Genomic DNA, 72,089 nt, shown 5'->3' on the forward strand with positions numbered 1-72,089 from the left:
GGTTACTTTTATTCAAACTTGTATTCAAATTCCCTAATCTAGGTTGGTACACAGAGGACCTCTTAAGTACTTGATGGACTAAATTGAGAGAGTACGTCTCCACTTGGGCTTCCCAGGTGGCCCAGTAGTAAAGAATCCACCTGCCAAGTAAGGAGATTCAGGAGACATGGGTTTGATCCCTGGGTCAGGAATATCTCCTGGAGAAGGAAATGGCAACCCACTTCAGTGTTCTTGGCTGGAAAATCCCACGGACAGAGGAGTCTGGTGGGCTACAGTCCATGGGGTCAAACAGAGTTGGACATGACTGAGCACGGACACACCTCCCCACTTACCTTATATATTCTCACTAATGAAAGACAGTAGCTGTCTCTGAAAGCTTAACATGACAAAACTGAGAACTTCACCTGTCTTCTCCTCAGCCCTAGCAGTCCAATTTTACCCCACAGGTCTATTATGTAACATAGTATATATATATATATATATATATATATATTTCCTGAGAGGATTTCCCAAAGTATCAAATTATCTCTCATTTTTACTAGTCTTCATAAGCTTTAAAGGACACAGCAAATCTTGACATGGGTCAAAGTCAACAGATGTGTTTACCTTCTTGTGCATTTATCTCTGATGGATGCTTTTCAACTTTGACTTCCTTCAATATTCAAACATTCCTAAATTTGAATCAAAACTTTCCATACAATTGCACACTTCAGACATCTGCATTTTCTATAGAACTAGTTTTTCCCACAAAATCTTCCTTTTTTTGCTTCAAATATTTATTTATTATAACTACATTCAGAATTCCCATGTATTCTGGATGAGTGCTGTGAAACAAAATCACTTGATAATTCTTTTCAATGTCACTATAAGGAAGGTATCCATAAAGACATGACCACCAGGATAGAAAGAATCTTATTAGGAAGTAAGATTTAGGGTATCTAAAATGCTCTGCCCTCTCCCCATGGTTACAAGGTAGAAATATATTTGAAAGTTGCCTAGTCCAGAATATTTAATCTCTGCTCCCTCAGCTGGGCTGTATGTGGACAATGTCTTTACTGAATATGTTGAGTTATGAACTCTGTAAATGATAGGCTTATTTAGATTAGAATGATCTCTCAATTCATGTTTCATCATAACTAAAAAAATACTCTGTCAAGTATTTCCCTCTCTTTGATCCATTTTCAAATTTGATGGGTACTTTAAAAAAAATTATGAGAACTGAGTTGTTTATTTTCTAAAATAGGACATAGAAATTTCTTGTCCTGTTTCTTCTTCAGCAATTCATCTATTTGTGAAGTTTTAAAATTAATTTTTATGTGGTAGAATTTTTCATTCATATATGTAAATAAAAATAAATTGTTTCTTCTGCCCTAAAAAACCAGACCATCTATTATTCACAAACACCACAAAAATGCATAAACATACATACAAGATTATGCACATTATATTTTGAGGGGTTTTTAGATTCCCTAATAGGGTAATAGTTGAGATTACAAATACCAAAGAAATCACCATACACCCTAAGCAAAAAATATATGGAATGCTATCACATACATAGACTCTGGAATTTTATTCTTTCCACTTATTTCTGGCTATACTCCAGATTTTTAATTTTCACTGTGCAGAGGATATTATTCTGCCCTCTCTTGTTTATATCAGTTTTTTTATTAGGGAAAGCGGCAATAAAGTAAGGTAATTTCTATTCCTGGTGCCATACGATGCTCAGGAGAGGCTAGCAAAAAATAAGGAATGGGAGTGTACTTAACCTTGTTTCTTTTTTCAAAAATTTGATATATTTGATACATAGCATTGTGTTATGTTCAAGGTATACAGTGTTGATTTGATACATTTGTATATCACAATATGACTACTGCCATAGCTTTAGCTATCACTCCCCTGTCATCACATAGACTTTTTTTTTGTGATGAGAACATTCAGTCTGTTAGCAATTTTGAAGTATGTAATCAGTATTGCTGACAAAAATTATTTATCTTATTTTTTTAAATAGAAACAAAGGATGATTAAAATGTTCTTTTGCATCTTAACAGGAGTCTGAAAAAATGGAGACATGGAGGAGGGATCACCGACTGGAAGCCAACAATTGTTTCTGATATGGACAACAGACAAATTGTGGCAGGAATGATGGGGCAGAATAATTGTGGCAGAAAAAATGTCTATGCCTAATGACACCCAGTTCCATCCTTCTTCATTCCTTTTGTTGGGCATCCCCGGGCTAGAAGACGTGCACATCTGGATTGGATTTCCCTTTTTCTTTGTGTATCTTGTTGCACTCCTGGGGAACGCTGCTGTCCTATTTGTGATCTGGACCGAGCATAGTCTCCACCAGCCCATGTACTACTTCCTGGCCATATTGGACTCCGTTGACCTGGGTTTGTCCACGGCCACCATTCCCAAAATGCTGGGCATCTTCTGGTTCAGCCTCAAAGATATATCCTTTGGAAGCTGCCTTTCCCAGATGTTCTTTATCCACTTTTTCACTGCCATGGAGAGCGTTGTGTTGGTGGCTATGGCCTTTGACCGGTACATCGCCATTTGTAAACCCCTTCAGTACACCATGATTCTCACCAGGAAAATCATTGGCGTTATTGCAGGCATTGCTATCCTGCGGAGCCTGAACATGGTGGCTCCACTGGTATTTCTCCTCCTGAGACTACCCTTCTGTGGGCACCATATCATCCCTCATACCTACTGTGAGCACATGGGCATTGCCCGTCTGGCCTGTGCTAGCATCAAAGTCAACATATTATTTGGTCTTGGGGATATGGCTATCTTATTATTGGATGTACTTCTTATCATTCTTTCCTATATCAGGATCCTCTATACTGTCTTCCACCTGCCTGCCTGGGAAGCCCGGTTCAAAGCTCTCAATACCTGTGGCTCCCACATTGGTGTTATCTTAACCTTTTTCACACCAGCATTTTTCTCTTTCTTAACACACCGTTTCGGCCACAACATTCCTCAATTTATCCATATCCTCTTAGCCAATCTATATGTGACTGTTCCACCAGCCCTCAATCCTGTAATCTATGGAATCAGGACTAAGCAAATTAGGGAACAAGTTTTGAAGAACTTTTTTTTGGGGAAAAAAAAAAAAAGGTTAACCATCAGTAGCCTTAGAATGTTTAACAGTTCATATTTTATCCATATGCTTATTAGAAGGGGGTTATTGTCTAAAAAGATAGAGGGCAGGGAGCCTTAACAGTGATTATTAACAGTAATGACATTCCTTTGTCCATAATTCTTTTAGTTTAAGAATAATAGTGAGTTTATTGATGATAATATAATCATCTGTAAGGATTATATCTTTTTTTTTTTTTTTTTTTTTTTTTTTTTAATTTTATTTTATTTTTAAACTTTACATAACTGTATTAGATTTGCCAAATATCAAAATGAATCCGCCACAGGTATACATGTGTTCCCCATCCTGAACCCTCCTCCCTCCTCCCTCCCCATTCCATCCCTCTGGGTCGTCCCAGTGCACCAGCCCCAAGCATCCAGTATCGTGCATCGAACCTGGACTGGCATCTCATTTCATACATGATATTTACATGTTTCAATGCCATTCTCCCAAATCTTCCCACCCTCTCCCTCTCCCACAGAGTCCATAAGACTGTTCTATACATCAGTGTCTCTTTTGCTGTCTCGTACACAGGGTTACTGTTACCATCTTTCTAAATTCCATATATATGCGTTAGTATACTGTATTGGTGTTTTTCTTTCTGGCTTACTTCACTCTGTATAATAGGCTCCAGTTTCATCCACCTCATTAGAACTGATTCAAATGTATTCTTTTTAATGGCTGAATAATACTCCATTGTGTATATGTACCACAGCTTTCTTATCCATTCATCTGCTGATGGACATCTAGGTTGCTTCCATGTCCTGGCTATTATAAACAGTGCTGCGATGAACATTGGGGTACTCGTGTCTCTTTCCCTTCTGGTTTTCTCAGTGTGTATGCCCAGCAGTGGGATTGCAAACCCACAGCAAACATTATCCTCAATGGTGAAAAATTGAAAGCATTTCCTCTAAAGTCAGGAACAAGACAAGGGTGCCCACTTTCACCATTACTATTCAACATAGTTTTGGAAGTTTTGGCCACAGCAATCAGAGCAGAAAAAGAAATAAAAGGAATCCAAATTGGAAAAGAAGAAGTAAAGCTCTCACTGTTTGCAGATGACATGATCCTCTACATAGAAAACCCTAAAGACTCCACCAGAAAATTACTAGAACTAATCAATGACTATAGTAAAGTTGCAGGATATAAAATCAACACACAGAAATCCCTTGCATTCCTATACACTAATAATGAGAAAACAGAAAGAGAAATTAAGGAAACAATTCCATTCACCATTGCAACGGAAAGAATAAAATACTTAGGAATATATCTACCTAAAGAATCTAAAGACCTATATATAGAAAACTATAAAACACTGGTGAAAGAAATCAAAGAGGACACTAACAGATGGAGAAATATACCATGTTCATGGATTGGAAGAATCAATGTAGTGAAAATGAGTATACTACCCAAAGCAATCTATAGATTCAATGCAATACCTATCAAGCTACCAACAGCATTCTTCACAGAGCTAGAACAAATAATTTCACAATTTGTATGGATTATATCTTTTGAAACCTGTTTATAGTTAGATTGATCAAGATAGCCCTGTGAAATAGTTACTCTATTTGAACGTTTTCAAATGAATAGTTGAAGATTTATCTGGAAATTCAGTTGTTAGTGGAATGTAGATTGCTAGGGCAGGTAGCTTTAAAATTATAGTAGTTTCTGGATCACCAGACGAAATGTGAAAGCAATAGAATAAAATCAGTAGCAGGATTTTAGAAATAATAACAATGATATTATTTAGAATCATTAGTATTTATTGTTCTAGAAAATTTACTTGTATTAACACACATGTTTCCTATGTGAGTTCTATGATGTGGTTACTTTTAAAATTTGCATTTTTTATGAGTAAATGATGGGTCATAAAATTCTCCATAACAAATTATGATCATGATTTTCACCCTAGGGAAACATGAGAAACCATGCATTAGAAATGAAATAGGAAATTCCATGGTGGTCCGTCTAGTCAAGGCTATGTTTTCCTGTGGTCATGTATGGATGTGAGAGTTGGACTGTGAAGAAAGCTGAGCGCCGAAGAATTGATGCTTTTGAATTGTGGTGTTGGAGAAGACTCTTGAGAGTCCCATGGACTGCAAGGTGATCCAACCAGTCCATTCTAAAGGAGGTCAGTCCTGGATGTTCTTTGGAAGGAATGATGCTAAAGCTGAAACTCCAATATTTTGGCCATCTGATGCGAAGAGCTGACTCATTGGAAAAGACCCTAATGTTGGGAAAGATTGAAGGCAGGAGGTGAAGTCGATGACAGAGAATGAGATTGTTGGATGGCATCACCAACTCAATGGACATGAGTTTGGGTAAACTCCGGGAGTTGGTGATGGACAGGGAGGCCTGGCATGCTGTGGTTCATGGGGTTGCAAAGAATTGGACACGACTGAGTGACTGAACTGAACTAAAATAAATATTTATGAACTTCAACACATGGTAAGTTGTATATGGCTATTTGGTGATACACAGATGGAAAGGAGAGTCTTACATCCTGAGAATCCCATGGTAGGAAAGTTACGCTATTAAGGCTAAGAACATTCTGTTATAGGATTGTATATTACTTTATTTTGGGAGGAGCCTTTTAGAAAATTTGCAATAATATCCAATAAATATTACAAATATTGCACCAATATATTGAAGAATACCAAGCAAAGATAGAAATATATTTGGCTTTTTTCACTTTCTAGAATAATCATACAAAAAATTATTGACTTAGTCCATAAAGGAGGTGTCATTTGAAATTGCATTCAAGAGGGTCTTCCACAGTTATCTCTTTTACTTCAGTTACTTCAGAAATTTTTACTTCTGATTCTTCATCAGCTTATAAGCATGGACATTTTACTGCATGACCAGAAACCGTCATAGATAAATTTAAAAAATAGATATTGTCTTCTAAATCTTAAAGCTAATTTTAGCAAAAATGTTGTAAAAGGACAACATCATACTTGCTAAAAAAAAACTCCATAGCAACTGCTAAATCTTTTGTATTTAGAAAATTTAACAAACCAAAAGAACATACTCAGGCAAATTAATAAACAGATATCAGATAAATTGAGTCAAGCTAGCCTATATATTCAGAACCTTCTGACTCTAGACAGGCAAGAAAGTTTTAGTCATCCAAATAGACATCAGAGGAGCTCACATTAACAAGCAAAAATAATATTATCATATTAGATATAAGTAAGTATAAAAATTTTAGAACATTATCTATAGCAAATTGGGCCTTTGGATAAAATCATCACAGTAAGAAAAACCTCTCGAAGACTTTTGAGGAAGAACAAATAGCTAGCCAATTTGTTTTTCAGTAGTCAAAGGATGAAAATTAAAAATGTTTTTTGACACATTTAAGTTAGGCATTCCTGGTGCTTACTGACATTTCCAAGTTTTCTTTTTCTTCCAGGAACATGGGGGGTTTATGTGTGTAAAACTTCTTGCAGTTAGACTTGGCCATGGGACTTGCTATGGCAAAATATTTGTAGAACTGACCTTTGTCAATTCTTAGTGAAATATTTAAGACTAATTATGTACTTTTTCATTCTCTCTCTCCCACCTCTTGTTTTCACTGAAGGCTTTTGTTCAGATGTCATGTCATAAAATTCTGACCTTTGTCAGAATAACTCCCTGAGTGACTACAATAGAGCCCCTCCCCACTCCCAAAGCTTGTATTAGTCATGTAGTAGGAATAAGACTTAAACCTTTTATTTCTTAATACACTGACATTTGGGAGGGAGTGGGTATTATCTTAGCATTATCTATACTATCTTGAATAGGGTCACATTCATGAAAAGTGTCCAAGAATAGCCAATTTTCTGTCTGAAGAGCTATATTGGAAGACATACAGACAAACAACAAGACCTGTTCTAAAGCTATAGTAGTGAAGACCTATAATAAAGCATAGTAATTTGGAGAGTATTGTTTTGGTACAAGTATAGAAACCCATATATGATATTATACGTATTTCAATGCCTTTCTCCCAAATCATCCCACCCTCTTCCTCTCCCACAGAGTCCAAAAGACTGTTCTATACATCAGTGTCTCTTTTGCTGTCTCGTATACAGGGTTATTGTTACCATCTTTTGTTGGGGGCCAGAGTGAGGCACTCCGCCCATGGCAAAGGTCATGAGGAAGGAGGCTCGACATACGCAAAGGCGGGATCGAGCCTCAGGAGTCCCCCTGGAAATCCTCGAGCGTCTACCCCCATAACCAGAGCCTGCCTACCTTACTACTTTGTGCTCTCACCTACACCTCTGACTTTACGGGGGGCTGTCCCCCACCACCTCTTTCGGAGAAGGAGTTAACCTAGAGCTCCAGTTGATAAAAACCCCTGGGCGTGACAAGAGTGTTTTAACCTACAAACTCCTCTGAAGGTTCTCTAGCCTGCCTGACAGGCTTGTCCGGCCACATGTGATTGCTCACAGCCTCCCAACCATGAGAGGCACAAGATGCTTTAAACCTTCTAAAAACAGGTTCCTTAGAAAAGTTAGAAAATTATTAGTATAAGTATAATGGGCTGATTAGAAATCATATTGGTGAAGGGTTTTTCATTTGTTGAGCTGATGTTTACTGCTAAGTCTCCACATCCCCTGCCCTTATATACATTAATGAATATATAGAAGAAATAAGTATTAACCTTTGATATAAATCACGTTAGACCTTAGGCTAAGTAAATTCTTTCCTTAACTATACCCTCACCCTATAGGAATGTAACTTTATTTGGGTGGCGTCTGTTTTAAGAATAATCACCCCTGGAGAAATAAGTGTCCTGGTTGACTGACCGCTGTCACAAGGAGAGGGTCGTAAATTGTCAGCAGGCCCCCCGGCCAGAAGATGATGTAACACCCCTAAGACCTCTGTATACATTTGTATGAAGCACCTGACTTTGATAAAAGTCAGGACTGCTGACCCCGCGTGACTTTTGCATAACACCTCAGTGTATAAAAGTAGACCATGGAAAATAAAGAATTGGGATCAGTTTCTCGAAATACTGGTCTCCCCATGTCTCTCTCTCTCTCTCACTCTGGTTGAGTCTCCATCTGGAGCGCGGAACCCACCAAGCTTACTAATTTTGCCTGGGCTTCTAAGATCCGACCGGGGAGGCCTCAGTGTCTCCTCTCCTCCGGGAGAACGGAAGGACGCCTGCGGCCTACGTAAGTGGTGCAAGCTTCTTGTCTTGAAGTTTTATTGGTCCCCCGCGTAAACCAAGCTACTCAGCCTCTTTTCTCCACTGAATTTTCCTACTGAGCTATCCTCATCTTATTATTCTTTATATCCTTAATTAACGTTTAATTAAGCAGTTGTTCCCCGACCCTCGCCTAGCCGTCTCTCCTTCGAATACCCTGGATCAGCCGGGGCTGGGATGGTATGGGGAGGGAGGAGGGAGGAGGGAGGAGGGAGGAGGGTTCAGGATGGGGAACACATGTATACCTGTGGCGGATTTATTTCGATATTTGGCAAAACCAATACAATATTGTAAAGTTTAAAAAAAAAATAAAGTATAGAAACCCAGTCCAATGAAACTGAATAGAGAGTTCAGAAACAGACCCACAGATACATGTTTGCACAAATTATAGGAGAGATAACATTGTAGTACAGTAACAAAAGATGATATTTTTAATAAAAGATATTGGATAAATTGGAGAGTCACAGAAAGGAACAGTGAATTTTGATGTTTATCTCACATTACACAAAAAAATCCTTCCCAAATGAATTGTATATGTAAATTTGAAAGGGAAAACCATACAACTTCTGGACAAATAACTTTCCAATAAGAACGGATTATAAAGACACAATACATACACATATATGTGCTAACAATATGAGAAATATATTCTTAAAGTTAAGAACGTCTTTTATAAAATAAAGCATAACAAATATATATATTTTATCAAATAAATAATGGGGAGAATAGACAAAATGCCTCAAATTAAAGAATATATACATGATGCTTATGAATTGATAAGAAAATGGAACACTACCACCTAGAAAACTTAGCAAAGGGTTTGTATGGGGCTTTTGCAAAGGAAGCCGTCCAAATTTCTAGTGAGCATGAAAAGATGCACTGTTTTCTTAGTCACAAAGGAAATACATATGAAATCATTAAGCAATTCTACTATATACTGACCGTAATGGATAAAGTGAAAGGATCGCAAGAGTCAGACATGGCTTAGCAACTAAACCACCAAAGTACCAAATATGTGCACCTAGAATCCTCAAACATTGCTGGTGAGATGGTAAATTGGTAAAATCATTTTAGAAAACTATTTGGCAGTATCTCAGGAAGCTGTCCTTTGCACCCCAGTTCACTCCATCATCACAAACATAGAGTGATTTTGTCTGATGTTCATATCTTGAAAAGTTGTTTATGTTAAGTGGGTATTGTCACAGTCAAGATATTGGTGCCAGTCCAGTGAGCCAATGACAACTGTTAGAACTGCTTTTTTCTGTCTCTGAAGAGAGTCAGCTTCATAATTCTATACTTATCCAGGCTAGACACAGTGCATAATCCTTCTGTGATGTCCACAAGTAATGTAAGTTTATGTTTTCCTTTGTAGTTTTTATTGTGCCACCTTCTAAGCCCTTTCTAAAGGAAATTAGGTTAGAAAGCATAGAAAACATACAAGTTCTCTGAGTTTCTGTAGCTCTAAAGTTAACACTGTACAACTTAAACTTAATTATTTGCACATTTATAAGTTGTTAATGGGGCTTCCCTGGTAGTTCAGGGAGAAAGAATCTGCCTGCACAACAGGAGACAAAGGATTCAATCCCTGGGTAGGGAAGATCCCCTGGAGAAGGAAATAGCAACACACTCCAGTATTTTTGCCTGGAAAATCTCATGGACAGAGAAGCCAGACAGGTTACAATCTACGGGGTTGCAAAAGAGTCAGACACAATTTAGCAACTAAACAACATCTCGTGGTTAGTATTGTCTATGCAACCAGAATATAGGCCTCATGGGGAAAAGATTTACAGATTAAAACATATCTGGCCACATATTTAATCTTTTTTTGGCCATGTGGCATGAGGGATCTTAGTTCCCTAACCAGTCATGGAACCCATACCCCTTACAGTGGAAGCATGGAGTCAACCACTGGACCACAGAGAAGTCTACACATTCTTAATTTTAAATAAGTGTTCAATGGCTACTTGACTTCTAGATCAAGGCAAAGATATTTGCTGGAAAAAAAGTGGTACAATAATTAGAGAATACAACAGCCTTGGGGGGCCAGATAGAAAAATCATAGGTTGCTTCAGGTATTATTCTTATAGGACTGATGGCAAGGGAATAATTAGAACTGTTGGGTTCTTAGAGAATTAGAAATACTTGGAAATTGGGAATCTACAGGGAGAAACTTGAAAGTCCCAAAGGTTTCCTTTGCCCATGTCCTTTTTTATGCCTTCAAACCTGTGGTAAGAACTTGTGAATTCATTTTCTTTGATGCTTTCATACTGTGGAGCCTCAGAAGAGTAGCTACTCTCAGTCTGGGAGAAAATTTTCCATCCCAGTAAGCTTTTCTCTTTGGACCACAGTTACAGTGCTGAGACATACTTAGCACATTTATTAGTCTGGATTGTACATTTTTTTTTAATGTTGGCTATTCCTGAAGCTGGTAAGTTGGTGCAGGCTTAGCTATGGCTATATGCATTTGAACATATAGATTAGGAAAGTTTGGACTTGAATCTATTGATTTAACCCCCTCACTAACTTTACGTATGAAATTAATTTGGAGGAGATAAACCAAAACATTTTACATTCTTATTTCTAATTGATAGAATTGTAGGTAATTCTGTGTATTTTAGTGTTTTATTACTTTTTTGTACAAGTATCTCTAATTTTCATGAAAAGAGGAATAAAAAGAAAAAGCTAAACAGTCAACTAAGCAACTTGTTATGATATTGCTAAATTCTCTCTCCTCCTCTTCGATCTTTTCTGTCCCTTTCCTTTACATATTCTGACTTCTTTGTTTCTTTCTGTATCTCTTTCTCCCTCCCTCCCATTTCTAATTTTCTCTTTTAGTTTAATTCTACTGAACTTTGTCATGCTACAGGTTATTTTGGAATATTATTTTGTATTTAATATACAAAAATAGACATTCTAAATTTTTTTTCAAATCAAACCAACACATGATAAAGAGCCTCAATATGTTTAATTACTTTCAGATTCCAAATAGTTTGTAGTTTCTTAAAAGCATATAATGAAACTTCCATGCTTATTTATACATATAAGACTCCTTGTTTACAAATATATTCATTCTTGATTTAGTCTTCCATATTATCAAGCAAGTTTAGTGTTAAATGGACTTACCTGGTGACTCAGCTGGTAAAGAATCCACCTGCAATGCTGGAGACATGAGTTCAATCCCTGGGTTGGGAAGATCCCCAGGAGAAGGGAATGACTACCCACTCCATTATTCTGGCCTGGAGAATTCCACGGAGTATATAGTCCATGGGGTTGCAAAGAGTCAGACATGACTGAACCACTTTCACTTTTTACTTTAGCATTAAATACATAAGCTGTACACAAAACACACAACACTAGCAGGTGGTGCTAGTGGTAAAGAATCTGCTTGCCAATGCAGTAGATGCAAGAGACATGGGTTCAATCTCTGGGCTGGGAAGATCCCCTAGAGAAGGAAATGACAAACCACGCCAGTATTCTTGCCTGGAAAATCCCATGAGCCTGGTGGGCTACAGTCCATTGGATCACAAAGAATTGGACACGACTGAGCAACCGAGCACACAAAAACACATAACAGTTGAAAAATAATCGGTTTTTAAAATCACATCTCTTTTTTCCTGTAAAAGTAGCTATTTGTAGAACTCAATCATTACCTGCTCTTCCAGTTTATTTATTATTTAAAAAAATATTAGAGTCTCCTTTGATGCTCTGTACATACACACAGACATAAAGAACACACTTTTGAATTTAGTGGGAGGAAAGGCTGGGATGATTTGAGAGAATAACATTGAAACATATACATTATCTTATTTAAAATAGATAGCTGGTGGGAGTTCAACCTATCACGCAGGGCACCCAAAGCTGGTGTTCCATGACAACCTGGAGGGATGGAGTGGGGAGAGACTTGGGAGGGGTCTTCAGGAGGAAGGGGACACATGTGTGCCTATGGCCAATTCATGTTGATGTATGCAAAACCATCACAATATTGTAAAGTAATTATCCTCCAATTAAAATTAAAAAACGTATTAGAGTCAAATTTAGAAAAAGTAAGATGATAGTCTTTCTCCCAAATTATGAACATGTATTTATTTATTTATTTAGCTATCCACCTGTTCTATTTGGTATAGAATGGAAAGGCGAATCTCATTTGAGTTGAAATATATCTGATATATAACAGTTGCTTCTGAACTAGGCTGGCTCAGTGTTGTGCAAAAGAACAATTTTGATCTTACAGACAGGTACTCCTTTATCCAGGACTGCAGAATACCTAATTGAACATCTTTCTGGTTTTAGCACTGTTATTGAGCTTTTTTTGTTCATCGTATATAGGAATAAAGATCTTTTAGAATGAATAAGAATCTATTAGATAGGTGACATGCAGGATGAAGCTGTTTTGCAGCAATTTCCCCCCTATTTTTACTTTTAATTTATTTCTGTCCTACATAGGGGCCTCCTGAATTGCCTTATTCAGGAAGTTTTGATTTAAGATCTCACAAGTCTTTGGAATCACCTTTTGCCCCTTGTACAATTCTGTTTAGGCACTCTAATATAGAATAAATAATGACTTTATGATGAAAACAAGTTGACATTGCAAAAGACTGATTAACTCTGATTTTTGAAAATGTACCACTATGAAACTATATTATTGATGTTTTACTGATGTATTTGAGTAGCCAAATAGTCAGGAGGTCCCATGAGAGAACAAGTTATGCATGAACAAATCACCCAGTTACATTTTACTTCCTATTTTTGATTGTCATGATCACCTGCTTTAATAAAATTCTCTCTAGAATGTCCTCTTTGTATTTTCTTTTTATTGCATCACAGGCCCATTGATAGCTTCCTTGTCAGGAAAGCCTCTGATCAGAGTTTTCTTCCTTATGTACTCAGAGTATGCTTTTTTGAGGATTATGGTTTTCTTTTTCATTTCTCCATTCTTAACTGCCAGATATACTGTGTGATATCTGTTACCATTCTTCTAACACGAGGACTTTTGACCAGGAGTCAAAATTAATAATTACCTACTCATTCAGTCTTTTTGTAAAAGAAATGTTTTGAGACACAGCTATCCACCAAATCCTGTGCTAGAGAAATAATGACGAACAAAACCACTTCTTGGCCCTTGATGCAACTCTGCCTGAAGCTTACAATTACATGGGAACTCAGACATTGAATAAATAGCCATACAGAGAGCTATATACAGGGTCTTGGGAGAGAAATATAACAAGTCAACACTAAGTTCCATGAAGCCTTTCTGAGCATGAGTAACTAAAAGACCTGGGAGATTAATGGGAGGATGATGCTGGTTCTTCTTTCTCTTCCTCATATCAGCCTTGATGTATATACCTTACAACAGATATATTTAGATATTTAGAGACTTTAGCTTCCTATCTTTTCTCCTGAAGGATCATGCTTCTTTTATTCTTAGAATCTTCTACATAGATTTCCTAAAACCTTAAGGGGACGGTGTACTGTGATGTCCCCTAACTTCCTTAGCTTCAAAGAAAAGATCAAGTCTCTTATTATTAATACTATTTCATTCTCTTCAAAGAGAGACGAGAATCTGTCCTTCACGGATTATAATTAAGAACACACTTATATTTGGTTCCCTCTTCTTTAGAAATGTGTATTTAGACCAATTACATTAAAATTTGCAAGAGGTAGTATAGAACAAGGAAGAGTAATTGGAAGAAACTGGAGATTGCTAGCCACAAAGTTAATGTAGCACAAGAAAAAGAATGAAGAACTGACTACTTAGTTCTAAAATAAGCACATTTGGGCAGAACACTGGGAATACCAGAAGGTCAGAGAGCTGGGTGACTGGAACAAAGCAGTTTTGTTTTGCACCTGCGATTCAGACCTAAAGAAATCACAATGAGCTGTCATCTCACACCAATCAGAATGGTTGCTATCAAAAAGTCTACAAACAATAAATGCTGGAGAGGGTTCAGAGAAAAGGGAACCTTCTTACACTGTTGGTGGGAATGCAAACTCAAGTTTGCATTTGAGTACAGCTACTACGAACAGTGTGGAGATTCCTTAAAAAACTGGAAATAGAACTGCCGTATGACCCAGGAATTCCAAGGAAACCAGAATTGAAAGAGACACTTGTACCCCAATGTTCATCGCAGCACTGTTTACAATAGTTAGGACATGGAAGCAATGTGGATGACCATTGGCAGATGAATGAATAAGAAAGTTGTGGTACATACACACAATGGAATATTACTCAGCGATTAAAAAGAATGCATTTGAATCAGTTCTAATAAAGTGGATGAAACTGGAGCCTATTATACAGATTGAAGTAAGTCAGAAAGAAAAACACCAATACAGTATATTAATGGATATATATGGAATTTAGAAAGACGGTAACGATGACCCAATATGCGAGACAGCAAAAGAGACACAGTAAAGAACAGACTTTTGGACTCTGTGGGAGAAGGCAAGGGTGGGATGATTTGAGAGAATAGCATTGAAACATGTATATTACCATACGTGAAACAAATCGCCAGTCCAGGTTTGATGCATGAGACAGGGTGCTCAAGACTGGTGCAATGGGATGACCCTGAGGGATGGGATGGGGAGGGGGGTGAGATGGGGGTTCAGGATGTGGAACACATGTACATCCATGGCTGAATCATGTCAATGTATGGCAAAAACCACTACAATATTTTAAAGTAATTAGCCTCCAGTTAAAAAAAAAAAAGAATCCACTTACTCAGGAACCAGAATCAGTCTTGTTTCCCCATGTCTGAATACCAAGTAATATAATTTATTTGAAATTTCCCTGTGAGATTGAGATAAATAATTTTAAATACTTGTATGATGTTATTATTTTAGAATTATTCTCTTCCTTCTTATAACAATGACAATATAATAATGATATAGGTGTTTTAGAAATGAAGTAAGCCCAGGTTGTTGGTGCAAGAAAACAGGGAAAAATGGGGAGCTTGAAGCGTTGTCAGAGCTTTAAACCTGAGTCAACCTTGCTAAAAGAGAGATGGTTTATATCTAAAATTAATTTTGTAGCATTGAATTTTGTGAAGTCAGTGACCTTATAAGGTAAGGTTCTATTTCAAAGAATAAAGCACATGTCTTCATACATTGATGACAAAAGTAAGAAATAACACAAATTTAGAAGCAAAAAATATATATGATTAGATTTTTTGTAATAACTTTTAAATTGCAATATAATTGATTTACAACGTTATGTTAGTTTCTGCTGTTGATTTACAATGTTATGTTAGTTTCTGCTGTATAACATGAATCAACAATATGTATACATATATCCCCTCCCTTTTGAGCCTCTCCATCTCACTCCTCTAGGTCATCACAGTGGATGAAGCTGAGCTCCCTGTGCTATACAGCAGCTTCCCACCAGCTATCTATTTTACACCTGGTAGTGTACCTATGTCAATGTTACTTTCATAGCATGTTGAGAAAGAAATATATGTCATATTAAGTACTGGGGGGAAAAGCTCATTGATTTCAACTGGAAACACCCAAGGGCATATGTTAGAGTAATATTTCTAGTTAAGCAAATGGTTTTAAAGGCTGCTTCTGAAATCTATAATAATGCCAATGCTCACAAATTGTAATCATTTATCAGTGGGATATATGTATCTTCTTAGAATGTGTGTATCTTCTCTCAATTTATAATTAACATTTCAAAAAGTTAGAGCCTAGTATAGAATCTTATATTAACTGACTTGGTCTAATTTCTCACTAAAACTAATTTAGATTATCTTGTCTAATGTCTCAATATCCATTCATTTCTTAAGGAATATTCTCCTTCACGTGCCATACATAACAAGGAAAGTAAATGAGAGGAAGAGAAGTCTGTGGAATAATGTGCTCTTTCTTCTATATTTCTAGAGAAAGTGTACATACTTATATCTTATCGTTCTTCTGCAGTATTAGCAATATTGAGGCATTGGGAAGCCTGATGTAGAACAAAATATTCCTTCAAATGAGTGGAGCGTGATCGTCAAAAGCCTTTGCCAATATGTCTCCAGTCAATAACTCATGGATTCACCCCTCATCTTTCCTGTTGTTGGGAATTCCAGGACTGGAAAATATGCAAGTCTGGCTTGGCTTTCCGTTTGGTATAGTGTATCTGATTGCCCTCCTTGGAAATGTTACCATCCTCTTTGTCATCCAGACTGAACACAGTCTTCACCAGCCCATGTTCTATTTTTTGGCCATCTTGGCTCTCACAGACCTGGGCCTGTCCACAGCCACTATTCCCAAAATGCTAGGCATCTTCTGGTTTAACCTCGGTGTGATTTCCTTTGGGGGATGCTTAACTCAAATGTTCTTCATACATCTGTTTACAGGCTTTGAAACATTCATGCTTGTAGCCATGGCTTTTGATCGCTATGTTGCCATTTGCCACCCTCTTCGATATAGCACAATTCTCACCAACAGAAATACCTGTATTATGGTGGAAATAGGAATGTTAAAAAATTTGGTTTTTGTTTTTCCACTTATATCCCTCCTTCTAAGGCTTTCATTCTGTGGACATAATACTATACCCCACACCTACTGTGAGCACATGGGCATTGCCCGTTTGGCCTGTGTCAGCATTAAGGTCAATATATTGTTTGGATTAATACTTATTTCTATGATACTTTTGGATGTTATTTTGATTGCTATATCCTATGTGAAGATTCTACATGCTGTCTTCAGACTCCCATCCCAGGAGGCCAGACTCAAAGCTCTCAATACCTGTGGTTCCCACGTGTGTGTCATTTTAGCTTTCTTCACTCCAGCCTTTTTCTCCTTTATGACTCATCGATTTGGACACAATATTCCCCGTTATATCCACATCCTCCTGGCTAATTTATATGTGATCATCCCCCCTGCTCTTAACCCCATTATTTATGGGGTGAGAACCAAGCAGATCCGAAATCAGGTGGTGACAGTATTTCATTTTAAAAAAGCTTGACTCTGAACATTTTATTTCAAAAGAGCCTTAAAATAATTTCCCCCCATCCTTTAAAATTAACGTGTCCTTAAGATTTTATGGAGAATATACTTTACAGAATATGATATTAAACATCATATTGAGAGAGTTAAATCCTAGGCAGGTTGATAAGACGTCCAGGGTTCCCAAGGAGGAGAAAGGAGTCTGGGGCTCTCAAGGAGGAGACAGGGCTCTGGAATTCTCAAGGAGGAGGAAAGGACAAACTTTTTTTTTTTTCCTTTACATTCCTTAGTCTTAGTCACATAAAACGTTTTTTCTTTAAGCCTGGAACTGATGATTACACAAAAAACAACTCAGTTTAAACTCTGTATTAAGGATTATATAACAACAATGTATCCGGCTTGAAGACAGTTTCTCCTTCCTGAACACCTTCTGGCTAATCCTGTTATCTTAAAATGTAAATTATGGGAGTGGGTCTAGAAAGATCTTTGTAGCCTTAAGACATTCTTTTGATTTATTGTAATAACGAATTAAAAAGTACATAACTCCCTTGCTAACACTAGCGAGGGGGACATTCTCTTTTCCCCTTCTGATGTCTATGTCAGAAGCTTTCTCATCCCTTTCCTTACTTTAATAAAACTCTGATACACAAAAGCTCTTGAGTGATCAAACTTGGTCCCTGGTCCTGAAGCTAAATCTTCTTCGGAGATCATGAATCTGACATCATTTACTGTAAGCTATCAGTATTTCCTTATTTATGCTGCTAAGTCGCTTCAGTCGTCTCTGACTCTGTGCGACCCCATAGATGGCAGCCCACCAGGCTCCCCCGTCCCTGGGATTCTCCAGGCAAGAACACTGGAGTGGGCTGCCATTTCCTTCTCCAATGCATGAAAGTGAAAAGTGAAAGTGAAGTCGCTCAGTGTGTCTGACTCTTAGCGACCCCATGGACTACAGCCCACCAGGCTCCCCTGTCCCTGGGATTTTCCAGGCAAGAGTACTGGAGTGGGGTGCCATTGTCTTCTCCTTATTTATACGCAGTATCAAATTGGAGATAAATTTACAGAGCAATTATTAGTCCCTAGACAAAATTTAAGTTTTATTGTTAAATAGTTAGGTGTAATTTATTTCTGTAACAGATATTAAAATCAGCTTTTGAGAATTAAGTCTCAATGCAACTCAAGTAGTATTAAATAGTCTGTCTATACAGAATTCATTGATTATATGATAGAGGAGTGCTGTGCTGCCAAGAACTGTCTTAGCTGTAATGGGTCTAACGAGACAGTGCTGCAAGATATGAGTTCCAGGAAAACTAATCAAAGAATCTGAACACAGACCTTTTTGCTTCCATGGTAGAGTTGGTTCCCATGAAAACATAATCATAAGGTAGAAAAAAAATCAACAAACAACATAGGTATAATTTTTTTATTCAATTTCATGCTTCGTTATAGCAACTGAAGCAATTACACAGAAGTAAAACAACTCAAAGGGCTTATAAGACTTTACAGGATACACTCATTTTAGGCTGTAATTAAGATCAACGTAAATAAAGTGCAGCAGTAGAAATAAACAGATATAGCAGGCAAACATACTAACCCTAACCCTAATTAAAATTAAAAGCTTCTGCACAACAAATTATAAGCAAGGTGAAAAGACAGCCTTTAGAAGGGGAGAAAATAATAGCAAATGAAGCAACTGACAAATAACTAATCTCAAAAATATATAAGCAACTTCCGAAGCTCAATTCCAGAAAAATAAATGACCCAATTAAAAAAATGGGCCAAAGAACTAAATAGACATTTCTCCAAAGAAGACACACAGATGGCTAACAAACACATGAAAAGATGCTCAACATCACTCATTATCAGAGAAATGCAAATCAAGACCACAGTGAGATACCATTTCATGCCAGTTAGAATGGCTGCGATCCAAAAGTCTACAAGCAATAAATGCTGGAGAGGGTGTGGAGAAAAGGGAACCCTCTTACACTGTTGGTGGGAATGCAAACTAGTACAGCCACTATGGAGCACAGTGTGGAGATTCCTTAAAAAACTGGAAATAGAACTGCCTTATGATCCAGCAATCCCACTGCTGGGCATAGACACCAAGGAAACCAGAATTGAAAGAGACACATGTACCCCAATGTTCACTGCAGCACTGTTTATAATAGCCAGGGCATGGAAGCAACCTAGATGTCCATCAGCAGATGAATGGAGAAGAAAGCAGTGGTACATATACACAATGGAGTATTACTCAGCCATTAAAAAGAATACATTTGAATCAGTTCTAATGAGGTGGATGAAACTGGAGCCTATTATACAGAGTGAAGTAAGCCAGAAAGAAAAATACCAATACAGTATACTAATGCATATATATGGAATTCAGAAAGATGGTAACCATAACCCTGTATGTGAGACAGCAAAAGAGACACTGATGTATAGAACAGTCTTTTGGACTCTGTGGGAGAGGGAGAGGGTGGGATGATTTGGGGGAATGGCATTGAAACATGGATAATATCATATATGAAACGAGTTGCCAGTCCAGGTTCGATACAGGATGCTTGGGACTGATGCACTGGGATGACCCGGAGGGATGGTATGGGGAGGGAGGTGGGAGGGACGTTCAGGATGGGGAACATGTGTACGCCTGTGGTGGATTCATGTTGATGTGTTCCAGAACCAATACAATATTGTAAAGTAATTAGCCTCCAATTAAAATAAATAAATTTAAAATAATAAAAAAAGAAATTGAAAATGTTTAAGCACAACTCCTGGGATGCTTTATCAATTGTATATAATGAACTTCATCTTTGTTGTGTATCACTAGAAAATGTTCAGACAACTTGTGTATGTGTGCTCAGTCGTGTCTGACTCTTTGCAACCCCATGGTTAATGTTAGCTCACAAGGCTCCTCTGTACACAGACTTTTCCAGGCAAGAATACCAAAGAAGGTTGCCATTTCCTTCTCCAGGGGATCTTTCCAATGCAGGGACCGAGCCTATGTCTCCTGCATCTGCTGCATTGGCAGGCAGATTCTTTACCACCTTGCCACCTGGGAAGCCGATAGTTTTACCCAAGCTGAGGGCACATATTTACTGAGAATCTTTTAAACCTTATTGTTTGCATAGAGAAATCTGGGATCTCCAAAGTATGGATGGACATCATTGAATCAATTGAAGCCCTAGATAGAAGAAAAGACTGACCTTCCTTGAAGAAGTTCTGCCAGCTGCTAAGTGTATCTATTCCAATTATGCATTCTGGAAAAAACTACAAAAGAATTTAAGAGACCGAGTGGGCCAATGTGGATGGGCCTGTGTTAAAATTTCAATGGTTATCTGACTTCCAAAAGTACCTTTCTGACTGTATGGACTTTATAAAATATATATAGATATATATTTTTTCACAATATACTACTAAGAAAATTAAAAATGCAAGCTCCAGACTAAGAGAAAGTACTTGCAACATATATATCAGACAATGGATTTGCATGCAGGCTGTATGAAGAACTTTTTCAGGCCGATAATAAAAAGACAGCTCAATTTTAATAATGAAGATAAAGTTTTAATAACTATTTCACAGAAAGATTACGAATGCTCAATAAGCAAATGAAAATGTGCTCACTACCACTGGTCATTAGGGAAATGCAAATTGAAGCCACACAAGATACGTTTATAATCAAAATTGTTAAAATTAAAAAGACTAGCTATACCAAATATTAGCAAGGATGTGAAGCAACCAGAGCTCTCATATATTGCTGTGCATGTGTGCTAAATCGCTCAGTCATTTCTGACTTTTTGTGATCCCATGGACTGCAGCCCGCCAAGCTCCTCTGTCCATGGTGATTCTCCAGGCAAAAGTACTGGAGTGGATGGCCACATCCTCCTGCAGGGGATCTTCTAGACCCAGGGATCAAACCAAAGTCTCTTATGTCTCTTGCATTGGTAGGTGGGTTCTTTACCACTAGTGCCACCAGGGAAGCCCCTGCTACCTTGATGTAAAATGGAAGACTTTGGAAAACAGCTTTGTAGTTTTAAAAATATTGTTTAACATATGCCTATCATATGACCCAAACAATATATGTCCTATGTGTTTACCCAAAAGAAATTAAAGAAAAAAATTTTTTAACCAAAAAAAATGGCTGCATACAGATATTCATAGAAGCTTTATCTGTAATAGCTTCAAACTGAAAACAAGCTGTTGAATCTACAAGATTTTAATTTTCTAACATAATGGCATAAGGGAAAACAACCTTTTAATATACAATACTTCATGAGTTTTACAACACCTATTTGGCATACTTTGGTTAATCAAGAGATGAACTAAAAATAAGAACACAAGATGGTGCAAAATTAATGAGCACTAACTAAAGCACAATGAATAATTCCATTTTCATAAATACCGTCATCATAAATATTACTAGACACTGGATATATTTCCTAAAATGTATATACATATTTAATATTATGATACAAAAATATTTAAATGTAAATAAATAATTATAAATAAATAAATGTATCCACTGAACATACTTAGAGGGTTAATATTTAATGTGTTAATATGTATCTTTGTAGGCATTTGGAAAGTTCTGGTACAACATCCTATTCTAGATCATCAATTTGATCTTTAAATCCTTACTGGTTGTACCTGGAGACTAGACTTTGCTATGCATATTTGTTGTCACCTTTTATGGTATTTTCTAAAACAAAAATAAATAAATAATACAGAAGAAATAAAAATAAAACTTTTCATATCCAATTGGAGAAAAGAAAAGCAACTGGTAATAATATTCCAAAGAATTGCTTACTATATTTTAACAAGTTAAAATAATAACACAAGAACTGTATTTTTAGTAGTCTATTATTTATTTAATTTAAAGTATAGTTGATCTACAATGTCGTCTTAGTTTCAGGTGTATAGTAAGGTGATTCAGTTATATAAACATGTATCAATATATCTATTTTTTTCAGATTCTCTTCCCTTATATGTTACTACAAAATATTGAAAGTATAGTTCCCCAAGTTATACATTAGTTCCTTGTAAACCATATTTTTTGGAGAAGTTTTAGATTCATGAAAAAATTGAGTGGAAGATACAGAGATTTTTCTTATATCCTCTGTCCCCACATAGGCATAGTCTCCTCCATTAAACATCACTCACCAAACTAATAACATTTGCTACCACTGATGAACCTATTTTGACACATCATTATTACCCAGAGTGAGTGGAGTTTACATTAAGATTCACTCTTAGTACTGGTATTCTTCATGAGTTTGGACAATTGTATAATGACATATATTCACCACTGCAGTATCATACAGGGTCTTTCCCTGCCCTACAAATCCTCTGTGCTCCTGTGCTGTTCACTCCTTTCCTAGCCCTCAACTTATGGAAACCACTGGCCTTCTTACTGTTGCCATACCTTTTCCAAGATGTCATATAGTTGGAACTATATGGTATGAAGCCATTTTATATTGACTTCTTTCTCTTAGTTATATGCTTTTAAATTTCCCCCATGTTTTTTTTCATGGCCTAATAGCTCACTTCTTTCAATGCTAGCCAATAATCTGTTATTTAGATGTACCACAGCATCTTTCATCCATTGAAGGACACCTTGGTTGTTTCCAAAATTTGGCAATTATGAATAAACTTTCTGTAAACATCTGAATGTAAGCTTTTCTATGAATATAGTTTTCTACTCCTTTGGGTAAATATCAGCAAGCATGACTGATTTATGGATTATATGGTAATACTGCATTTAATTTTATAAGACTACCAAATGTCTTCCAAAGTGGCTGTACCATTTCATTTCCACCAGCTATGCAGAAAAGGCAAAGGAATGAGAAATCAAATTGCCAATATCTGTTGGGTCATCAAGAAAGCAAGAAAATTCCACAAAAACATCTACTTATGCTTTATTAACTACACCAAAGCCTTTGATTGTGTGGATCACAACAAACTGTGGAAAGTTTTTATTTTTTTTTATTTTTATTTTTTTTTTGGCATTTTTTTTATTTTATTTTTAAACAAGTTTTTAAAGAGATGGGAATACCAGACCACCTGACCTGCCTCCTGAGGATTCTGTATTCAGGTCAAGAAGCAACAGTTAGAACCAAACATGAAAAAACAGACTGGTTCCAAATAGGGAAAGGAGTACATCAAGGCTGTGTATTGTCATCCTGCTTATTTAACTTACATGCAGAACGCATCATGCGAAATGCCAGGCTGGATGAAGCACAAGCTGGAATCAAGATTGCCAGGAGAAATATCAATAACCTCAGATATGCAAATGACATCACCCTTATGGCAGAAAGTGAAGAACTAAAGAGCGTCTTGTTGGAAGTGAAAGAGGAGAGTGAAAAATTTGGTTTAAAACTCAACATTCAGAAAACTAAGATCATGGCATCTGGTCCCATCACTTCATGGCAAATAGAGAAACAATGGAAACAGTGAGAGACTTTATATTTGGGGCTCCAAAATCACTGCAGATGGTGACTGCAGCTATGAGATTAAAAGGTGCTTGCTAATTGGAAGAAAAGCTATGGCTAATCTAGACAGCATATTAAAAAGCAGAGACTTTGCCAACAAAGGTCTGTCTAGTCAAAGCTGGGTTTCTACTGTTTTTTTCCAGTAGTCATGTATGGATGTGAGAGTTGGACATAAAGAAAGCTGAGCACTGACGAATTGATGCTATTGAACTGTGGTATTGGAGAAGACTGTTGAGAGTTCCTTGGACAGCAAGGAGATCCAACCAGTCCATCCTAAAGGAAATCATTCCTGAATATTCAATGGAAGGACTGATGCTGAAGCTGAAATTCCAATACTTTGGCCATCTGATGCTAAGAAATGGCTCATTAGAAAAGATCCTGATACTGGAAAAGATTGAAAGCAAGAGGAGAAGGGGACGACAGAGGATGAGATGGTTGGATGGCATCACTGATTTGATGGACATGAATTTGAGCAAGTTCTGGGAGTTGGTGATAGACAGGGAAGCCTGGTGCTGCAGTCCATGGGGTTGCAAAGAGTTGGACATGACTGAGCAACTGAACTGAACTGAACTGAGTAATGATTTTTTCTTTTCCTAGTCTTTCTCATTTCCCATTCAGTTAACTTCAGTAGTTTTCATAACCCTCTGCAATAAAAATCTGGAAAGATTTCAAGCTTTTTCCACTGGTCATTTTGTTTTTATGCTTCGATAGGCCTACTTATCTGCAATGTGGCTTGATATCTGGAATATTCATCTGTTTTGATCTGAACTCCTAGATATGAGATATAGGCCTTGTGCTGTGTGTGCATATGTGTTAAGTCATTTCAGTTGTTTCTGAGTTCTTGCAACCCTATTTGCTGTAGCCTGTTAGGCTCCTCTGCCCATGGGATTCTCCAGGCAAGAATACTGAAGTGGTTTGCCATGCCCTCCTGCAGGGGATCTTCCCTACCAGGGATCAAGCCCTTTTCTCTTATGTCTCCTGCATTGGCAGGCAGTTTCTTTACTGCTAGTGCCACCTGGGAAAGCCATATAGGCCTTACCAGAAACCTATATTTACTATTATAAAATTAATTTATATCATATAGTATTGGCACATGGATAGAAAAGTGGATGAGTAAATCAAGAAATAGACCTATCTCTATAGTAGAATCTGATTTACCCCCAAAGTGTCCTGAAACACAGTGCAGAAAAGATGGACTTTTCAATAAATGGTTCAGGATTAATTGGGATGTCTTATAGCAAACTTGGAGAAGGCAATGGCACCCCACTCCAGTACTTTTGCCTAGAAAATCTCATGGATGGAGGAGCCTGGTAGGCTGCAGCCCATGGGGTCGCTACAGTCAGGCACGACTGAGCGACTTCACTTTCACTTTTCACTTTCATGCATTGGAGAAGGAAATGGCAACCCACTCCAGTGTTCTTGCCTGGAGAATCCCAGGGACGGGAAGTCTAGTGGGCTGCCGTCTATGGGGTCGCACAGAGTCGGACACGACTGAAGCAACGCAGCAGCATAGCAAACTTGGTCCTAATTTCACATCAGACACAAAAATCAATTCTAGATGGATCATAGAGCTAAATGTAAAAGTAAAATAATAAAGCATATCGAAGGTGTTGTTGTTTTTCAGTCACTAAGTGATGGCCAACTCTTTTGAGACCCCATGGACCATAGCCCAACAGGCTCCTCTGTCCATGGGATTTTCAAGGCAAAAATACTGGAATGGGTTGACATTTCCTTCTCCAGGAGATCTTTCCAATCCTGGAATTGAACTTGTGTCTCCTGCATTGGCAGGCAGATTCTTTACCACTGAGCCACCAGGGAAGCCCATATTGAAGGTAACATAAGAGAATATCTTCATGTTATTGAGTTCAGCAGAAATTTCTTCAACAAGACTAAAGAGCTATAGCTTTATTGAAAAATATTTATAAATTGAACTACATTGAACATGACAACTTGAATTTCTCAAAACAACACCACATAAAGGGTTAAAAGCTAGATCACATAGCAGGAGAAGATACCTGCAGGCTATACATATCAGAGAAAGAACTCAAATACAGGCCATAAAAAGAACTTTCATGATGTCACTGGAAAAAATTCTACAAAAATGAGCACAGATTTTACAAAGTGTTCTAAATAAAACATCCAAATGGCAAATAGCCATAGTTTTTAAGACACCATGAATGACCAAGAAAATGTATATTAATGTATCACATATCCAACATAATGGTAACAAAACGGTAACATCCACATCCACCCACAAGCATACATTAAAAAGAAATAGTGCTGGTGAGGATGCACAGCAATCGGCTGATACATAACTGCTAAAAATGTAAAATGATGTATAGTTCTGGAAAACTGGAACTTTCTATTAATACAAAAATAATCACTCAGAAGTCATACCCTTAGAAGTTATAACTGCCTGAAAGTGTCTCCCAAACAACATGCAGAGAAATATTTATAACAACTTTATTGAAAATAACCAAAAATAGGATAAAGCCTAGATGCCCATTCAGAATGGATAATTAAATTTGGTACATTCATAAAATGGAATGCTATATGACAATAGAAAGTAACAAGTTTCACTATATGCAATCACATGAATTCGTCTCATAGATATAATTTTGAATAAAATAAGCCACCACAAAGGATGCATATTACATGACTTGATTAGTATTAAAACTAGAAACTAATTTATAGTACCAGATGTGAATAAATGACGAACTCTGAAAGTTACTGACTAGCAGTGGCATGAAGGCTTCTTATGAGTTGTTGGCAGTGCCACATAGTTTGATATAAGTAGTAGGTTACAAAGATTCTGTGCTGTCCTTAAGAAGCACAGGTACTCAAACAAATGCTTTTTCTGGGGCCACTGACTACGTGAACAGTTTGAATCACGTCCAAATCTGCATGCCGGAACTATTTTGATAGACCGACCTTTAGCAGTCTCCTGAAATGAATACTGCACCACCCAGTGGAGCAATCTGTTTTCTAGGTCACTACCCTAAAATTGGGGCCACTTAAAAGACCCTTGGCTTCTCTATAGGCAGTATTCCTGGAGCTCTATGAGCCTTAATCACATTTCATTATGAATGAAATAATACTAAGGTCAAAGTCTTTTTTTCTGTCCCAAGATTCTGTAGTTGAGAAACACAGTCTCCTTTCCCTAGACTAAAACAAATATCTCTGAGACACCTTGCATCAGCCTTTTCTCAAAAAGATGCTTGAAACCCTCTCCCGAATCTGCTTAGTCCTCACTCCATAAATAACAGGATTAAGGGCAGGTGGAACAACAACATATAGATTAGCCAGGAGAATATGAACGTATATGGGGACATTCCTGCCAAACCGGTGGGTCATGAAGGAGAAAAATGCTGGAGTGAAGAAGACTAGAATAACACAGATATGGGAGCCACAGGTATTAAGGGCTTTTCGTCTGGCCTCCCGAGAAGGAAGGCTGAAGACAGCTTGGAGTATTCTCATGTAGGAGATGACAATCAGAACCACATCAACAAGTACCATGGATATGAGAATCAATCCAAATATTATGTTCACCTTTATGTTGGCACAGGCAAGTCGAGCAATTCCCATGTGCTCACAGTAAGTGTGGGGGATTATATGGTGTCCACAGAAGGGAAGCCTCAAGATGAGAAACACCAGAGGGATAACCAAAATGAAATTAACACCAAACACCACAATGAGGATGAAACCAATAGTTCTGTTAGTGAGAATCAGACTATACCGCAAAGGATTGCAGATGGCAACATAGCGGTCAAAGGCCATGGCAACCAGCACGACAGTCTCCATAGCAGTGAATATATGAATGAAGAACATCTGAGTGACACAAGCCCCAAAGCTGATTTCCTTTAAATTAAACCAGAATATGCCCAACATCTTAGGGATGGTGGATGTAGACAGACCCAGGTCAGTGCAGGCTAACATAGCCAAGAAGTAAAACATGGGCTGATGAAGACTTTGCGTATTCTTGATCACAAACAGGATAATGTTGTTCCCCACAAGGGCAATCAAATATACAGAACAAAAAGGAAATCCAATCCAAACGTGCATCTCTTCAAGGCCTGGTACTCCCAGCAGGAGGAAAGAGGAGGGGTGGAAGTCAGTGGCATTTGAGGGGAACATCTTCTCCCTGTTCTCTTGGAATCCCAGAGAAGACAAAAAAATGATCAAATAATTTAAAAAGTCAAACCATCTGAAAGAAAAGAATATAATAAATTGTGAGCACTGATCAGTAGGAAATTGTGAAGGAGATTATATGCTAGCTTTTAAAGTATGGATTCATTCACATCTTCAAAAACAATAATTTTGCTAAGTGTAGAAAGCAAAGTCTTTGTTTTCATAATATTACTAGTTCAGAAATGAGACAGTAGTCAAAAAACAACAGATATGTACATGTATACGTGTATACATATATGTATATATATAATGCACATATATATTTATATATACACATGTACAGCACGTAGATGGTAGAAAAATAAGTGCTTTGAAATTAAACAAAACATGACAAGTAGATGAAGCTGGTGTCATTTTAAATTTATCACGAAGAAAGTCCTCTCTAGCAAAGTGACATATAAGAGGTTACATGAATGCAGTATGAGATGATTCAGCTTAATGTTAGTAATGAACATCAAAGACCTTTGACATGGGATGATACTTGAGTTTTAATTCTAGAAAGAAAAATTTTTAGAGCTGCAGAGTGTAAGCTGAAAGCAGTGATAATTGTTCTTTCATAAGGCTATGAAATAATGGCTTTAGGAAACTCAGTAACACTCTCTGGGGGATGAAGAAGCAGGTTTGTGATGAGTAGTAAAGAAGAAATTGAATCCTCCCTCCTTGTTTTATTTTCTTCTTCTGTTAAAAGTGGCTGGTGTGGCAAATTGGAGCTAGGGGTATCTCTGCTTGGGAGGTTCTCTGAACACCTCAGCTAAGCGAGACTCACTCAAGATGGACAGACCAAGAAAGTCATTACATTCAACGTTTTCTTTTTTCTTTTTTTTTTTAATCAAACTTTCTATTGAAACATCTGTAGAAATTGACTAAAAATTCTGGACAGGGGGAAAAAATTGTGCCTTATTTTAAAATATCCTTTTTTTGTCTATGATTTTAAGAAAAACTGAGATTGACAAAAAACAAAGTGGAAGACTTTACCCTATCCTACCAAAAATATTCCGGCAACACCTACCTTATGCTTTTCTGTTTCTTACAGCTCCAGTCCTATTCAGGGGATCATTGTTTGTCAATATTTGTCACAACTCATGTCCCTCATGTCTGGCAATTCCTTACTCCTAGAGCCCAGCCTTGAGCAGCACCACCTGCATTAGCCATGTCCGTGATTCGTATGCATGATCCTTTCAGGATCAGATTACATACAGCAATATCTCCCCATCTGACTTTATATAATTGTCATAACTATAGAGAAAATTTATACTTCTGCTGCAATTAGTCCCAACCCCAAACCCATCTCACACAGAGCCATTAATCCCTAGGGTCTAGAAGGTCCCTCTTCTGAAAAAAAAAAAAAAAAAAAAAGTTAATCCTCCTGTGACTGTATTTTTGTACCATGAGGTCTATGGTTACCACCTTCATTATTAGTGTCCACTTTACCCAGTTCCACAGACTCTATCCCTAAATTTGGTCTAGCAGCATTAAACTCATAAAAGCTGTTGGCTTTGATTTACAAAAACAGAAGGAAGATGATATAATTAGAATGTATGATATAGCCTGGAATAATAATGAACATAAAAATGCTAATGCCGTGGCTTGTAAACATGGTACTGAGTTCTGTGAGCAGGAGTCCAGGCCTTCTGGAGTACGCATGCCAAATCTTCTAGAATTGTGCTAATTCATGGAATTTCATGGAGATTGGAGCAGTAATAGGTTTTTTCCTAGACACACTCTGAACTCACAGAGATCCAGCATTCCCTCCTGTGACTGAAAACAGCAGCCTTAGTCTTCCATGTCGGTATTCAGATTTCAGACATGCCGTCTCATGATGTCTAAGCTCCTTGTCCTTTTTTGTTGAGATGACCAACATATATTACACTCCCAGAGTCTAGCTTACACCATGGATGAGTAGATTTACCTAACCAGGACAAAAGAGTGGTTGGCGTAAAGAGGCTAGAAATCCTCCCGCATGTGAGTGGATACAGGTAAATAAATGCAAAATGGACATTTAAGAAGTCAGTGAACATGGAAAAATAGTTTAGGAGGAAGGAATACTACTACTACTAAGTCGCTTCAGTCGTGTCTGACTCTGTGCGACCCCATAGACAGCAGCCCACCAGGCTCCCCCGTCCCTGGGATTCTCCAGGCAAGAACACTGGAGTGGGTTGCCATTTCCTTCTCCAATGCATGAAAGGGAAAAGTGAAAGTGAAGTCGCTCAGTTGTCTCCGACTCTTAGTGACCCCATGGACTGCAGCCCACCAGGCTCCTCCGTTCACGGCATTTTCCAAGCAAGAGTACTGGAGTGGGGTGCCACTGCCTTCTCCAAGGAGGAAGGAATAGCAGAGAACAAAATAATTTACTGTTGAAGATGGCGGAGGAATAGGTGGACATGGAGTATATCTCTCTCCATGATACATCAGGAATACACCATACACAGAAGTACATGGAGAACACCAGCTGAGAGCAGACAGGAGTACCTGACCAATGGAAAAGAATATATAGAACCAAAGTAGGATGAAGGAACTAGGGGGAAAAACAGGAGTGTTTGTAGGACTGGACCTGCCCTCAGCAGGTGGGGGAACTGAAGCAGGGGTCCGATAACCACATTGAGGCAGTTCTCTGAGTCAGAAGAGAAACATTTGAGGCTGAGAGTGAAACAGCTGATCTGTGGCACCCTAAGTAGAATGAGAATCAGACAGTCCTTGCTGCAGCCACACATACTTCAGACAGGGATGCAGGTTCCCTAGAAGGCACAGCGGCTGGGAGCTGGATTTTAGGAATTGTGGAGCAATTCCAGGGTGAGGGCTGCTGTTGACTGCAGAGAGACAGATTGAGGGGATGTGACAGAGGAGACTGTGGTAGGAAATGCCTGTGGAGGAAAGCCAGGCAGCCATGGAAGCAAGGCAATACTGCTGAGTCACGTGTAGGGGGTGGAGTCATCACCATAGACTCTCTCTCCCTACAGGCCAGCATTGGCAGCTGAACAATAGAGAAGCTGGCCCATCAAACCCCTGACACACTGACCTACAGAGTACAACCCCACCCATGGTGCCCCTTTAAGTACCTGACACACTGATCTACAGAGTAGGACTCCAGCCAGGGGACCCCCTCTATGTGCCTGACCTACTGATCAACAGAGAAGGACCTCAGGCAAGGGAGTCCTCTAAATGCCTGAACAGGCAGAGCTATGGAGAAAGTCTGGACAAAGAGGCCTTCTGATCATCAGCTACAAGTGGCTCGAAAAAAGACTCTGATAGAGCCACAACTCCTGTGGGAGAGGCAGTCCATGTCCCCTGCACACTTGGCACCACCAGGGTCCCTGCAAGCCAAGCAGCTAGCCACCTTCACGCTCAGCCCTCACTGGGGCAGAGTTGCCACAGTCAAAAAAAGTCTTGCATCTATGCACGCAGGGTCACTTCTGTCATGTCTGGCTCTTTGTGACCCTCTGGGCTATGGCCTGCCAGGCTTCTCTGTCCAGGGCCTTCTCCAGGCAAGAATGCTGGAGTGTATTGGCCAATACTAGTTGCCATACCCTTCTAGACCACTGTATTTCCTGCTGTCCTAGACATCAACTTCCCTGAGTACCTGGTGCTACCAGAACCCCTGCCACCTAAGCAACTTCACCACCTCCATACCTGGCCTTCACTTGGGCAAGCCCAAGTCCTCCAGGGCAGCCTCAGGAGCAAACTCAGTGGACAACCCATATGCAGAGGTGAAAATAAAACCACAGTTGAAAGCCAGGGCAGTGTGGCTAAGGAAGAAGACTCAAAACCTTCCAACCAGCTGTACAAGCTGCAGATTAAATCCACACAATCAACGAGGCAGACTGTGTCTATGGAATATATAAAAAGGACTCTGAGAGTGCCCACCAAAGAAAACACACTAGTTCTGATAGCTGTAGACATTGGAGGCAAGAATACATAGGAGTAGGACCAGATTAGAATCTGAGCTGCCCCCACAGCAGGTCCCGAGACCAGCACAGTGTTGGAGGGCATCCTGGGGAGGTGAGGTGGACTGTGACTCCCAGTGAGGGAAAGGACTCTGACAGCAGTGACTCAAGAAAAATTTTTATTATTCTTATGTTTTGACTTGTTCTGTAGATTCTTTGGGATTTTTTTTTTCTTTCTTTTTTTTCCCTCTCCCCACCCCTTTTTAGTTGTTGATTTTATTGGCACTATGAAATCTAATTAAGCTTTTGAGCTTTTTTTCCCCTCAGTCACATTTTTTATTGTAGTTATAAACCTCTGCCTCTACATCGGGCTTTTGCAGTTCTGTGGAGTTTTCCTCTTTTTTTTTTTCTTACTTTTTTTTCTCTCATTTTTTAATTTTAATTTTTAAACCTATTATTATTTTTATACATTTATTTCTTTATTTGTTTTTCCTACTGTTCTTTTCCCCTTGCAGTTAATCGTTAATGTATATAAATCTTCTTTATCTACCTCTATTTAACTTTGCATATCTAATCTTTCTTTCTTTTCTTTGTTTCCTTTCCTCTCAACATATTTGTTAGTTTTGTTTTCATTGCTTTATTTCCCACTTGGCACCTTGCTTTAGTTTTGTTTTTCAATTTGTGCTTTAATTAGTTTTGTTCTTAACTGGTAGATGTAAATGTTGGTTTCCTTTGTTTGCTGGGTCAATCTATTGTACTTTATTTTTGTTGGACTGTTTTGATTTTGTTTATGGGTGTATATGCATATGTGTATATTCCATTATACTAATTATTACTTGCCTGATTTTGTAACTGCCATTTGTCTGGGGTTCATCTTTGGTTTCTCATTTTTAGCTATTTGTTTTAATCTCACTTAACACCATAACAAAACACTGGTGGAATATTCATTCCTGACCAGAGACCAAGCCCTGAGCCTTTGGACTTGGAGCACTGACTCCAAGACCCTAGACTACCAAAGAACTAACCCTGGGGAGTATCAAATAGTGAGAACTCACACAAAGGAAACCACTTGAATACTAGACCCTGCATGACCCAACCACCAGTGCCTGTGCAGGACGCCTCATCTAAACAACAAAGCAAAACTACAAACCCAGTCATCAGCAGACAGGATTACCACCTCACTCAGCCTTTCCAATCAGAGGAAAAACAAACAAAAACAAAAACTCAGCACAAATCTCACCCAATAGTAAGCTCACACAAACCACTGGACTATTCTTAGGAGGGCAGAAACCAAAAGGAAGAAAGAATTCAACCTTTAAGCCTGGGAAAAGGAGACCTCAAGCACAATAAGTTAAAAAAAATAATAATAATGAAAAGGCATAGAAATACTACACAAATGAAGGAACAAACAAGAAACACAGAAGAGGAAATAGGTAAAGTACCTGAAAAAGAATTCAGAATCATGATAATAAAGTTGATCAAAACCTTGAAAACAAAAGGAAGAAAATGCAAAAATCGAATAACAAAGACCTAGAAGAATTAAAGAATAAACCTATAGAGACAAAAAATTACTGAGATTAAAAATACTCTAGAAGGAATCAATAGCAGAATATCCGAAGCAGAAGAACAAGTCAGTGAGCTGGAAGATAAAATGGTGGAGAAAACTTCTGAAGAGCAGAATAAAGTAAGAAGAATGAAAAGAACTGATAGTCTCAGAGACCTCTGGGACACTATCAAGCAATACATAAGAAAAACACTAACAGACATAAAAGGAGAAATTGATAGTAACATAATAATAGGAAGAGACTTTAACATCCCACTCACACCAATGTACAGATCATCAAAACAGAAAGTTAATGAGGAAATACAAGTCTTAAATGATACATTAGATGAGATGCCTCTCATTGATATCTTCAGGACATTCCATCTAAATGCAGAAGAATACACCTTCTTCTCAAGTGCATATGGAACATTCTCCAGGATGGACTATTTCTTAGGTCACAAATCAAGCATCAGTAAATTTAAGAAAATTGAAATTGTATCAAGCATCTTCTCTGACCAGAATGTTATGAGATTAGGTTTCAATTACAAGAAAAAACTGTAAGAAACACAAACACATGGAGATTAACAATACATTTTTAAATAACCAACAAGTTACTGAAGAAATCAAAAGGGAAATAAAAAAATTTCTAAAAACAAATGACAATGAAAACATGACAACTCAAAACCTATGGAATGCAGCAAAAGCAGTTCTAAGAGCAAAGTTTATAGCAATACAATCATACCTCAAGAAACAAGAAAAACATTGAAGAGACAACCTAACTTTACACCTAAAACAACTGCAAAAAGAAGAAGAAGAAGAACAACAACAACAACAAAAAAAAACCCTCAAAATTAGTAGAAGGAAAGAAATCATAAAGATCTGAGCAGATATAAATGAAAAGGAGTGAAAGAAACAATAGTAAAGATTAATAAAATTAAAAGCTGGTTCTTTCAGAAGATAAACCAAATGGACAAACCTTAGCCAAACTCATCAAGGAAAAACAGAGAAGAATCACATCAACAAAATTAGAGTTGAAAAAGGAGAGGTTACAACAGGCAATGCAGAAATGCAAAGGATTACGAGGCCATTATGAACAACTATATGGCAATAAAATGGATAACCTGGAAGAAATGGACAGATTCTTAGAAAAGTTCAATCTTCCAAGACTGAACCAGGAAGAAATAGAAATTATGAACAACATAACTAGAATCACTGAAATTGAAGCTGTGATAAAAAAATCTCCCAAGAAATAAAAGCCCAGGACAAGACGGCTTCACAGGAGAATTCTATGAAACATTTAGAGAAAAATTAATGCTTATCCATCTAAAACTCTTTCAAAAAATTTCAGAGGAAGGAACACTTCCAAACTCATTTTATGAGACCAACATCACCCTGATACCAAAAGCAGACAAAGACAAAACAAAAAAAGAAAACTGATCAGTTTTCACTGATCAACATAGATGCAAAAATCTTCAACAGAATTTTAGCAAACAGAATTCAGTGACTCATCAAAAAGCTCATACACCACAATCAAGTTGGGCTTATTCCACGGATGCAAGGATTCTTCAATATATGCAAATCAATCAATGAAATACACCATATTAACAAATTGAAAGATAAAAAACATATGATAATCTCAATAGATGCAGAAAAATCCTTTGACAAAATTCAGCACCCATTTATGATTAAAACTCTTCAAAAAATGGGCATAGAAGGAACCTACTTCAACATAGTGAAGACCATATATGATAAGTCTCCAGTTCAGTTCAGTGACTCAGTCATGTCTGACTCTTTGCAACCCCATGGACTGCTGCATGCCAGGCTTCCCTGTCCATCACCAACTCCTGGAGCTTACTCAAATTCATGTCCATTGAATCAGTGATGCCATCCAACCATCTCATTTTTGGTCATCCCCTTCTCCCACCTTTAGTCTTTCCCAGCATCAGGGTCTTTTCAAATGAGTCAGTTCTTCACATAAGCCTACAGCAAGCATTGTTCTCAGTGATAAAAAACTGAATGCATTCCCCCTAAGATCAGGAATAAGACAAGGATTTCTGCTTTCACCATGATTATTCAGCATAGTTCTGTAAGTCCTAGCTACAGCAATCAGAGAAGAAAAATAAATTTTAAAAATTCATATTGGAAAAGAAGTAAAGCTCTTACTGTTTTCAGTGGACATAATACTGTACATAGAAAACCCTAAAAATAGTATCATAAAATTACTAGAGCTAATCAGTGAATTTAGCAAAATTTCAGGCTACAAAATCAATACACAGGAATCACTTGCATTTCTATATACTAACAATGAAAAATCAGAAAGAGAAATTAAGGAATCAATCCCATTCACCATTGCAACAAAAATAATTAAATATCTAGGAATAAACTTATCTAAGGAGACAAAAGAACTTCACACAGAAAATTATAAGACATTAGTGAAAGAAATCAAAGATGACAGAAACAGATGGAGAGATATTCCATGTTCCTGGGTAGGAAGAATCAATACTGTGAAATGACTTTACTACCAAATGCTATCTACAGATTCAATGACATCCCTATCGAATAACCAATGGCATTTTTTCACAGAACTAGAACAAAAAATTTCACACTTCATTCCGAAACAAAAAGACCCCAAATAGCCAAAGCAGTCTTGAGAAAGAAGAATGGAGCTGGAGGAATCAACCTTCCTGACTTCAGATTATGCTACAAAGCTACAGTCATCAAGACAGCATGTTACTGGCACAAAAAAACAAAAATATAGACCAATGGAACAAGATAGAAAGCCCAGAAATAAACCCATGTAGCTATGGGTACCTTATTTTTGACAAAGGAGGCAAGAATATACAATGGGGCACAGAAAGCCTCTTCAATAAATGGTTGTGGGAAAACAGGACAGCTACATGTAAAAGACGAAAGTAGAACACTTCCTAAAACCATACACAAAGATAAACTCAAAATGGATTAAAGACCTAAATGTAAGACTAGAAATTATAAAACTCTTAGAATAAAACATAGGCAGAACACTGGATGACATAAATCAAAGCAAGATCCTCTATGACCAACCTCCAATAGTAACAGAATTAAAAACAAAAATAAACAAATGGGACCTCAATAAACTGAAAAGCTTTTTCACAGCAAAGAAATTATAAGCAAGGTGAAAAGGCAACTCTCAGAATGGGAGAAAATAATAGCAAATTAAACAACTGACAAAGGATTAATTTCCAAAATACACAAGCAGCTCATACAACTCAATACCAGAAAAACAAACTACCCAATCAAAAAGTGGGAAAAAGACCTAAACAGACATTTCTCCAAAGAAGATATACAGATAGCTAACATACACATGAAAAGATGCTCAACATCACTCATGAGAAATGCAAATCAAAACTACAATGAGATACCATCTCACACTTGTCAGAATGGCCATCATCCAAAAGTCTACAAACAGTAAATGGTGGAGAGGGTGTGGAGAAAAGGGAACACTCTTGCACTGTTGGTGAGAAGGTAAATTGATACAGCCACTATGGAAGACGGTATGGAGATTCCTTAAAAAACTAGGCATAAAACCAACATGTGACCCAGCAGTCCCACTCCTAGGCATATACCCTGAGGAAACCAAAATGGAAAAAATACATATGTTTCCTATTGTTCATTGCAGCACTATTTACAATAGCTAGAACATGGAAGCAATCTAGATTTCCATCAACAGATGAATGGATAAAGAAGTAGTGGTACATATACTCAACGGAATATTCAGTTCAGTTCAGTTCAGTCACTCAGTCGTGTCTGACTCTTTGCGATCCCATGAATTGCAGCACACCAGGCCTCCCTGTCCATCACCAACTCCCGGAGTTCACTCAGACTCACGTCCATCGAGTCAGTGATGCCATCCAGCCATCTCATCCTCTGTCGTCCCCTTCTCCTACTGCCCCCAATCCCTCCCAGCATCAGAGTCTTTTCCAATGAGTCAACTCTTTGCATGAGGTGGCCAAAGTACTGGAGTTTCAGCTTGAGCAGCATTCCTTCCAAAGAAATCCCAGGGCTGATCTCCTTCAGAATGGACTGGTTGGATCTCCTTGCAGTCCAAGGGACTCTCAAGAGTCTTCTCCAACACCACAGTTCAAAAGCATCAATTCTTTGGCACTCAGCCTTCTTCACAGTCCAACTCTCACATCCATACATGACCACAGGAAAAACCATAGCCTTGACTAGACAGACCTTAGTTGGCAAAGTAATGTCTCTGCTTTTGAATATGCTATCTAGATTGGTCATAACTTTCCTTCCAAGGAGTAAGCGTCTTTTAATTTCATGACTGCAGTCACCATCTGCAGTGATTTTGGAGCCCAGAAAAATAAAGTCTGACGCTGTTTCCACTGTTTCCCCATCTATTTCCCATGAAGTGATGGGACCGATGCCATGATCTTCGTTTTCTGAATGTTGAGCTTTAAGCCAACTTTTTCACTCTCCACTTTCACTTTCATCAAGAGGCTTTTTAGTTTCTCTTCACTTTCTGCCATAAGGGTTGTGTCTTCTGCATATCTGAGGTTATTGATATTTCTCCCAGAAATCTTGATTCCAGCTTGTGCTTCTTCCAGTCCAGCATTTCTCATGATGTACTCTGCAATGGAATATTACTCAGCCATAATAAGAACACATTTGAGTCAGTTCTGATGAGGTGGATGAACTTAGAACCTATTATACAGAGTGAAGTAAGTCAGAAAGAGAAAGATAAATATCATTCTAATGCATATATACCTAATCTAGAAGAATGGGACTGAAGAATTTACAGGGCAGCAGTAGAGAAATAGACATAGAAAACAGACTTATGGACATGGAGAGAGGGGAGACGAGGGTGAGATGTATGGAAAGAGTAAGATGGAAATTTACCTTACCATATGTAAAATAGATAGCCAATGGAAATTTGCTGTATGGCTCAGGAAACTCAAACAGGGCCTTTGTATCAACCTAGAGGGGTGGGATAGGGAGGGAGATGGGAAGGAGGTTCAAAGGGAGGGGATACATGTGTACCTATGGCTGATTCGTGTTGAGGTTTGACAGAAAACAACACATTTCTGTAAAGCAATTATCCTTCATTTAAAAAATAAATTAATTAAAAATAATTTACTGTCTTATGTGATGGGGAGAACTGCGAGCATGATCCACTGTCTCAACATTCAGTATTGAACTGATGACTCATCTATCAACAGATTCCATAGTATTCAGTAGGAGACCAATTATATCTCTGAGTGTCCAACATTCAGGAACCCTGAAAGATGACCACTTATTTATCAGTCTAATCAGTTAGATCAAGGAGGGCTTTGCTTGTCATGCCTAATTCCATCAGAAACCTAGGCCATTTAAATCCATAAATCTGAAAGTCTGGTCATTAACATTGTTGAAGATGGCACTGCTGCTGCTGCTGCTGCTGCTGCTAAGTCGCTTCAGTCGTGTCCGACTCTGTGCGACCCCATAGATGGCAGCTCACTAGGCTCCTCCGTCCCAGGGATTCTCCAGGCAAGAACACTGGAGTGGGTTGCCATTTCCTCCTCCAACGCATGAAAGTGAGAAGTTAAAGTGAAGTCGCTCAGTCGTGTCTGACTCCTAGTGACCCCATGGACTGCAGCCTACCAGGCTCTTCCGTCCATGGGATTTTCCAGGCAAGACTACTGGAGTAGAGTGCCACTGCCTTCTCCTGAAGATGACACTGGTGAATACTAAATAATATACTCATGAAAACTGCTAAGGAATTATTTACAAGAAACATCTTTATGCAGGCTATCTATATCATTAGGGAAGTGGTTCATTTAATTCTTCAGGGGAAGTAGGCACTAAGCACATGCAACTCGTTATTGTGTTGATTTTTGCAGTGTTCTCTTGCTGCCAGAACTGTGGAAGATATAAGCCATTAAATAATTAGCAAAGATTTGGCATAGCCTAATGATAATGAATTATCTTTCCACATGCTTCAATTTGTATTCAGTGAAGACTGGTTCCAAATAGGAAAAGGAGTACGTCAAGGCTGTATATTGTCACCCTGCTTATTTAACTTACATGCAGAGTACATCATAAGAAATGCTGGGCTGGAAGAAGCACAAGCTGGAATCAAGATTGCCAGGAGAAATATCAATAACCTCAGATATGCAGATGACACCACCCTTATGGCAGAAAGTGAAGAGGAACTCAAAAGCCTCTTGATGAAAGTGAAAGTGGAGAGTGAAAAAGTTGGCTTAAAGCTCAATATTCAGAAAACAAAGATCATGGCATCCAGTCCCATCACTTCATGGGAAATAGATGGGGAAACAGTGGAAACAGTGTCAGACTTTATTTTTCTGGGCTCCAAAATCACTGCAGATGGTGACTGCAGTCATGAAATTAAAAGACGCTTACTCCTTGGAAGGAAAGTTATGACCAACCTAGATAGCATATTCAAAAGCAGAGACATTACTTTGCCAACTAAGGTCTGTCTAGTCAAGGCTATGGTTTTTCCTGTGGTCATGTATGGATGTGAGAGTTGGACTGTGAAGAAGGCTGAGTGCCAAAGAATTGATGCTTTTGAACTGTGGTGTTGGAGAAGACTCTTGAGAGTCCCTTGGACTGCAAGGAGATCCAACCAGTCCATTCTGAAGGAGATCAGCCCTGGGATTTCTTTGGAAGGAATGCTGCTCAAGCTGAAACTCCAGTACTTTGGCCACCTCATGCGAAGAGTTGACTAATTGGAAAAGACTCTGATGCTGGGAGGGATTGGGGGCAGTAGGAGAAGGGAACGACAGAGAATGAGATGGCTGGATGGCTCATTCCATAGTTCATCAGGCACTCTATCTATCAGATCTAGGCCCTTAAATCTATTTCTCACTTCCACTGTATAATCATAAGGGATTTGATTTAGATTATACCTGAATTGTCTAGTGTTTTTCCCTACTTTATTCAATTTAAGTCTGAATTTGGCAATAAGGAATTCATGATCTGAGGAGCCATGGTCAGCTCCTGGTCTTGTTTTTGCTGACTGTATGGAGCTTCTCCATTTTTGGCTGCAAAGAATATAATCAATCTGATTTCGGTGTTGACCATATGGTGATGTCCATGTGTAGAGTCTTCTCTTGTGTTGTTGGAAGAGGGTGTTTGCTATGACCAGTGCATTTTCTTGGCAAATTTCTTTACCTTTAAGTAATCTGTTGTAACTTTCTGCATTTGCCTTTAAAATTGTTATTGTCATTTTGATTAAGTGAATAAGTGCTGTTTCACAATAGCCTATGATCCTTCTTGACCAAGTGTTTTAAAATATCTTGAAGACTGTTTTGTATACTTCTTACAAACTTTTCAAAGGTCAGATTTTAATTAATTTCTTTTGATATCTAATTAACTTTGGAATGCTTTGGAGGGGTTCTCAAACGTGTAAAGAGATATTAAATTAATTAGGGTTACTTGGTATGTTAAGTTGCATGGAAACACTGTTAAATGAGTGGTACTATACTTCACTGGGTTATATTATAGGATTAAATGTCATAATCTAAATGTTCTAGAAATTATATGATATTAAATTTCTAAAATTTGTGTATGTCCTAGGATATTATCTTTCATAATTCTAGTTATTATTGTAAAGTATTATATGTCACAAAAATAACCGAATTTCTTTCTCACTTGCATTGTAATCAGATCTTTAACCATGACCTGCGAAGTCTTTGTCGTTTATTGACAATTATTTTTGTCTCTGATGATTTTTAAAAATGCTTCATTTTCAAGAAGATTCATACAAAGGACTTTTAGACAATGACACATTTCTGATAAATTTCAGGTCATAACACTGAATTGGGTAAGATATTAAAGAATTCTAATGGAAACTGATGACTTTATAAAAAAACTGTGGACAAAAGATTAAGATCAAGGATTAATTACATAGGTGAACTAATAAAGAAGGTCATAAGTTTTATGTCTTTTGCCTAAAGTATTACTGAATTAATTTTTGCTTTCTGTATATTAGGAAGTCTTTCCCCTTAAACTAATTATGACTTAAAGAAATTTAGTAAATTGTACTTTTATAAGTAGAATTGAAATATTTACTTTTTCTATCTACCTAATTCAGCCAGAATTTGGAAACTCTTAGTGAGCATTTTTATTTTTAGTAAAATAGGTACTTACATAAGTTCAATAAGGGTCTCTCCTCATAACAGACATAACTAGAAACATTGGTTATATTACTATGGTGTTGATTGGAATATTATATTTGTGAATACCCATAAAATCAGATATAATCAAACTGCTTTAAAAAACTAAATTTATGGACCTGTGAAAACTCTTGGAACACCACCTGGTATCTTGCTTACCAGGTTTCCCAGCAGCCTTACCAGTTTACCACAGTCATCTACCTTTAGATGAAGATTTAATGCCCCATGATCTGAAACCCAGAGATTATGCACATTGGAAAAGATATCATGTAAAAGACTTTTAACAGCCACATTGAAAGGAATCGTGTCAGGACTCCTCTCCTGAATGGATTGCAATTCATAGACAACAAGAAGAAAACATCTGAAGTAGACAGCTGACCCAAAATGCTGGACCAGGTCTGTATATGATTACCTTGATGATTGTTCACACTTTTGTTTATAAATAAATGTACTTCTCTCTTGGGATCAATCATATTCAAGTATCAAAAACCAGTTCAACTTTAGTTTAGTGGCCAATTTCTAGTACTCCTAGGTTACCTAGGTTGATCTGTCCTCATCATTGTTCTAGTTGGATAGCCCTTTAGGAAGTTTAACAGAAGGAAGTTATAGCTCTGTTCTGATCACTATTGATATTACTAGATAAGACCCTTTTGTGTTGTTGATCAATCACAGTTGCTCTGACCATGGCCATAAATGGGAGCTTTCTTTAAAGTTACACAGACTCCATTAGAGCAAAGAGCTAAATTACAGTCAAAGAATATAACTTCCCTGTTATTAGAAGGGCCACTTCCTCAATTATGGAATGAATATACATGGCTAACAACAAGCCATGGTCATTTAAGTTTAAAGGTCCTCATGTTGGGAATAGTTAAATCATTTTAAGGATAATCAACCTAATAACACTAGGAAATTGAGCTGTGTGTCTTATGAACAGTGGATATATCATTAGCTTTCAGATTCAGTAATTGTTTTGGAACTGATTAAGATGACCAGGAAAATACTGGGTAGCTTTTAACAGGACCCAGTGGATTTATGGAACAAACTATGGTCTTGGCTCACTCCAGGCTGGTAGGGAGATGTGCAGTTGGTTTCCCTTGGACTCAGGTTTGCCTGATAGGGCTTCCCTGATGGCTCAGTTGGTACAGAATCTGCCTGCAATGCAGGAGACCCTGGTTTGATTCCCATCTCCACTAGAGAAGGGATAGGCTACCCACTCCAATATTCTTGGGCTTCCACTGTGGCTCAGCTGGTAAAGAACCTGCCTGCAATGCAGGAGACCTGGATTCAATCCTTGGATTGAGAAGATCCCCTGGAGAAGGGAAAGACTACCCACTCCAGAATTCTGGCCTGGGGAATTCCAAGCACTAGTCCATGTGGTCACAAGGAGTCAGACATGACAGAGTGACTTTCACTCACTCACTCAGGTTTGCCTATGGGTAGTGTTGAAAGTGTCCTGACAATCTTGTTTTAATGTAGCACACTGGGGCCAGTAAGTTTTCTAGTGGTAAGGTCATTGGGCTGCAATGTTTGTTTCTTTACTTGGAATGAAGGTTGTCATTAATCACATAGAGGCTTTAAAAAAATTTACTCAGCAAGCTTTGAATGATAGTAATCAATCCATTAACTTGGTAAATTTGAAGCCTCCATGATGACAAAAGTGGCCCTACAGAATCACATGTCCTTCAGCTTCCCAAGGGTGGGACTTATGCTATATGTACTAAATGTTGTGTTTTTAAAGCTGATGAGTCTTCTAATATAAACAATCTTATGATACATAAGAAGAGTGAAATTTCTACTCTGAACGATCCTTTTCTCAGTTTAGGCAAAATACGAGGAAAATAGTTTGGTTAAGGAGAATCGGGCTTAAATCTTTACTAATGGAATGGTTACTCTTATTGGCAATTTGGATTACTTGTGTAAGATAATATCTAAAAAAGTTGAACTATTGGTCACATCTGTAGTTGTTTATAAATTAATGAGCATGAACAATGTACTTGCAAGGTAAAATTGGCATAAGTCCTGCTGGACAACTTGGAATTGACTGTCAGTCCTTCTGGACATCCTGTCAATATAGCCTATATAAGAGTAAAGAAATAACTAGATTATTAAGACCTGGAATTGAGGGACACGATGGATTCAGGACAGGAAAGCAACCATGCTGGCATCAATGGATGAAATAATTGGTCACCTAATTCTTGAAATAATGAAATAAAATTATTTTTATGGCAGGAAAGGAAAAATTCTACATAAAATTTTCTTGCTGTTTAAGCCACTACCATCATTTGATAAAAAGCATGGAAGCTGAGATTTAGAGAGATTCAAGTCTGTCAAAGTCTCGTAATTAGAAATTAAGACACAAAATTTTTACTTTGGAACTTTTCACATCCAAAATTAATGTGTTCCCCAACTCTTCTGTACTGATTTTTTGCTCTCTCCATATTGAATTCACTTTTTATCATGTCTTCTGTTTCACATTTGTTTCTTCTTATGATCTCTGGCTAAAATCTAGCTTCTGAGCACCTTGTTGCCAGGGATTACATCAGACTCAGTTCTGCCTTTCTTTCATTAAACCCAAGGTGTGACCCACAATATGACTTTAATAAGTATCTGGGAAAAAAAATGAATGAGTGAATGAATTATAACATATACTAGAAATTAAACAAGTGCCTTTGCTTGCTTGACTGATAATATCACAATTATATTTTTAGGTGTATTTTAAATGGAGGGTCCCAAACTGATGAAATGAAAAAAACAGAAAACTTAGATATGTATAAAATGAAAAATATTTTAAAATATTTAGTTGTTAGTTAAAAGTGGGAGATTTCACAATCATCTGAAAAAAATACTGGAAAGTATTTAATATTTGGCCCACATAACCCCATAGCAATAATGTGCTTGATTTGAGTAGAATCTATCCTTTATGGAGAGGATGTGCTTGCTACATATCACCACAGCTTCTTGTTTTTACACACAATGCTTGCATTAACATTAGGCCTGTGTTTTTCATTTTCTTACCTACCTGTTCACATGTCATGAGTCTATTAACCCTTATGTAAAATATAAAATCTATAAGAAATGAGTATGCTACTTCTTTATACTGCATTTTCTTTTTTGGTAGAACTCTACACAGAAAAAAAATTTCATAATGTATACTTGAAAAGGTTTCAAAGAATCTATCTACTGGAGGACTTAATTTTTAATACTATTTTTTTTACAAATGTCTCACAGCTTTTACAAATTTCTTGCTTCTTTTACAAATTTACTCACATCTTTTACAAATTTCTTCTTCATTCTATTTTATGCCCCATCCCCCCCATCACCCACCCCAAGCAATGTATCTATTTTAAGATTTATGTGTCTTGGGTAAAAACAACCTTCTCTCCAAGTAAAAATTTTATCACACCCTCACGAATCAGTTTGGTCTTGATACCATAAACAATTGGGTTCATTGTAGGAGGCAGTAGCAGATAAAGGTTGGCCACAATGATGTGTATGTGGTGAGGGACACTGTGTCCTCCAAAACGGTGGGTGAAAAAAGTGAAAAAAGCTGGGACATAGGTGATCCCAATAGCACAGATATGTGATGTACAGGTGCTGAAGGCTTTGTGACGAGCATCTGTGGATGACAGGCTCACCACAGCTCGCAAAATCATAGTGTAAGACACTGCAATACAGCACATGTCAAACACGCCGATGAGGAGAGCAACCATCAGACCATAAATAGCATTGACCCTGAAATTGCCACAGGACACCTTGGCCACAGACATGTGGTCACAGTACGTGTGGGGAATGAAGTTGCCTCGACAATAAGGCAGGCGCTTGGTAAGGAAAGTGAATGGAAAGATGAGCATCACACCCCTCAGCAGAGTGGCAAGACCAGCCTTGGCAATGACAGCACTGGTGAGGATGGTGGCATAGCGTAAGGGGTAGCAGATGGCCACATAGCGGTCCAGCGCCATGAGCATGAGCACCCCAGACTCCATCCCAGTCAACATGTGGACAAAAAACATCTGAGCCAGGCAGCCATTGAAGTCAATCTCCTTAAGGTTGAACCAGAATATGCACAGCATGTTGGGTACTGTGGTGGTGCACAGGGTGACATCTGTGAAGGAGAGCAGGGCCAGAAAGTAGTACATGGGGCGATGCAGGGCTTCCTCATGGCCGATGAGGTAGATGAGTCCACAGTTGCCCACAACAGCAATGATGTACATGAAGCAGAATGGCAGGGAGATCCAGATGTGTGCAGTTTCCAGCCCAGGAACACCATTCAAGATAAAGAATTTTGGGGTTAGACTGGAGCTGTTGGCTCCAAACATAATGGCTGACAGGATGGCATATTATATTCTTTAGAAGTGGTCCTTTCCTGGACAAGAAAATAACTCAGGTGAGCAGAGGGCTTGAAAACAAAATGTAAAACAGCAATAACCAAAATGACTTTTCAAATGAGAAGTATTGATTAAGCTCCTAGGGGTCACCTTATCTAAATTCATATTCCATCTCTGGTTCTTACCTAGGATATGCTATTGATGAGTTATTTAGCCATTGTATATCTGTTTTCTCAATATACAATGAAAATAATAACTGTGCCTTGCTCAGAAAGTTGTCAATATTGCTCAATAAGATAATCTATGTGTTGTGCTAAAACTGTGTATAACACACAGTGTTATACAAAAAATATTAGCAGTAGTATTGCTGTTGTTATCACTATTATTATCATTTCTTGCATGTATGCTAAGTTGCTTGTCATGTTTGACTCTGTGTGACCCTATGGACTGCAGCCCACTAGGCTCCTCTGTTCCTGAGATTCTCCAGGCAGGAGTACTAGAGTGGGTTGCCATGCCCTCCTCCAGGGGATCTTTCTGACCCAGGGATCAAACCTGAGTCTCATGTCTCCTACACCTCAGGTGAGGTAAGGTGAGGTAAGAGTGCCCCTTACCTCAGGATAAACATCTCAGGTGATCAAAATTGCCCTGATCAATATAGTAAATTCAAATGGAGCTGCTCAGCTCTGCTGTAATTCAAGTGCCATTGTGCACTTTAGGACAGGACAGGTAATATGAGATTTTGAAAAACCTCAATTATATTGAGATGAGTGAGAGGCGAATTTTAGATAGCAAGTGCTAGTAACTAGGAACTCCAAGATTAAAATATATTCTCATATCTTAGAAAAATAATTATAAATGTCTCATCTCTGAAAAGAAATCTAGGGACATCTGATCCAGCTAAATACCTGCAAGTTCTTGCTGATTCCAGGTAGCAGGTAAGCATGTAGCAATTGGAACTTCTGCAGAGAGAATTGGCATACATGAGATTCCACCTCTGATGTCTGCCTCCTTCTAAGATAGCTCGAGGGCACTAAAGTCACAGGACTGAAAAGAAAATACCAAGATATTAAGCTATCAGAGGAGGAAAAACTTTTGGCTCTGCTCATCTGGCTTGTAAACGAAAACTGATTATGGCAAATTCTCAGGCTCTTCCAAACATAACACCATATAACTAAATAACCTATCCACACTTATTAAATCATAAACAGATGAACAGATCAATTCAGTGCCAGTTCTTTTCCTCTTACCTTCAGAAAGATTTATCTTCATACCTTCCCTGCCAGATGATTCTGCTATAACATGAGCTATTTTTAAACGTAAATATATATTTGTAAAAGGAAAAGTAGATGGATCTCTGAAAATATGAGAACAAAGTTTTATTGCTTGCTTATTCATAGAGACATAGACACCCAGACTCCATGATGGACTTGAACAAGTCTCACATCTTCCTTTTAAAATTTTCGTGACTTTTAAAGAAGGAGGGAGGTGATAAAAGTCCATAATTAGAGGTGTTAGAATGGGTAAATGGAAGTTAATCCTCCAAGTGGTGTCTAATAAGTCATTAATGTATATTACATATTATAATAATAAAAATAACTCTCTGGCTATATGCTAAAATGTATGTATTTAACAGAGGCTTAATGTTTAACTAGAGGCTTAATAATAAGCCTCTAGTTAAGCATTCTAGTTTCTAAAGATATAGTCATGACTGAAATAGAAAAAACCCTCTCCATTCGTGGGGCTAATATTCCAATGGAGGTTGACTTCTACCTTCGAACTTGTATCAATGGCTAGGGTGTATGTTACCATCCTCATTTTATACATGAGGAAATGTAAGTTCAAGGTAACTTGATGAGAAGTGTGTCAGCAAAAATTTAGAAATTGGTAAAGTCAGGATTCAAATCCAGGTTTGTTTGATCTTGAAGCTGTGTGTTTAATCATTCTATATCTGTGGCCTAAACTGAAGAACTGCATTAACTGGACATAACTAGCTTAATTTGTGATGACAGGGGAAGAAAGAAAAAGCTTGCTCTTATTACTATCATAGAGAATAGATAGAATAAATGTGTAAAGCTATATAGAAAGTCAGTCTTTATGTAAAAGACCTATCTACAGAGAGAGAACTTATCTGTGTAATAGCCAGATTCCTATTCCTGGACTTGTTCACATAGACACTGCATAAAACCTGGTAGGGGGGTTGCATGAGATTTCTGCTTCCCTGGTGGCTCAGTGGTAAAGAATCCACCTGCCAATGCAGGAGGCAAGGGTTCGATCCCTGGGTTGGGAAGATCCTCTGGAGATGGAAATGGCAACCCACTCCAGTATTCTTGTCTGGAGAATATGATGGACAGAGGAGCCTGCCAGGCTACTTCTGTGGGATTCCAGAAAGAGTCAGGCACCACTCAGCGACTGAACAACAACAAGAAAATATCTACAGGGAAGCCACTCAGGAACTCCCCTCACTACCTTCTAAGATTCAAGTATACACATCAATTACTTTCCATAATATCCATTCTGCTGGAAGCAGTTTTGAGTCTAGATATCTATTAATGAAGGCAAAAACTTTTGTTTTCCTCACTTTCAAGTCCACTGTTGTCTGTAATTCATCATTAGTGAACCTTGAGGTAGTTCTAAATATATTTCACAATTAGGGGGATGTTGTTTCTTTCCTTAGTCCCCAGAGAAATCGTCATCTATTTTGCTTAGAATCAAAAAGAAATACTGAGTTTCTAATCAACAACATCTCAAAGAAATTGCATTTCTTGTATGAAAACTTCACATTTGGGGAAAGTGCAAGTCTTTGGGAATCTCTGAAACTCACCTCAGTGTGAGCAAAGACCAGACTCATGGGCATGACTGAGACTTCTGAGTGTCAGAGTTCAACAGCCAGTTTCCACCTCTACATAGAATTTCTGTGTCTTTTGAGGATTCCACATACTGGGGTGTTTACAGCTGATTGGATCTCCACATTGATAATTCAGAGGGCTCAGGTTAGAATCAAATTCCTTTGGGACTTTCAAAATTATTTCTATATTTATCAGCTTTTCTATTCATAATTATCAGCAGGAGAGATGTTGATAAGAGTATTAAAGTTAAATATCTTCCCCCAGGTGTGGTTTTAACCAAGAGTTCTGATAATCATAAGAATTATTTGCTTTTCACTTATCTTGCTTTATAAAATAATGATCTAACTATGTAATCATAAAATTTCAAAAATATACTGAAACATATTCAATGCATATATCTATGTTGCATATATGTTCATAATGTATTTCCATGGAAATGTATAGTATAATATTTATTTTATATTTAGAGAAAGAGGCAGAAATTGAAAGTGACAGATACAGAGAATAAAATATACCATATAAGAATAATATAAATATTTTGTGCCTACTTCGTGGTTTGTCCTGAGTTTATTAGATAAGCTAATAAATACACAAACCCACACATGTGAGAATATTATATATATGTGTATATATTGTGGCAAAATAGTTTTACGTTTATCTTACATTTTATTACCTGAGCTTCCCCTGTACTATTTAATATGAAGAAAACTAATTCTGGAATGATTGAAAAGCAAACTGAAATGATTTTTGTCATTCTCAATGGTGAATATGTAAAGATTCATGTTAAACAGAGCAGTTGGAATTCTCTCAATTAACCATTGAAAGTGTATCACAAAACTCTCCTGATACTGTGATACTCTAACACAATATTGGGGAAAGTTTAAAATTGTTTGGCTATTTTTCAGAAAAGCTGAAATACTTATATAATGGGAACTATAAAATACTGATACAGAAAACTGCAGATGATTCACAGAAATGGAAAGATATGTCTTGCTCTTGAGCTGGAAAAATCAATATTGTTAAATGACAAAACTATCCAAGGCAACCCACAAATTCAATGCAATCCCTCTCAAATTACCAATAGTGTTTTTTCAGAGAACTAGAACAAATCATTTTAAAATGTGTGTGGGAACACAAAAGACTGAATAGCCACCGAAATCTTGAGAAAAAACAGAGCTGGAGACAGCATGCCCTGGAACTTCAGGCTATACTACAAAACTATTGTCATCAAAACAGAATAGAGAACCCGGAAATAAACGCATGCAATTCTGGTCAATTAATCTACAACAGAGGAGGCAAAAACTTACAATGGAGAAAAGACAGTATCTTAATAAATGGACAGTTTACAAGTAAGAGAATAAAATAACGACAGCTACACGTAAGAGAACAAAATTTAGAAAATTCTCTAACACCATATACAACAGTAAACTCAGTAACACCTCTGCCTTTTCCACCCCAGTTCAGCAAGTTCTATCAGAGGCAAGGAAGTAAGGAAGTTAGCATCAAAATATCAAGAATTTTATGACACACATGGGGGAAAATAAAGCTTTAGATCTTCAGTCAAAAGAGCTTGTTTATATTTTGCCCCCAATTTAGGTGAGTTTGCTCACTCAGGCAGCATAGACAAATGAAAATCTCAATGGGAGGGGCTGGCCACTAACCACACCAATGTGGATAGATCAGAATGTATGATCTATTCAGAAAGAGGTTGACTAGTGTGAGGGAACAGGGCTTAAGTTATGATTCACTAACATCAGATGCCCAACCGAAGCTTCTTATTCAGATGAATGAGTTAGAACAAAAAAATTAAGAATTTTAGTCTAAATGAGGCCCCTATACTTTAAGTAATGATTGAGAAGAATAATTGTCCCCTGCCTCAAGTCTCCTTTTTTTCCCCTTTGCTTATGAACATTACTATTTGTTCTTTCCCATTGTACCATGTCTTGTATAATATTCAGATTGTGATAACCTCCCTTAAAATTTCCTTTTCTCTCTTCTCCTTTTCCTTTTATTCTGTAATGCTTTTATTTCCCTTTCTTTCCTTTTTGCTTGAATTTCTTCTTTTATGGCTTCAAAATTCCAGATTTAAGTGCAACCTAAGTGCTTATCGCTACCCTAGGGTGCAATATTTTACTCTCGAGAACTGTGCTTAGCAAAATGCTCCACTTGATACACACAACTGTTTCTCCACAGAACATTCAGCACTGCTTGCAAACAACCCCATACACAGTAGCCTACAAACTCTTTGTGTGCTATTGTTATCTGGGGGCTTAGGGTGTGTTTGGGTGCATGAAAACAGTATTGGTTGTATAAAAATCTGTGCCTTTGATCTTTTAACATAAAATATCCAAAGGTAAATAGATAAGCAGAATTGTCTAGTATTTCTATAGATGCTTATTTTTCCAAAGGAACTGGAGGAAAATACCAGAGTAATATTAAACTTCTTTTCTGTTGACTGAGATGCCTTTGACTTCTGAGCTCAAACATAGAAATGGTAAACTCAAAAATCTCTAATTATCCTGCAAAATAATTAAGCCCATCTCTATGCAATCTTGTTCAATTTTTAGCATTCTATAAAATTGCTTTGGAAATAGCTTAACGTTACTTTGAAAGACAAGGTAGGTGCATGGTGTTTTTCATTTCAAAGAGAGCAAATAAATTTGTTATTCATGGATTCTGAGAGACAGAACTCAGGGAAAGAGTGAGATAAGATCCTAGTTATAATTTTGGCTTAACTTTTCCAGCTCATTAAAACATAAAACCATACTGTTGGCAGAGTCTTGTGAAAAGGTCGTGTGGAATGCTCACTGAACTTTGTGTTTTCCTAGTTGTACTGTTTTGTTGTTATATTTTCTTTATGTCTGTATATCTACACATGTGTCTGTATAGACGTGGCCAAATGATTCTGGAGATTCATAAGAAAGATAACTTTCACTACCTTGGCATCCCCTTGTAATTTCTTTATACTTCCTCTCCTTTGGAAATATTAACATGTCATATTTTAAAGGAATTATGATTTAATTAAACTGAAATATGTGTGGGAGTTCTTTGTACCTAATACATTGGTTCTAGATCTAATCAAACTATGTGAGGTTGAATGTGGGAAGACTGAGTCTTTTTCACGAAGCCACTGAGCCTAGCCTCACAACTTTGTTACTAGGGCACGAGATGGAATTTGAAATTGCATCCACCTTTTTTTCCATTTCTTTACTTCTCTCTTTCTCTCATTTTCCTCTTTCTATGCTTTTCTCTCTCTTCCTCCTCATAAATACTGAGTAGAATATTCTTTTTTTTTCTTATTTTATTTTTTAACTTTACAATATTGTATTGGTTTTGCCATATATCAAAATGAATCTGCCACAGGTATACATGTGCTGCCCATCCTGAACCCTCCTCCCTCCTCCCTCCCCATACCATCCCTCTGGGTCGTCCCAGTGCACCAGCCCCAAGCATCCAGTATCGTGCATCGAACCTGGACTGGTGATTCGTTTCATATATGATATTATACATGTTTCAATGCCATTCTCCCAAATCATCCCACCCTCTCCCTCTCCCACAGAGTCCAAAAGACTGTTCTATACATCAGTGTCTCTTTTGCTCTCTCGTATACAGAGTTATTGTTACCGTCTTTCTAAATTCCATATATGTCGGAAGCCAGCGTGAGGAAATCCACCCGTGGCAAAGGTCATGAGGAAGGAGGCTTGGCATACACAAAGGCGGAATCGAGCCTCAGGAGTCCCCTGGAAATTCTCGAGCATCTACCCCCAAAACCAGAGTCTGCCTACTTTACTACTTTGTGCTCTCCCCTACACCTCTGACTTTACGGGGGGCTGTCCCCCACAACCTCTTTTGGAGAAGGAGTTAACTTAGAGCTCCAGTTAATAATAATTCCTGGGTGTGATAGGAGTGTTTCAACCCACAAACTCTTCTGAAGGTTCTCTAGCCTGCCTGACAGGCTTGTCCGGCCACATGTGATTGCTCACAGCCTCCCAACCCTGAGAGGCACGGGATGCTTTAAACCTTCTAAAAACAGGTTCTTTAGAGAAGTTAGAAAACTATTAGTATAAATATAGTGGACTGATTAGAAATTGTATTGGTGAAGAGTTTTTCATTTGTTGAGCCAATGTTTGCTGCTAAGTCTCCACATCCCCTGCCCTTATATACATTAATGAATATGTAGAAGAAATAAGTATTAACCTTTGATATTAATCAACATTAGACCTTAGGCTAAGCAAATTCTTTTCTTAATTAAAACCCACTACACCCTCACCCTATAGGAATGTAACTTTATCTGGTACCTTTGGAAGGTGGCATCTGTTTTAAGAATAATCACCCCTGGAGAAATAAGTGTTCTGGTTGACTGACCGCTGTCACAAGGAGAGGGTCATAAATTGTCAGCAGGCCCCCTGGCCAGAAGATGATGTAACACCCCTAAGACCTTTGTATGTATTTGTATAAAGCACCTGACTTTAATAAAAGTCAGGACTGCTGACCCCGCGTGACTTTTGTATAACATCTCAGTGTATAAAAACAGACCCTGGAAAAATAAAGAATGGGATCAGTTCCTCAAAAGACTGGTCTCCCAATGTCATTCTTTCTCTCAACCTCTGGCTGAGTTCCCATCTGGAACATGGAGGCTCGTCAAGCCTACTAATTATGCCTGGGCTTCTAAATCTGACCAGGGAGGCCTTAGTGTCTCCTCTCCTTCGGGAGAATGGGAGGATGCCTGCGGCCTATGTAGGTGACATAAATTCCTTGTCTTGGAATTTTATTAGCTTTTCACGTAAACCAAGTTAATCAGCCTCTTTTCTCCACTGAATTTTCTTATTGAGCTATCCTTATTTTATTACTCTTTATATCTCTAATTAACATTTAATTAAGGCCAGTGTATTCGCTGATGACATCTCTCCTTCGAATTTGCCTGGATCCACCGGGGCTGGACCCTGGCAAGTGGCCCCTATACTGTATTGGTGTTTTTCTTTCTGGCTTACTTCACTCTGTATAATAGGCTCCAGTTTCATCCACCTCATTAGAACTGATTCAAATGTATTCTTTTTAATGGCTGAGTAATACTCCATTGTGTATATGTACCACTGCTTTCTTCTCCATTCATCTGCTGATGGACATCTAGGTTGCTTCCATGTCCTGGCTATTATAAACACTGCTGTGATGAACATTGGGGTACATGTGTCTCTTTCAATTCTGGTTTCCTCGGTGTGTATGCCCAGCAGTGGGATTGCTGGGTCATAAGGCAGTTCTATTTCCATTTTTTAAAGGAATCTCCACACTGTTCTCCATAGTGGCTGTACTAGTTTGCATTCCCACCAACAGTGTAAGAGGGTTCCCTTTTCTCCACACCCTCTCCAGCATTTATTGCTTGTAGACTTTTGGATCGCAACCATTCTGACTGGCGTGAAATGGTACCTCATAGTGGTTTTGATTTGCATTTCTCTGATAATGAGTGATGTTGAGCATCTTTTCATGTGTTTGTTAGTCATCTGTATGTCTTCTTTGGAGAAATGTCTATTTAGTTCTTTGGCCCATTTTTTGATTGGGTCATTTATTTTTCTGGAATTGAGCTGTAGGAGTTGCTTGTATATTTTTGAGATAAGTTCTTTGTCAGTTGCTTCATTTGCTATTATTTTCTCCCATTCTGAAGGTTGTCTTTTCACCTTGCTTATAGTTTCCTTTGTTGTGCAGAAGCTTTTAGTTTAATTAGGTCCAATTTGTTTATCTTTCCTTTTATTTCCAATATTCTGGGAGGTGGGTCATAGAGGATCCTGCTGTGATGTATGTTGGAGAGTGTTTTGCCTATGTTCTTCTCTAGGAGTTTTATAGTTTCTGGTCTTATGTTTAGATCTTTAATCCATTGTGAGTTTATTTTTGTGTATGGTGTGAGAAATGGTCTAGTTTCTTTCTTTTACAAGTGGTTGACCAGTTTTCCCAGCACACGTGTTAAAGAGATTGTCTTTAATCCATTCTTGCCTTCTTTGTCAAAGATAAGGTGTCCATATGTGCGTGGATTTATCTCTGGGCTTTCTATTTTGTTCCATTGATCTATATTTCTGTCTTTGTGCCAGTACCATACTGTCTTGATGATTGTGGCTTTGTAGTAGAGCCTGAAGTCAGGCAGGTTGATTCCTCCAGTTCCATTCTTCTTTCTCAAGATTGCTTTGGCTATTCGAGGTTTTTTGTATTTCCATACAAATTGTGCAATTATTTGTTCTAGCTCTGTGAAGAATATTGTTGGTAGCTTGATAGGGATTGCATTGAATCTATAGATTGCTTTGGGTAGTGTACTCATTTTCACTATATTGATTCTTCCAATCCATGAACATGGTATATTTCTCCATTTATTAGTGTCTTCTTTGATTTCTTTCACCAGTGTTTTATAGTTTCCTATATATAGGTCTTTAGTTTCTTTAGGTAGATATATTCCTAAGTATTTTATTCTTTCCGTTGCAATGGTGAATGGAATTGTTTCCTTAATTTCTCTTTCTATTTTCTCATTATTAGTGTATAGGAATGCAAGGGATTTCTGTGTGTTGATTTTATATCCTGCAACTTTACTATATTCATTGATTAGTTCTAGTAATTTTCTGGTGGAGTCTTTAGGGTTTTCTATGTAGAGGATCATGTCATCTGCAAACAGTGAGAGCTTTACTTCTTCTTTTTCAGTTTGGATTCCTTTTATTTCTTTTTCTGCTCTGATTGCTGTGGCCAAAACTTCCAAAACTATGTTGAATAGTAATGGTGAAAGTGGGCACCCTTGTCTTGTTCCTGACTTTAGAGGAAATGCTTTCAATTTTTCACCATTGAGGATAATGTTTGCTGTGTGTTTGTCATATATAGCTTTGATTATGTTGAGATATGTTCCTTCTATTCCTGCTTTCTGGAGAGTTTTTATCATAAATGGATGTTGAATTTTGTCAAAGGCTTTCTCTGCATCTATTGAGATAGTCATATGGTTTTTATTTTTCAATTTGTTGATGTGGTGTATTACATTGATTGATTTGCGGATATTGAAGAATCCTTGCATCCCTGGGATAAAGCCCACTTGGTCATGGTGTATGATCTTTTTAATGTGTTGTTGGATTCTGATTGCTAGAATTTTGTTAAGGATTTTTGCATCTATGTTCATCAGTGATATTGGCCTGTAGTTTTCTTTTTTTGTGTGGCATCTTTGTCAGGTTTTGGTATTAGGGTGATGGTGGCCTCATAGAATGAGTTTGGAAGTTTGCCTTCCTCTACATTTTTCTGGAAGAGTTTGAGTAGGATAAGTGTTAGCTCTTCTCTCAAATTTTGGTAGAATTCAGCTGTGAAGCCGTCTGGACCTGGGCTTTTGTTTGCTGGAAGGTTTCTGATTACAGTTTCAATTTCCGTGCTTGTGATGGGTCTGTTAAGATTTTCTATTTCTTCCTGATCCAGTTTTGGAAAGTTGTACTTTTCTAAGAATTTGTCCATTTCTTCCACGTTGTCCATTTTATTGGCATATAATTTCTGATAGTAGTCTCTTATGATCCTTTGTATTTCTGTGTTGTCTGTTGTGATCTCCATTTTTATTTCTAATTTTATTGAAAAATATGGAACGCTTCACGAATTTGCATGTCATCCTTGCGCAGGGGCCATGCTAATCTTCTCTGTATCATTCCAATTTTAGTATATGTGCTGCCGAAGCAAGCACATGAGTAGAATATTCTTTCATCATCTTTTATTTTATAATTATTTAAAACCTCCTCAATGATTCAGCCTGCTAGCTCTAATTTAGTTGTAAACCATAATTCAGAATTATATTGTTGTTATATTTATTTTCTGTGAAACCTATTTTGTGTTAATAATGGGGAAGATAACATAAAATTAATTGGGAATTCTTACTCAGTGCCTCAGATATACATCATTTATTGCATTTTACTTTTTCAGATTTTTAAAAAATTTATGTTCTTGCTTTACTTTTTATTGTTGTTGCCTCCCATACACTCTCCCCACAATGCAAGCTTATTTACATTATTGTATTTAAATTTTAATATTCTGAGATATAAAAAGTCTAGGAATATATATATTCCTTATATATGAAGATAATAATAACTATATCATAATTTTGAAGTAAAAATTCAATGAAATATATATATATATATTTTTAAATGGAAGTTTAGGTAAATTTCTTGATCTGTTTCCTTGTGTATGAATATGATTTAAGTGAGAATATATGATGGGCAAAATTTACCAAATCCAAAACCAGAAGTCCAGAAGAGAGAATTTTTTCTGATTATCAGTTTACAAATTTTATTACATGCAAACATTTAAATTATTTTATTTAAAAAAAATTCATTTTAAATTTTGTAGAAATTCAGGTTTTTCTTCCAAGCATCAAAATTAATCTTGCAAAAATACATGGAATTTTCATTATAGTTCACAATTATTTTATCATATATATATTTTTAAATTTTATTTTATTTTTAAACTTTACATAACTGTATTAGCTTTGCCAAATATCAAAATGAATCCGCCACAGGTATACATGTGTTCCCCATCCTGAACCCTCCTCCCTCCCCATTCCATCCCTCTGGGTCGTCCCAGTGCACCAGCCCCAAGCATCCAGTATCGTGCATCGAACCTGGACTGGCAACTCATTTCATACATGGTATTTTACATGTTTCAATGCCATTCTCCCAAATCTTCCCACCCTCTCCCTCTCCCACAGAGTACATAAGACTGTTCTATACATCAGTGTCTCTTTTGCTGTCTCATACACAGGGTTATTGTTACCATCTTTCTAAATTCCATATATATGCGTTAGTATACTGTATTGGTGTTTTTCTTTCTGGCTTACTTCACTCTGTATAATAGGCTCCAGTTTCATCTACCTCATTAAAACTGATTCAAATGTATTCTTTTTAATGGCTGAATAATACTCCATTGTGTATATGTACCACTGCTTTCTTATCCATTCATCTGCTGATGGACATCTAGGTTGCTTCCATGTCCTGGCTATTATAAACACTGCTGCGATGAACATTGGGGTACTCATGTCTCTTTCCCTTCTGGTTTCCTCAGTGTGTATGCCCAGCAGTGGGATTGCTGGATCATAAGGCAGGTCTATTTCCAGTTTTTTAAGGAATCTCCACACTGTTCTCCATAGTGGCTGTACTAGTTTGCATTCCCACCAACAGTGTAAGAGGGTTCCCTTTTCTCCACATCCTCTCCAGCATTTATTACTTGTAGACTTTTGGATCGCAGCCATTCTGACTGGTGTGAAATGGTACCTCATAGTGGTTTTGATTTGCATTTCTCTGATAATGAGTGATGTCGAGCATCTTTTCATGTGTTTGTTAGCCATCTGTATGTCTTCTTTGGAGAAATGTCTATTTAGTTCTTTGGCCCATTTTTTGATTGGGTCATTTATTTTTCTGGAGTTGAGCTGTAGGAGTTGCTTGTATATTCTCGAGATTAGTTGTTTGTCAGTTGCTTCACTTGCTATTATCTTCTCCCATTCTGAAGGCTGTCTTTTCACCTTGCTAATAGTTTCCTTTGATGTGCAGAAGCTTTTAAGGTTAGTTAGGTCCCATTTGTTTATTTTTGCTTTTATTTCCAATATTCTGGGAGGTGTGTCATAGAGGATCCTGCTGTGATGTATGTCAGAGAGTGTTTTGCCTATGTTCTCCTCTAGGAGTTTTATAGTTTCTGGTCTTACGTTTAGATCTTTAATCCATTTTGAGTTTATTTTTGTGTATGGTGTTAGAAAGTGTTCTAGTTTCATTCTTTTACAAGTGGTTGACCAGAGTTCCCAGCACCACTTGTTAAAGAGATTGTCTTTTCTCCATTGTATATTCTTGCCTCCTTTGTCAAAGATAAGGTGTCCATATGTGCGTGGATTTATCTCTGGGCTTTCTATTTTGTTCCATTGATCTATATTTCTGTCTTTGTGCCAGTACCATACTGTCTTGATAACTGTGGCTTTGTAGTAGAGCCTGAAGTCAGGTAGGTTGATTCCTCCAGTTCCATTCTTCTTTCTCAAGATCACTTTGGCTATTTGAGGTTTTTTGTTTTTCCATACAAATTGTGAAATTATTTGTTCTAGCTCTGTGAAGAATGCTGTTGGTAGCTTGATAGGGATTGCATTGAATCTATAGATTGCTTTGGGTAGTATACTCATTTTCACTATATTGATTCTTCCTATCCATGAACATGGTATATTTCTCCATCTGTTAGTGTCCTCTTTGATTTCTTTCACCAGTGTTTTATAGTTTTCTATATATAGGTCTTTAGATTCTTTAGGTAGATATATTCCTAAGTATTTTATTCTTTCCGTTGCAATGGTGAATGGAATTGTTTCCTTAATTTCGCTTTCTGTTTTCTCATTATTAGTGTATAGGAATGCAAGGGATTTCTGTGTGTTGATTTTATATCCTGCAACTTTACTATAGTCATTGATTATTTCTAGTAATTTTCTGGTGGAGTCTTTAGGGTTTTCTATGTAGAGGATCATGTCATCTGCAAACAGTGAGAGCTTTACTTCTTCTTTTCCAATTTGGTTTCCTTTTATTTCTTTTTCTGTTCTGATTGCTGTGGCCAAAACTTCCAAAACTATTTTGAATAGTAATGGTGAAAGTGGGCACCCTTGTCTTGTTCCTGACTTTAGAGGAAATGCTTTCAATTTTTCACCATTGAGGATAATGTTTGTTGTGGGTTTGTCATATATAGCTTTGATTATTTTGAGGTATGTTCCTTCTATTCCTGCTTTCTGGAGAGTTTTTATCATAAATGGATGTTGAATTTTGTCAAAGGCTTTCTCTGCATCTATTGAGATAATCATATGGTTTTTATTTTTCAATTTGTTAATGTGGTGTATTACATTGATTGATTTGCGGATATTGAAGAATCCTTGCATCCCTGGGATAAAGCCCACTTGGTCATGGTGTATGATCTTTTTAATGTGTTGTTGGATTCTGATTGCTAGAATTTTGTTAAGGATTTTTGCATCTATGTTCATCAGTGATATTGGCCTGTAGTTTTCTTTTTTTGTGGGATCTTTGTCAGGTTTTGGTATTAGGGTGATGGTGGCCTCATAGAATGAGTTTGGAAGTTTACCATCCTCTGCAATTTTCTGGAAGAGTTTGAGCAGGATAGGTGTTAGCTCTTCTCTAAATTTTTGGTAGAATTCAGCTGTGAAGCCGTCTGGACCTGGGCTTTTGTTTGCTGGAAGATTTTTGATTACAGTTTCAATTTCCGTGCTTGTGATGGGTCTGTTAAGATTTTCTATTTCTTCCTGATCCAGTTTTGGAAAGTTGTACTTTTCTAAGAATTTGTCCATTTCTTCCACGTTGTCCATTTTATTGGCATATAATTGTTGATAGTAGTCTCTTATGATCCTTTGTACTTCTGTGTTGTGTGTTGTGATCTCTCCATTTTCGTTTCTAATTTTATTGATTTGATTTTTCTCCCTTTGTTTCTTCATGAGTCTGGCTAATGGTTTGTCAATTTTATTTATCCTTTCAAAGAACCAGCTTTTGGTTTTGTTGATTTTTGCTATGGTCTCTTTTGTTTCTTTTGCATTTATTTCTGCTCTAATTTTTAAGATTTCTTTCCTTCTACTAACCCTGGGGTTCTTCATTTCTTCCTTTTCTAGTTGCTTTAGGTGTAGAGTTAGGTTATTTATTTGACTTTTTTCTTGTTTCTTGAGGTGTGCCTGTATTGCTATGAACTTTCCCCTTAGGACTGCTTTTACCATGTCCCACAGGTTTTGGGTTGTTGTGTTTTCATTTTCATTCGTTTCTATGCAAATTTTGATTTCTTTTTTGATTTCTTCTGTGATTTGTTGGTTATTCAGCAGCGTGTTGTTCAGCCTCCATATATTGGATTTTTTAATAGTTTTTCTCCTGTAATTGAGATCTAATCTTACTGCATTGTGGTCAGAAAGGATGCTTGGAATGATTTCTATTTTTTTGAATTTACCAAGGCTAGCTTTATGGCCCAGGATGTGATCTATCCTGGAGAAGGTTCCATGTGCGCTTGAGAAGAAGGTGAAATTCATTGTTTTGGGATGAAATGTCCTATAGATATCAATTAGGTCTAACTGGTCTATTGTATCGTTTAAAGTTTGTGTTTCCTTGTTAATTTTCTGTTTAGTTGATCTATCCATAGGTGTGAGTGGGGTATTAAAGTCTCCCACTATTATTGTGTTATTGTTAATTTCTTCTTTCATACTTGTTAGCATTTGTCTTACATACTGCGGTGCTCCTGTGTTGGGCGCATATATATTTATAATTGTTATATCTTCTTCTTGGATTGATCCTTTGATCATTATGTAGTGACCATCTTTGTCTCTTTTCACAGTCTTTGTTTTAAAGTCTATTTTATCTGATATGAGTATTGCTACTCCTGCTTTCTTTTGGTCCCTATTTGCATGGAAAATCTTTTTCCAGCCCTTCACTTTCAGTCTGTATGTGTCCCCTGTTTTGAGGTGGGTCTCTTGTAGACAACATATGCAGGGGTCTTGTTTTTGTATCCATTCAGCCAGTCTTTGTCTTTTGGTTGGGGCATTCAACCCATTTACGTTTAAGGTAATTACTGATAAGTATGACCCCGTTGCCATTTGCTTTATTGTTTTGGGTTCGAATTTATACACAATTTTTGTGTTTCCTGTCTAGAGAATATCCTTTAGTATTTGTTGGAGAGCTGGTTTGGTGGTGCAGAATTCTCTCAGCTTTTGCTTGTCTGAAAAGCTTTTGATTTCTCCTTCATACTTGAATGAGATCCTTGCTGGGTACAATAATCTGGGCTGTAGGTTATTTTCTTTCATCATTTTAAGTATGTCTTGCCATTCCCTCCTGGCTTGAAGAGTTTCTATTGAAAGATCAGCTGTTATCCTTATGGGTATTCCCTTGTGTGTTATTTGTTGGTTTTCCCTTGCTGCTTTTAATATTTGTTCTCTGTGTTTGATCTTTGTTAATTTGATTACTATGTGTCTTGGGGTGTTTCGCCTTGGGTTTATCCTGTTTGGGACTCTCTGGGTTTCTTGGACTTGGGTGATTATTTCCTTCCCCATTTTAGGGAAGTTTTCAACTATTATCTCCTCAAGTATTTTCTCATGGTCTTTCTTTTTGTCTTCTTCTTCTGGGACCCCTATGATTCGAATGTTGTAGCGTTTAATATTGTCCTGGAGGTCTCTGAGATTGTCCTCATTTCTTTTAATTCGTTTTTCATTTATCCTCTCTGATTCATTTATTTCTACCATTCTATCTTCTAATTCACTAATCCTATCTTCTGCCTCTGTTATTCTACTATTTGTTGCCTCCAGAGTGTTTTTAATTTCACTTATTGCATTATTCATTATATATTGACTCTTTTTTATTTCTTCTAAGTCCTTGTTAAACCTTTCTTGCATCTTCTCAATCCTTGCCTCCAGGCTATTTATCTGTGATTCCATTTTAATTTCAAGATTTTGGATCAATTTCACTATCATTATTCGGAATTCTTTATCAGGTAGATTCCCTATCTCTTCCTCTTTGGTTTGGTTTGGTGGGCATTTATCCTGTTCCTTTATCTGCTGGGTATTCCTCTGTCTCTTCATCTTGTTTAAATTGCTGAGTTTGAGGTGTCCTTTCTGTATTCTGGAAGTTTGTGGAGTTCTCTTTATTGTGGCGTTTCCTCGCTGTGTGTGGGTTTGTACAGGTGGCTTGTCAAGGTTTCCTGGTTAGGGAAGCTTGTGTCGATGTTCTGGTGGATGGAGCTGTATTTCTTCTCTCTGGAGTGTAATGAAATGTCCAGTAATGAGTTATGAGATGTCTATGGTTTTGGGGTGACTTTGGGCAGCCTGTATCTTGAAGCTCAGGGCTGTGTTCCTTTGTTGCTGGAGAATTTGCTTGTTATGTCTTTCCCTGGAACTTGTTGGCCCTTGTGTGGTGCTTGGTTTCAGTGTCGGTATGGAGGCGTTTGATGAGCTCCTGTCAATTAATGTTCCTTGGAGTCAGGAGTTCCCTGGAGTCAGGGTTTGGACTTAAGCCTCCTACTTCCAGTTATCGGTCTTAATTTTACAGTAGTTTCAAAACTTCTCCTTCTATACAGCACCACTGATAAAACATCTACGTTAAACATGAAAAGTTTCTCTACTGTGAGGGTCACTCAGAGAGGTTCGCAGCGTTACATGGAGAAGAGAAGAGGGAGGAGGGAGTTAGAGGTGACCCAAATGAGATGAGGTGGAATCAATAGTGGAGAGAGTGGGCTAGCCAGTAGTCACTTCCTTATGTGCACTCCACAACTGGACCGCTCAGAGATGTTCACGGAGTTATACAGAGAAGAGAAGAAGGAGGCAGGAGACAGAGGTGGCCAGAAGGATAAAAGGGGGAAATGAAAAGGAGGGAGACAGATCCAGCCAGTAATCAGTTCCTTAAGTGTTCTCCACCGTCTGGAACACACAGAAATTCACAGAGTTGGGTAGAGTAGAGAGGGGTTAGGGAGGAGATACAGGTGACCTGGTGGAGAAAATGGAGAGTCCAAAGGGAGAGAGAGCAGTCAAGCCAATAATTTTGTACACTAGTGAAAAATGGGTCCTGAAGATTGGGTTCTTAAAGGTACAAAATTGGTAACAAATACATAAAAGCAAAAATTAGAAATCTAGAGTAGAGTTTGGAATTTCAAAAATACAACGTTAAAAAAAAAAAAAAGAAGAAGAAGAAAAATAAAGAGAGAAAACAAACAAACCAACAAAAACAATGTCGCAAAAATTATAAAGAAAATACAGGTACAAAATTGATATCAAATACCAAAAAGCATAAATTAAAAATCCTGAGTAGAGTTTGGAATTGCAGATATACGATGTTATATAAAAGAAGAAGAGAAAGAAACAGAGGAAAAAAAAGTCACAGAAATTATGAAAAAAACTATAGGTACAAAATTGATAACATATATCAAAAGGCTAAAATTAAAAATCTCCTTTCGAAGAGTTGGGCTGCTTTTCTGGGTGCCTGATGTCCTCTGCCGGCATTCAGAAGTTGTTTTGTGGAATTTACTCGACGTTTAAATGCTCTTTTGATGAATTTGTGGGGGAGAAAGTGTTCTCCCCGTCCTACTCCTCCGCCATCTTGGCTCCTCCTCCCCTATTTTATCATATATTTGTTGTTGTTCAGTTGCCAAGTTGGTCCGACTCTTCATGACCTCATAGACTGTAGCTTCCCTGTCCCTATAACATTATATTAAAATATATTATCCATATTAGCAAATGATGAGCATAATCTTAATCTAATATTTCTAACTCTTCCTCTGTTTGTAACCATTTCCTGATCCCATTCTATTTGTTCAGTTTTCTCTTGAATTATGCGCTTATTTTCTTCACTTTTCATTCACTATCACTGTTTCTGAATACCACATTTATGATTCCTCTTTCATTTCTTTTATTATTCATATTTCCAGATGTCTAAATAAGGTGCTCTTCTCTTCATTGTCCCTGATGATTAATTGTTGCTCTTTCAGTGTTAAAATTAAGGAAAGTAGTTAGCTCAGCCATCTTTAATTGGCTGGGTACATAGATTTTCTTCAAGTCTTCTTTCCTGTACTTATAAATCCTTTCCTCACATAGCCATCAAATATTATCCTGTGTACCTTACAAGATTCTGTTTGAAATAAACTCAAAGGAGTACGTTCCAGATTATGAGCAGCTCTAGTAATCATATCTACTCCCACTTCATTTGTATTTACACTGACACAGTCAAAGGCATCCAGATAATTTCCTAGGAACAAAAAATTCAGAAAGAAATTAACAGTCAAGGTTTTTTATTCCTCTAAAGTTATGCAAGTGTCACATAAATATTCAACAAAAAGGTTGACAAAGACCCTTGGAAATCAGCACATTCAGGAAAGTGTTTCTTGCTTCCCTGTAACACACATGACAGTTCACTTAGGTGCCTTCCTCAAACCTCTAGAGTTTCTCCAGGCTACCAGACCTTCTTTATTCTTTACTATATACTCCCTCACGGTGTTTGGATCAAAGTGCTTTCATCATCAAGCATTTACTTCAAGTTGTATATTCTATTATTTCATTCTGTGCATCCATTCCACAAGATCTAACTAAAGTTAAACTTCAGGGGAATACAATAGTTTCTTGTCAATTTTATTTTTTCTATCAAATTAGAGTTCTCAGATTATAAATTTTGTGTTAGTTTCATAAATCTCATAAGAGAATATTGACAGGTATTTTCTTTTGACCTAATGGTTATTAAGTTTTATGCTTGTTCTCTTATATTTCTTTATAATTATTCTAAATCCAGATTCTGTATATTAAATTTATCTTATATTCAAAGTGTCTTCCTCTCTAAAAAACAGTTTGATCACTCCTGCACAGATCTGCTTGGTCTTCACACCATAGACAATTGGATTCAAGGTGGGGGGCAGCAGTAGATAGAGGCTGGCTATTAAAGTGTTGATATGATGAAGTATGCTGTGTTCCCCAAAGTGATGAGTGAAGAAGGCTGGGACATAGGTGATGACAATAGCACATATATGTGAAGTACAGGTTCTGACGTCTTTGTGATGAGCATCTGCAGAGGATACATTTCCTACAGCATGGTTAAGTATAGTATAAGACATAAAAATGCAGAAAATATCAAACCCTCCAATCAACATGGCAGCTATGAGGCCATAGATGGCATTATTCTTGATGTTGCCACAGGATAGTTCTGTCAGAGACATATGTTCACAATAAGTGTGTTGAATGAGGTTGCCTTTGCAGTGGGGAAGACACTTGATCAGGAAAGTGAATGGTATCATAAGCAACACACTTCAAGTCAAGGTTACAAGGCCAACTTTGGTAATTATGGTGTTGGTGAGGATGGAAGAATATCATGATGTGTGTTAGTTGCTCAGCTGTGTCCAAGTCTTTGTGACCACATGGACTGTAGCCCGCCAGGCTCCTCTGTCCATGGGATTTTCCAGGCAAGAATCCTGGAGTGGGTTGCCATTTCCTTTTCCACGGGATCTTCCTGACCCAGAGGTTGAACCCCATTCTCCCACACTGCAGGCAGATTCTGTACCATCTGAGCTACCAGGGAAGAATAGCGTAGAGGGTAGCAAATGGTCACATAGCAATCCAGAGACATAAGCATGAGCACACCAGACCCCATGCCTATCAGCATGTGGATGAAAAACATCTGCACAAGGCAGGCATTACAGTCAATCTCTCTGAAACTGAGCCAAAAGATACACAAAATATTGGGAATAAATGAAGGGCACCCACTAGCATCTGTAAGGGACAGTAAGGCTAGAATTAATACACGAGCCAATGAAAGGCCTCCTCATGACAGATAAGATAGATAAGGCCACAGTTCCCCATGACAGCAATGATGTAAATGAGTCAGATTGGCACTGAGATCCAGATGTGTGGAGGTTCCAGTCCAGGAATCTCATTGAAGATGAAGTATCTTGGTGTCAGGCTGGAGCTTTGACTCCATGCATGATGGTCAATTGCAAAATATTTTACTTTTGATATCAATAAATATGTCCTATAAAAGAAGGTAGTAGTTTTTTAGTCAGAGTCAAAAGATGGACAAGTATTTGCACAATATAAAGTATGTTTAGAGGAGAAATCATCTTTTTGTAGCCTGACTGTGCTATTTGATCCTACTCAACAGTCTTGAGTCTTCTACCAAATCAAAATAATTCAAACAGTGCAAACATAATAACAAAGACCTGGTCTTGCTTGGCTTTTTATTGTTAACTCTTCCTATAGGTATCTGTTCCTATTCCTAGGCCATTCACTAGCCCTTGCTTTTGTCTTATCTACAAATTTCCAAATGATGGACTCAGTTTTAATAAAACTGATTCTCTTAAGTAATATAATTTCCCTTCCTACAAGAGATCCTTTCTGTTGTGTTCACTGGATTATAGTCGTATTTTGTGAGCACCTAATTATTGCACTGAAAGATGAACTCCCCAGGTGGGTAGGTGACCAATACACTACTAAAGATCAGTGTATAATAATAACTCCAGAAAGAATGAAGGGATGGAGCCAAAGCAAAAACAACACCCAATTGTGGATGGGACTGGTGATAGTATCAAGGCCCGATGCCATAAAGAGCGATATTGCATAGGAACCTGGAATGTCAGGTCCATGAATCAAGGAAAAATGGAAGTGGTCAAACAGGAGATGGCAAGAGTGAATGTCAACATTCTAGGAATCAGTGAACTAAAATGGACTGGAATGGGTGAATTTAACTCAGATGACCATTATATCTACTACTGTGGGCAGGAATCCATTAGAAGAAATGGAGTAGCCGTCATAGTCAACAAAGGAGTCTGAAATGCAGTACTTGGATGCAATCTCAAAATGACAGAATGATCTCTGTTCTTTTCCAAGGCAAACCTTTCATTATCACAGTAATCCAAGTCTATGCCCCGACCAGTAATGCAGAAGAAGCTGAAGTTGAATGGTTTTATGAAGACCTACAAGACCTTTTAGAACTAACACCCCAAAAAGATGTCATTTTTATTATAGGGAACTGAAATGCAAAAGTAGGAATTCAAGAAACACCTGAAATAACAGGCAAATTTGGCCTTGGAGTACAGAATGAAGCAGGGCAAAGGCTAATAGAGTTTTGCCAAGAGAAGGCACTGGTCATAGCAAACACCCTCTTCCAAAAACACAAGAGAAGACTCTACATATGGCCAACACCAAAATCAGATTGATAATATTCTTTGCAGCCAAAGATGGACAAGCTCTATACAGTCAGCAAAAACAAGACTGAGAGCTTACTGTGGCTCAGATCATGAACTCCTTATTGCCAAATTCAGATTTAATTGAAGAAAGTAGGGAAAACCACTATATCATTCAGGTATGACCTAAATCAAATCCCTTATGACTATACAGTGAAAGTGAGAAATAGATTTAAGGGACTATATCTGATAGACAGTGTGCCTGATGATGATGGAGGTTCATGAGATTTTTACAGGAGACAGGGATCAAGACCGTCCCCAAGAAAAAGAAACGCAAAAACATAAAATGGCTGTCTGAGGAGGCATAACAAATAGCTGTAAAAAGAATAGACATGAAAAACAAAAGAGAAAAGGCAAGATATACCCATCTGAATGCAGAGTTCCAAAGAATAGTGAGGACAGATAAGAAAGCCATCCTCAGTGATCAGTGAAAAGAAAGAGAGGAAAACAACAGAATGGGAAAGACTTCAAGAAAATTAGAGATACTAAGGGAGCATTTCATCCAAAGATGGGCTAAATGAAGGGCAGAAATGGTTTGGACTGAACAGAAGCAGAAGATATTAAGAAGAGGTGGCAAGAATACACAGAAGAACTGTACAGAAAAGATCTTCATGACCCAGATAATCATGATGGTGTGATCACTCACCTAGAGCCAGACATCCTGGAATGTGAAGTCAAGTGGGCCTTAGAAAGTATCACTACGATCAAAGCTAGTGTAGGTGATGGAATTCCAGTTGTGCTCTTTCAAATCCTAAAAGATAATGCTGTGAAAGTGCTGCACTTAATATGCCAGCAAGTTTGGAAAACTCAGCAGTGGCCACAGGACTGTAAAAGCTCAGTTTTCATTCTAATCCCAAAGAAAGGCAATGCCAAAGAATGCTCAAACTACTGCACAATTGCACTCATGTCACACGCTAGTAAAGTGATGCCGCAAATTCTCCAAGCCAAGCTTCAGCAATACGTAAACTGTGAACTTCCAGATGTTCAAGCTGGTTTCAGAAAAGGCAGAGGAACCAGAGATTAAATTGCCATCTTCTGGATCATCAAAAATAAAACAAGAGAATTCCAGAAAAACATCTACTTTTGCTTTATTGACTATGCCAAAGCCTTTGACTGTGTGGATCACAATAAACTGTGGAAAATTTTTCAAGAGATGGGAATACCAGACCACCTGACCTGCCTCTTGAGAAATCTGTATGCAGGTCAGGAAGCAACAGTTAGAACTGGGCATGGACAACAAACTGTTTCCAAATAGGAAAAGGAATACATCAAGCCTGTATATTGTCACCCTGATTATTTAACTTATATGCAGAGTACATCATGAGAAATGCTGGGCTGGAAGAAGCACAAGCTGGAATCAAGATTGCTGGGAGAAATAGCAATAACCTCAGATATGCAGATGATACCACCCTTATGGCAGAAAGTGAAGAGGAACTCAAAAGCCTCTTGATGAAAGTGAAAGTGGAGAGTGAAAAAGTTGGCTTAAAACTCCACATTCAGAAAACGAAGATCATGGCATCTGGTCCCATCACTTCATGGGAAATAGATGTGGAAACAGTGTCAGACTTTATTTTTTTGGGCTCCAAAATCACTGCAGATGGTGACTGCAGCCATGAAATTAAAAGATGCTTACTCCTTGGAAGGAAAGTTATGACCAACCTAGATAGCATATTCAAAAGCATAGACATTACATTGCCAACAAAGGTCCTTCTAGTCAAGGCTATGGTTTTTCCTGTGGTCATGTATGGATGTGAGAGTTGGACTGTGAAGAAAGCTGAGCACCAAAGAATTGATGCTTTTGAACTGTGGTATTGGAGAAGATTCTTGAGAGTCCCTTGGACTGCAAGGAGATCTAACCAGTCCATTCTGAAGGAGATCAGCCCTGGGATTTCTTTGGAAGGAATGAAGCTAAAGCTGAAACTCCAGTACTTTGGCCACCTCATGGGAAGAGTTGACTCATTGGAAAAGACTCTGATGCTGGGAGGGATTGGGGGCAGTAGGAGAAGGGGACAACAGAGGATGAGATGGCTGGATGGCATCACCGACATGATGGACGTGAGCCTGAGTGAACTCCGGAAGTTGGTGATGGACAGGGAGGCCTGGTGTGCTGTGATTCATGGGGTCGCAAAGAGTCGGACACAACTGAGTGACTGAACTGAACTGAACTGATGCTGGGAAAGATTGAGGGCAGGAGGAGAAGGGGACGACAGGGGATGAGATGGCTGGGTGGCATCACCGACTCAATGCACATGAGTTTGGGTAAACTCTGGGAGTTGGTGATGGACAGGGAGGCCCTGCGTGCTGTGCTCCATGGGGTCGCAAAGAGTCAGATACGACTGAGCAACTGAACTGAACTGAATTATTGAACATGTCTTCCAAGCTGAGCATGATCTCTCTACAATTCTTGATATTCCAAGTCATAATAATCATGGACAAAATATTTGATAGGCCAAAAAGTTACAAAGATTTATAGCTTAAAAAGCACAGCCATAGGCACATCTATTATATCTCTAATTGTTTCTTGTTGATAAAAGTGAAAGATTTTAGTTTATATTTAACTAATGGCAATGTTAGACTCTAATTAATTCTCATGTTTTCTATTTATTCTCTTGAATCTCTATGTCGGTAAGCAGAGAATATATACATATTATATAAGTAATCATATGCTCATGTCTTTTTTGTGTGTTAGTTTTAGCCCCCAAATAGCTATGAAACATTATATTGGATAGGGCATAATATTTGTTAATCAAGCTGTGTTTTGGGAAAGTTCAGTTCAGTCACTCAGTCGTGTCGCACTTTTTGCAACCACATGGACTGCAACAAGCCAGGCTTCCCTGTCCTTCACCAACTCCTGGGGCTTGCTCAAACTCATGTCCATTGTGTTGGTGATTCCATCCAACCATCTCATCCTCTGTCATCTCCTTTTCCTCCTGCCTTCAATCTTTCCTAGCATCCAGGTCTTTTCCCATGAATCAGTTCTTCACATCAGGAGGCCAAAGTATTGCAGTTTCAGCTTCTTCATCAGTCCTTCCAATGAATATTAGGACTGATTTCCTTTAGGATTGACTGGTTTGATCTCCTTGCTGTCCAAGGGACTCTCAAGAGTCTTCTCCAACACCACAGTTCAAAAGCATAACTTGGGAAAGTTAGAGTTCCAGTTTTCTTCTGTACTCTGGGACACATATAAAGTTTTTATGATTAATATCAAAAGATTTCAGGATCCTTCTTTTCTGAGAAAATTCTTCACTTATATTTTTAAAACTTCTTCTTTAGTCTCTTTTGATAGCCAACTTGATTATATTGTATTTTATTGTATTTTATACTGTATATTTTTATCATTTTCATAAAATACTTTATTTATTTTCTGTTATATTTTAATCTTCCCCATATCACATACTTTTCCAAAATTCTAATCTTGATTGTGTTCTCTCTCTCTGTCACTCTCTCACTATGAGATTTAGCCTCAAGTTGTCTATAAGTGCTTTTTTTAACCATTACTTTAATTGGTAGAAAAAATTTAAAATAATGCTATATAAATAATATCAATATATAAAACAGGATAAAAGCAAAATTTTCTAGAAAGAAAAAAGGATTAGAGCTGTAAAGTTTTAAAACTATCTTCTCAACTGTGAATTCTTTTAGTATTAAGAAAAACCATGGAGATTTTGACCACAGGCCAGGACATTTTCAACAAAATATACAAGACTATCACAAATACATTTGGTATTACTACCGTTATTTGGCTCTATAAAATAAATACAAGTAAAGCCATGCCTAGCCATCTCTTAAACCTCTATATTGGTTTCAGGTGTATAGCATAGTGACTCAGTATATTTACAGGTTGTACAGCATTAAACTTTATTGCAAGATGATGAGTAGAATTCCCTGTGCTATATAAGATATACTTTGGTGAAAGTCTTACCATTTCCTAAGGAAGATTCCTCTGCCTTTGGAGAGCAGAGAAATTTTTCTATTATTGTACAGAAATATGCTTGTTTGCAATACTATCTTTGGTCCTTGTCATATCAACATCACACAGTCTTCTTTCTCTAATGCCTAACCTACATTTAATTTTTCCTGCATTTCTACTTTCTCTTCATGGCAGTTGGCAAATCCCATTGGTTTCAGAAGACCAAAAGTAAGATAATTTAGTCTCCCTTATTCAACCACCCTATGATTCAAACCCTCCTCTTTAGTAGTGTCTGTGTGCCACTTGGTTTTTCTTCTGAATCGCTCAAACTCAGCCTGATGTCAAATATTTTAAAATCCATATTCATGACTGATCTTGCTCAGAATGACTGTACTACATTGGTTAGTGACTTCTCTGGGGGTTTTCCAAGCAAAGGGAAAACATTTGTTTAGAGCTTCACAGGTAGATACTATTTAGGTCTCTAATGAGAGAACAGGTAATTTTAGCTTTGTTGAAACTAAGTCTATATCTAGAATATATTTGAAAATGGGGAGACCTCAATAATTACTGTCTATTTTAACATTTTTTCTTTGGTAGGACATATGAACTGTGTCTAGTATTCACTGAAGTATAAACTACAATTATATATTAGTTCCCAGAGTGCTTCAATTCCAGCTTTATAATTTTTGTCATAACTTTATCTGCCTGTCATGTATGGGGCTCAAACCTTTCTAAAAATATTGAGTAAACAATAATATTAATATTTTCAAGTCATTAAAAGTGGAAGTCACTGGTTAGAAG

At 37.6% G+C, this 72,089-nt stretch overlaps 4 protein-coding genes, 1 non-coding gene and 1 pseudogene across 5 annotated transcripts; 2 read left to right on the top strand and 4 right to left on the bottom strand.

Annotated features, from left to right (window-relative positions):
• The first annotated feature begins 2,164 nt into the window (after nucleotides 1–2,164).
• On the top strand, nucleotides 2,165–3,220 carry LOC129627760 (olfactory receptor 52E8-like). The gene has a single exon (XM_055547286.1). The coding sequence runs from the start codon at nucleotides 2,171–2,173 to the stop codon at nucleotides 3,218–3,220; it is 1,050 nt and encodes a 349-aa protein (XP_055403261.1). The 5' UTR covers nucleotides 2,165–2,170.
• A 13,112-nt stretch (nucleotides 3,221–16,332) lies between these two features.
• LOC129628151 (olfactory receptor 52E4-like) lies at nucleotides 16,333–17,274 on the top strand. The gene has a single exon (XM_055547578.1). It carries the CDS (start codon nucleotides 16,333–16,335, stop codon nucleotides 17,272–17,274), a length of 942 nt encoding a protein of 313 aa, XP_055403553.1.
• A 9,610-nt stretch (nucleotides 17,275–26,884) lies between these two features.
• Nucleotides 26,885–27,868, bottom strand: LOC129628152 (olfactory receptor 52E4-like). The gene has a single exon (XM_055547579.1). The coding sequence runs from the start codon at nucleotides 27,866–27,868 to the stop codon at nucleotides 26,930–26,932; it is 939 nt and encodes a 312-aa protein (XP_055403554.1). The 3' UTR covers nucleotides 26,885–26,929.
• Nucleotides 27,869–44,855: 16,987 nt separating this feature from the next.
• LOC129628157 (olfactory receptor 52N2) lies at nucleotides 44,856–45,821 on the bottom strand. Its single transcript, XM_055547582.1, has one exon. It carries the CDS (start codon nucleotides 45,819–45,821, stop codon nucleotides 44,856–44,858), a length of 966 nt encoding a protein of 321 aa, XP_055403557.1.
• A 10,432-nt stretch (nucleotides 45,822–56,253) lies between these two features.
• Nucleotides 56,254–56,360, bottom strand: LOC129629375 (U6 spliceosomal RNA). Its single transcript, XR_008703208.1, has one exon. It is a non-coding gene; the product is annotated as a U6 spliceosomal RNA (small nuclear RNA).
• Nucleotides 56,361–64,954: 8,594 nt separating this feature from the next.
• On the bottom strand, nucleotides 64,955–70,873 carry LOC129627761 (olfactory receptor 52N2-like; annotated as a pseudogene).
• Nucleotides 70,874–72,089: the final 1,216 nt, after the last annotated feature.

This window comes from Bubalus kerabau, chromosome 15 (assembly GCF_029407905.1).
Source record: "Bubalus kerabau isolate K-KA32 ecotype Philippines breed swamp buffalo chromosome 15, PCC_UOA_SB_1v2, whole genome shotgun sequence".
Lineage (NCBI taxonomy): Eukaryota > Metazoa > Chordata > Mammalia > Artiodactyla > Bovidae > Bubalus > Bubalus kerabau.

Coding starts and splice junctions, on each gene's coding strand:
- LOC129628152 (XM_055547579.1), bottom strand. CDS start 27,868: ATGTTCCCCTCAAATGCCACTGACTTCCACCCCTCCTCTTTCCTCCTG.
- LOC129628151 (XM_055547578.1), top strand. CDS start 16,333: ATGTCTCCAGTCAATAACTCATGGATTCACCCCTCATCTTTCCTGTTG.
- LOC129627760 (XM_055547286.1), top strand. CDS start 2,171: ATGTCTATGCCTAATGACACCCAGTTCCATCCTTCTTCATTCCTTTTG.
- LOC129628157 (XM_055547582.1), bottom strand. CDS start 45,821: ATGTTTGGAGCCAACAGCTCCAGTCTAACCCCAAAATTCTTTATCTTG.